Source organism: Gossypium hirsutum, chromosome A06, assembly GCF_007990345.1.
Source record: "Gossypium hirsutum isolate 1008001.06 chromosome A06, Gossypium_hirsutum_v2.1, whole genome shotgun sequence".
Lineage (NCBI taxonomy): Eukaryota > Viridiplantae > Streptophyta > Magnoliopsida > Malvales > Malvaceae > Gossypium > Gossypium hirsutum.
Genome location: NC_053429.1, coordinates 47,617,627 through 47,689,715, shown reverse-complemented (window position 1 = coordinate 47,689,715; position 72,089 = coordinate 47,617,627). Strand labels below are relative to the sequence as shown.

The 72,089-nt window shown below is 35.5% G+C and overlaps 1 protein-coding gene and 1 non-coding gene across 4 annotated transcripts; both read right to left on the bottom strand.

Moving 5' to 3' along the window:
* Nucleotides 1-19,248: 19,248 nt before the first annotated feature.
* LOC107961767 (NAC domain-containing protein 79) lies at nt 19,249-21,347 on the bottom strand. Of its 3 annotated transcripts, none has more exons than XM_041115586.1 (4): nt 21,275-21,347; nt 20,948-21,171; nt 20,141-20,421; nt 19,249-20,002 (listed from the first exon to the last, which is right to left on the bottom strand). In XM_041115586.1, the coding sequence occupies exons 2-4, from the start codon at nt 21,117-21,119 to the stop codon at nt 19,493-19,495; spliced, it is 963 nt and encodes a 320-aa protein (XP_040971520.1). In that variant the 5' UTR covers nt 21,120-21,171; nt 21,275-21,347; the 3' UTR covers nt 19,249-19,492. The 3 variants fall into 3 exon arrangements, with proteins under 3 accessions (XP_040971520.1, XP_016753379.1, XP_040971521.1); XM_016897890.2 differs by having other exon boundaries at nt 19,249-20,005; nt 21,275-21,345; XM_041115587.1 differs by lacking the exon at nt 21,275-21,347 and having other exon boundaries at nt 19,249-20,005; nt 20,948-21,263.
* Nucleotides 21,348-54,504: 33,157 nt separating this feature from the next.
* LOC121231089 (small nucleolar RNA R71) lies at nt 54,505-54,611 on the bottom strand. The gene has a single exon (XR_005929157.1). It is a non-coding gene; the product is annotated as a small nucleolar RNA R71 (small nucleolar RNA).
* Nucleotides 54,612-72,089: the final 17,478 nt, after the last annotated feature.

Below are 72,089 nucleotides of genomic sequence, written 5' to 3'. Positions count from 1 at the left end.
TATACTTTAAGTTGGACAAAAATAGACATGGTTAGGTAAAATTTCAAAGTTTGGCATTAAGGGCATTTTGGTCAGTTGGTTAATAAAGACAAATTAACTAATAAAAAGATGTCATCTTCTCCAATTTAGTCCCCCATAGCCGAATTCTCAAGCAACCATAGCTAGATTTTTTGGCCAAGCTTCCAAGCTCGATTGTAAGTCCGTTTTTGTCTCGTTTTTAATGATATTTATGTTTTTGTGAATGTTGTACTTGATTTAGCTATTCTAAAGACTAATTTGAAAGAAAATCAAAGTCTAAAATTTTACCCATGTTGAATATTTGTGTATTTTGATGTTTAATAGTAGAAAATGTATGTCTCATGTTAGATAAACAACATTTACCAAGTGATTTTTAATGAAAATGTCAAATAGAGACCTATTGTAAAAGTTGTAAAATGTGTGTAAAAATGTGAATAAATGAAAAATATGGGCTCTTATGAGCAACGAATAGGTTCGAATAGGCTTGGGTGTGATGAAATTGAATGAAAATCATTTTACGAGCCTAGGGACTAAAATGTAAAAAGTTGAAAAGTTAGGGGCAAAAATGTAATTTTTCCCATAAGGTGTTTTAGGATTAAATTGAATAATGTGATGAGATCAAGAAAGAAGAGGTTCTAACCTAGACCAAGGAAAGAACAAGGTTGTGGACTAAATCGAACTATTAGCCATTTTGTACCGAGGTAAATTCGTATGTTAAAAATAAGCTTTAGAATAATTGTACTTAAATGCTTTAATATTGCATGAATTGTATGTTTGATTATGTGAATGAGTATAATTCTGCGAACGAGTTCGACGACGATTCGGTAAGTGAGAAGTCCTGTTGAACCTTAGGAATAGATTAGGATACCAGTGACATGTCACTAGGGTCATTATGTGTTATGTGATTATGTGATCCGGGTGCTGGTCTTGTACGTCCTACCAGTGGCTGAGTATACCGGCATATGTTACGGATACTTGACAACTTGTGTGAGCAACACCGCGTAGCTATACCTTGACTGATAGCTTGTATGAGCAAGCCCATCGATAGCTCGAGAGCGAGCGATTATGTGATATGAGATTGAGGTAGCATTGGCTACGTATATGGCACCTAGTGTGTAAAGATCCCCGAGTATCCAACATTATTATTCCAAGTGGTTCACTGGTATGTCAAAAATGAGAATATGGGTAAATTCATTTCGAGATGATTCAGGTATGTACACAAAACTCATGTTTATTAAATGCTTGAAACGATGAATATGAGGTAAGTATGTGGTGGAATGAGTTATGATCATGAGACTATGGTAAATTTACATTTAAATATGTTATAATTGTAACGGGCCAAATCTGCCCGGGCCCAAACCAAAAAAACAAATACACAAACTAATAATTAAAGTTCAATATCCAAAAATACAAGCCCATAATACAAAAACCCTAAGACCCAAAATTACAAGACCCAAATGGCCCAAAACTTAAACATTCTCAACCAAACAAAAAAACCCTAGGGCTAGAGGTGCTGCCGTACGCCACCACCACCACACGCTACGTCAACCTCTGTACATCCATAGCTGGCCTCCGTACCTGCAAGGACAACAGAACAACAACAGCAAACGAAGGAAAAATGAAAAAACACTGTATTTTTCTTTCTTTCTTTCGACTATAAAAGCCAAAAACAATCACAATGTAAGTTTTTTTTTACAGAGAATCAAATACAAAAAACACGAAATCGAATACACACAACAGAGAATCAAAAGCAAAAAAAATTTGGAAAGGTCTCTTTCCTTTTATATTATGCATCCTTTTTATTATTTTGTGCGTTTTATTTTTTTATTTTAGTACAAAAGGAAAAAAAAGTAATAAAAAATGAGAAATCTTGCCTTTTTTGAGTTTGAGCCATCATGAGGGGAGTCGAGGCCGCCATCTCCACGGTGGTCCGGCGACAAGAGTTTGGCCGGATTCCGAAAAGGGGGAAAGAGTTTGGAGAGAGTTTTTGTTGTTTTTTTAGGAGGAAGGTTAAAATGAATTTTGAAGTAAAAAATTGATTTAAATAGTAGGTGTGAAACGGCACCGTTTCACTTAGGGTTTTTTAATGCCAAAACGACGTCGTTTTGGCTAAACAGATTCGAGCTTACCTGCTCCAAAAGGAGGATCCGCGCGTTTTTTAAAATTGGTCTTATTGCCAGTTTGGTCCTTCCGCCTTTTTATTCTTTTGCAATCAAGTTTCTTTAGTCTTTAATTTTGACCCTATAATTTATTTCGGCTTTCAACTAGATCCACCTTGAAGCTGCGCGTTTTGGAGGGGGGATTATTTCCCATTTTGGTCCCTTCTTGTTATTTGCGCATTCAATCTGGTCCTTTTCTTTTATTTTATTTCAAATTTGCCTAAATTTCTGTTTAAAAGTTTAATTTAATCCCTTCTTTTTGTTATTGTGCTATTCCATTATTAAATTAACTAATTTAATATTACTGTCATTATTTTCATGTTTACATTTTCTCGTCATTATTATCACATTATCAAATTGTTTAGTTTAGTTTTGCATTGTTATTATTATTATCATATTTCTTTTATATCTATTTACTTTTAAAAAGTTTTATACATACATTTATTTTATTTTACCATTTATTTTTTATATCCTTTTATATAATTTTAAAACCATAGTTTTTTATTTATTATATTATTATTATTAATATCATCATCATTATTATTATTAATATTAATATTATTATTTATATTATTATTTTGATTATTATTGTTACTTATATTATCATTTGCATCATTATTATTATTGTTTATGCTTGTTAACATTATGGTTCGCTAATATCAATGCTCTATATGTTATATTTTATTATGCATATTGTGTCATTGTTATTTCAAATGTATGTTGCACTATCATTATCCGTGTATGACCCTTTTTTACATTTTAAACGATTTCTTTTTAAACATAATCAAATAAACTACACATATATCATTTTAAATATTTCATTATTTTTTTACCTAAATTCATAAAAAGAAATTTTCAAAATAATAAGGCAATGTTTCGAATTTTAGGGACTCGAGAAAATCGTGTCCTAACTTACGGGGTTTTAATTTTCCTCTTTGAACCTAAATAGCCAAACATCCTTTCAAATTTCAAAATAGGTGAATGTTAAATAAAAATAAAGGCGATGTTCCACGTTTAGAAAATCGAGAAGGTCGTGCCCTAACTTACGGGGTTTCTATTTTTTCTCGTTGGATCTAAACTACCAAACATCCTTTTAAAAGTCAAAGTGCAAATTTTAAAATAAAACAGTTAAAAGCCAAGCTTATTTTCGAGGGTTCAAATGCCATGTCCTAACTTACAAGATGTGACATTTTGTTATCTCGAGACAAGAGGCACTTTAATACTCATTTCAATTTATTCAAGCAATTTTTAAATCAACATTAATAAAGAAAGGGATCGTATTTTGAATTCTTTTCGAGTTTTCAACTTTTGATGTTAATACATTAATTAATCAATTAGGTACCAATTTTGGTGTTACGAGGTTGCTGACCCTTCCTCATACGTAACCGACTCCCGAACCTATTTTCTCGAATTTCATAGACCAAAATTGTTGTTTTAGTAAATCAAAATGTTTTATTAAAATGATCAATCTCAAGGTGACTCGATCAAACCTCATAAAAAAGGATCGAAAGCGACTTCCATTTTCGGTTTCAAAAAATAAAGTCGACCCCTTTTTCAAAAACAATGGTTTGACAATAATATTTAAATGTTATATGCATGGTAAGGTTGCTTATTTCTTGCATACGAGCTTACTAAGCTATATAGCTTACTCCATTTATTTTCCATGTTTTATAGTGTCGCCAAGCTAACTTAGATCAGAGATCATCAGAGATTCGAATCACACTATCAAACTTTCATTTTGGGTATTGATGATCTTAATATTTTGAAAGTATGGCATGTATAGGGACTTGATCATTTTGTTATATGTGTCGTTATGATTTTAGCCAATGTATTGGCTTGTAATTTATCAAAGACTTGATTTGATATTTGGCCGTGTAAATTGGCCTATTTTGGCTAACATGGTTATAAGCCTAAGTATATTCATATATGTGCAAATTTCTTTGGAGATATGGTCATGGTATGCTTGGTGAATGATGGAATGTGATTCATAACATGAATGTGAAATATTTGGAAATGTGATATATTGATGAGATGATAAATTGTGCACAATTAGGTGTTTTGAAAGTAGTAAATTGAGGCTTAATGATTGTGAAATTTGCATGATTAATTTAGGGCATAATAAATGTTATGAGTGTGATAGATGTTGCTATTGTATTGGCATGTGTTGGTCATAATTGTGGGTGTTTTGGTTGCCTAAATATATTATGTTTTGTACCATTGAATTGGTGTATATGTATGTGTGAATAAGGGTGGCAAATGGATTGGTAAATAGCATTTATTTTGTCCACACAGGCGTATGTCTAGGCCGTGTGTGACACACGGTTTGCCCCATGGGCATGTGTTCTGGCTGTGTGTCCCCTGCACCTTAATTTTGAGAAACAAAATGCTCAGAATTGAGCACACGGGTAAAGACACAGGCGTGTGTCTCATCCCTGTGAGGGACACGGCCTCATGCACAGGCGTCTGTCCTGAGCGTGTGAAGTCTGCACCTATTTAATGAAAATTTAATTACCCATACAGCCTAGCACACGGGCGTGTGACTTGGCAGTGTGACATCAATTTATTCATGAGTTACAAGTCAGAGAGTTACACGGAGTCGGAACACGGGCGTGTCCCATATCTACACGGGCGTGTAACTCCCGATTTGTAGAAAAATTTTCTAAGTTTTGTTAAAATTTCTAAAGTTCTCAATTTAATCTTGGACCACTCCCAAAGCCTGTTTAGGGCATCGTAGGCTCGTATTAGGGACTTCATGATTAATTGCAAATGGTTTTAATTTGGACACAAATTTATGGCTCGGAATTATATGGTTGTTTGTGTGGTAAATCGAGTAATGCCTCAGACCCTGTTCTGGAGTTGAATACGGGAAGGGGTGTTACAAACTAGGACTCGATATCCATCAATTGATTATAGCATTGATACATATATATAATTTCGTTTATTTTAAATCAACATAATGAACATTCAATTTAACTAACATTAAAACGATCATAGTTCATACAAACTTACCTCGATAATTAGGGCGTAATAATATAGTCGAACTAATTCGAAACTTTAGCTTTTCCTCAATCTAAGTCCAAACGTGGTTTATCTAGTATTTAATTTAATCCATATTTCATATTTATACAAAATTACCAATATGCCCCTAAGATTTTAACTTTTCACAATTTAGTCCTTAAGCTCATAACTTAAAATCTAACCATTTTAATTTAAATCCAATCTAACCCATGTTGAAAAGGACCTTAAAGAAACTCATAATTATCAACAATTCATAACAAAACCCTAGGATTTATACCTTTGACAATTTAATCCCTATTTCTAAAATTCATTAAAAATCACTTAACAAAACTTGTTTATTTTTCAACAAGGATTCATAATCTATCAATTAACATCAAAACTCATTCAAAATCATTCATGGTAAGTCCCTCAACCTTAAATGTTTTTTAAAAATTAACCCCCAGCTAGCTAGATTAAGCTAAAACAGACTAAAAAAACATAAAAATCATTAAAAACAGGGCTTGAATTCACTTACATGCAAGCACCTATGCTAGCCAAACCTTCAAGCCTTAACAATGGCTATTTTCGTCTTCAAATTTGGTGGAGAGACTAAGTGAGAAAGATGATACAATTTTTTATTTTATTTAGTTTACGTTAATTTATCAATTTATTATTTTAACCTTGGTTAATAACTAAACAAAACATCAAATCCATGTCCATATTTTTCCACTAATTTATCAAATGGTATATTTACCATTCGAGTCCCTTATTTTAAGATTTCATATAGTTTAAGATTTCATAGTCATTAGAATCCTTTAACTAATAGAACTCAACTTTTACACTTTTTACGATTTAGTCCTTTTCACTTAATTAACCATTTAAACATCAAAAAGTTCCTAATGAAATTTTAATACGGCCTTAATATATTCTTGTAGACATTAAATAAATAATAAAACAATAATTTACTCATCAAAATTGTGGTCCCTAAACCACTATTTTTGACACTACTAAAAATGGGCTGTTACATGAAGATTCATTTGGAGCATTTTCAACTTGATGGTAACACCCCTTACCCATGTCCATCGCCGGAATAGGGTACGAGGCGTTAGCGGACTCAAACGTATGCATACAAACATTTTTAGGTCATAAAATTTCATTCAAATTTAAAACTTTTCAATTTCTATCTTAAAGTCCCTTATATGGGCCTACGAGGCCCAAAACTACATTGGAGGTGGATAGGGACAAAACCAAGAACTTTTGAAACTTTTGAGACACTAAGAAAATTTTCATATTTTGGAGAGTCACACAGGCAGGTTGTGTGGTCACACACGCTCGTGTGGCTCAGGACACGCCCGTGTCCTCCACCCGTGTAACTCTCTGTTTATGACGTCATCACTTATTTAGGGTCACACGGCCATGTCACACGCCCGTGTGCTAGGCCGTGTGGCCATCCGTGTGGATGATAGTTAGGCTATTTACCAAGCCTTTTTCCATCCAAAAACACTTGCACACCCATACTAATTTTATCACACACAACATGGCATTTTTAGGAATCCCAATAACCATACCATAGCATTCACACACTATTTATAAATCACATTCAACATGCACAACCACACACACAGTTAACTAATTATAACATGTAACTTACTCAACCATTCACATTTAGTATTTGCCACACATAATTATGACACATTCACTCATCCAACCCAAACAAGCATGCACATCCATGTAATGCTTCATCTCAGACTTATAACATAGTAAATATTGGCCACACTAAATGGCCTTATACAACAATGACCTTCAATTGGCATAGGCCAATATTCTAGGCCAACTCATAATATCGTGTACACAATAACCAAATCCCTATACATGCCCTGCACTTAAAATGCTAGAAAATCATTGATACGTATCAATAGCTTGTTAGTGTGATAGGATCTACGATGACCTTAAACTCTAGCTAGCATTTGTGACACTATAGGAAAAAGGAAAGGAAGAGAGAGTAAGCATATAGCTTAGTAAGTAGGTATGTAAATAATAAACAAGTTATTAACATGCTTTTAACAATCCTCATAATATGTCCTCAAGATACTGCAATTACAATTGCACAAAGTTCCACTATTCACTTATGTTCATATCAAGCTGTCTACGCGAGTTATATTCACTAAATTATTTATATCTTGAGCAACAGAACTCTAAATTAAGTTCTCCTTACCATAAAACTTCCATAACTTTTTGTTTAGCCAATAAGTACAGTTTATTCTTTAAATTCATCCCTATTCTACTGTTCGACAGTTTCGACCCTTCTTCACTAAAAATTAATTATCTCCTAGTACGGGACTCGGATGATGTTCTTGTTTCATTCTCTTGAAAATAAATTTAAAAAATATAAATTATAACATGTAATTATTTTATACTATTTTTAATGAATTTCCAAAGTCAGAATAGGGGATTCCAAATTCATCTGACCCTGTCCCACAAAAATTCAAACATCTCATAATATGAAATTATTTTGCTTACGCTATTTCTTCTATGTGAAACTAGACTCAATAAGATTTAATTTCATATCTTATTCAAACTCTAAGTCAATTTCCACAATTTTTTGGTGATTTTTAAAAGTTATACAATTGCTCTTGTCCAGAACTGTTTTACTGCTAACTTTACTCTTTCATGATTTCTTTATATTAACATCCATTTAATCATACATAACACCAAAACTTAACTAGCCATTCCAATAGTTAGTCAGTATCAAATATTTACATGCCATTCATTGGCCAATTTAACCTATACATCAACAAAAAAACTTAAACTTATCATGTCTCAATTTAATTTGGCCTAAAAGCCTCACACATGATCATCAATCAAATTTACCACCTATTTATACATCATAAGTATAGACTTATAATCACAAGGTCATCACAAGATCATTTTCATAGGTAGGACTTACTCATTTACATTCTCACTAAATGTCCCATAAACATCGAATTCATTACTCACGAATTTTGCGTACATACCTATACCCTTTCAACATGATCATACCTTGTCATTTCTTTGAAAAAATCTTTGGATTTACCCGTTGAACCTTTTGGGATACCAAGGGTACTCGGCAAAACTCGTACATGATGTATCTACCAATGCCATGTCTCAAACATAGTCTTACATGGAAATCTCATATCGATGCCAATAGCCCAGCTATGGTCTTACATGATGCCTCACGCTAATGCCATGTCCCAAACATGGTCTTACACTGGGTCATATAACAATGCCGATGCCATGTCCCAGACATGGTCTTACACTGGCTCACATAACAATGTCGATGCCAAGTCCCAGACATGGTCTTACACTGGCTCACATAACGATGCCGATTCCATGTCCCAAACATGGTCTTACACTGGCTCACATAACGATGCCGATGCCATGTCCCAGACATGGTCTTACACTGGCTCACATAACATACCGATGCCATGTCCCAAACATGGTCTTATACGGGATCACATGCCGATGCCATATCCCACATATGGTCTTACACGGTTACGCATATTGCCATGGTCCAACCATGGTCTTTACCGTTAATTCATAACATGTTGTAATTCGATCATGCTCAACCCTACATTTCTCTTAATTTGATCTTTCAATACGATCTTTTATTTTTATATTATTCATGATCTAATAATAACATATGGAATAATACATGATATTGATTAAGCATTTAAACATATCAAATTTAATGCTTATTGACATGCGAACTTGCTTCGGTATGAAACAACGAAATAAGTTAATTACTCGATTATCTTGCTTTTCCCCTGAACTAATTCCGAATTTCATCTTCCTTGATCTGTAACAACATATTTAATTTATTTATTCATCATGCTACTCAAATTAGCCCAATTTCAAATTTTTGGTAAAATTACATTTTTACCCCTATACTTTATCATATTTACACTTTTGCCCCTAGGCTCGTAAAATGAAATGTGTTCAATTTATTTACTACCCATGCATAGCCGAACCTTTTTCATGCTTAGGAAAACCCACATTTTTCATTATTTCACACATTTACCACTTATTTTACAACTTTTACAAAATGACCCATTTTATGTGTTTTCACGAAAATCATTTAACAAAAGTTGTTTATTTAACAACCAATATTCATTTTATTCCATAAAAATGCAGCAAAAAACATGAATATTCTCATATAAAAACCCTAGACTTTCAACCATTTTGCAAAATAGTCCACTCATTAGCTAGATTATGCTACAAGGGTTCCAAAAATACAAAAATCATCAAAAATAACCATCAAAATCACTTACTTTTGAGGGTTAGAAGTTACTGAAATTTTCAAGCTTCCATGTCCATTTCATTGGGTAAGAATCGGTGGAGAAGAAAGAGAAGCCAAAAGATGATAGCTTTTCTTTTTATTTTACTATTATTCTACTTATTAAGTCACCTAAAACCACCAACTTTGACCATTTTAATTTTTTTTGTCTCCATGTACATCCACCACTCATTATTAGTGGTCTATTTACTCAATAAGGACCTCCACATCTAATTTCTTTAGCTACATAACACTTTTCACTAGTAGAACATAATTTTCACTCTTTATGCGATTTCATCCCTTTTTCGAAATTAAACATGCAACTGCTAAAATTAATTCACAAAACCTTTCAAATAGCTATAAAATCATGCTATAAAACATAAAATAATATCAAAAATAATTTCTCCGACCTCAGATTTATGGTTCCGAAACCACTGTTCCGACTAGGCCCAAAATCAGGATGTGTCACATGATACTTATCAAAGGACGGAGTTGCAAAAAGTTTCTACAGTTGCCAAGTTGTGTCAAGTGCTAGCTAAGATCCGAGTTGTGTCAAGTGCTAGCTAAGATAAATAAGTCAAGTATTTATCCTCTTCTTGATAGAATTATTCATCTTGTGCTAACTCTTCCTGTGTCTACTACAACAACCGAATGAGCATTTTTAGCCATGAAAATCTTGAAGACAAAGCTTTGCAATAGAATGGAGAATGATTTTCTTTCAACTTACTTGATGGCATACATCGAAAAAGAGATAGCTTGAGAATTTTGAACAAATTCTATCATTGATGAATTAGATCTTATGAAAAAGCGGAAGGTGCAATTTAGGATGCCTAATATTGAGAAATAGGACTAAGGCCAAGTTTTTTAAATTTAATTTTTAGAATTATAATGATATTTATGAAATTTTTAGTATAGTATTAGTTACTATTCTTTTCATATTGGAAAGAAATATTTAATTATATATAGTGTGGTTTTTTCTTTTAATTTTTTATAGTTAAACCGTTCATGCTTTTAAAAAAAATAAATTGATTTGTTTGATTAGGAAAAAAAGTATCCAAGAAGAATTGTCACTTTTTTATGTTAAAAAATGTCATTCGGATTAGAAGTTTTGCCCCCTTGGAGTAAAATCCTTATCTGTCCTTGCCTACTAGTATATAAAATTATTTTCATATTTAGTATAAAAATTATAATAAATTAATAATATGCATATGTACAAAATTACAAATAAAATAATAAATTAAATTAAAATTAAGTTTTGATTTGAAAGGAATAATATAGATAATAAAATATGTAAAACTAAAGTTTTGTGGATAAAAAAATCAGTTCGCCTTTTTTACTTCAATAATACAAAAAATAATTAATAACTTAAATGGTATGCCCATGAGATTATTACCAAAATGATACATTTGCTACAGTGTTATGTTGGGATAATTCCCTCCAAAGCCTATCCTAGGAAAGTCAATTATGGGGTGATTTCGCTTTCTACGATCAAGGGTGGAAGTCAACGTGAAGGTTTCAATCAACGGCCGTTATGCAGTAATGGATCGGGGTATAACCAGGGAGCCAATTGACGGTTGTTACGCAGTCACGAGCTCAATTTTTTCGAATACTTGAAAATGATGCCCTATAACTACCATACAGAAGTTTGATGACATATTCATACGGGAAAACTCTAGGGCTTCCTGCTATAATCGGTGTAATTTTTTTTCCATTTCTAGGCAACCGATACCTTTAACCCTTCTTCTTATTTGAAGACCGACATCGTCATAGACGCAAGAGGCCTCTCAGGCGAGGAGTGACTATTGCGGTGCAGTAATGATAATGCTCATTTTAGGGTGACGACAGTTGTCATTATTTCACAACCCATTAATAACTACAACCGTTGCCGCGCCGACCCAAGTTTGACCTCTACTGTGCCGGAACATCCACTCTCCACCAAAGAGCCCTCTTATGTCCACCTTGGAGTCAATCTTGGGACAGGAATGAAAGGTTAAAAATATCAACTTCTTGGAAATATTGAAAAAAATTATGTTGATTATACCGAAAGTTCCCAGAGTTTTTCCGTATGATTATGGCATCAATCTTATGTATGATATATATATAGGGCATTATTTACGGGTATCCAAAAAGCTTGAACTCCTGACCGCGTAACAGTCGTCACCTAAGCCCCCAGTTATACTAAAACCCGTGACTGCATCACGACCGCCAATTAGGATCTCCACCTAGACTTCAACCCCTGATCATATCAAGCATTATTGCCCCGAAACTTGATTTTCGGATGATGGGTTTCTAAGGTGATGGTTCTATCTCACCATGACATATGAATGTATGCGTGCTAAAGTGTGTTATCACATCCCCGACCCCTCAAATCTACCTAAGAAATTTTACCGTCTTAGACAAAAACCCTAAACACTTTCAAAATACCCTAAACCCTAAAACCTAAAAAATTTTAAAAACCCTAACAGCTGGACGTGCTTTCACTTTCTCTCTCCTAAAATCAACCTATTTTTCTAATTAATTTTAAAACCAGCCTAAAGGCTAAATTAAAAAAAATGGTTTATCCTTCTAATTTAGCCCTCGTTTTGCATTTCAAATTAGGAAAATTAAGAATATATCTGCCTCTATCAGCTAAGCGTTGCATGTAGATGTAGATATAAGAAAATTCTGATCATGAATTCATGACAACAATGATGGAGTGATGCCCACGTTGGAATTAAAACGTATGATCATCCAAATGCAATACAATACAGGAGACATTAGACTCTACTCCACAAACTATCTATGGCTAATGCCTGTCACTGTTTCTGTATGATGCACAAGGGGTGAGTTTGGTTTTTTTTTTGGATTTTTTCGAATAGTTTATGATAATTTACTTAATTTTCGTTCTCGATTTTTTATATTAATTTTAAAGTTTTGAGAATTTAAATTTATTTTAATAAAAAATAAAATTTGTTAAAACAAATTTTCAAGTAAATAAAAAATAATTAATAACTCTTACATAATTTTTAAAAAAATAATTTTTATATAAACTTTAAAAAAATAATTAATAACTCTTACATAATTTTTTAAAAAAATAATTTTTATATAAACTTTAAATTATTTTTTCTATTTTAAATATATAATATTTATTTTAAATCCTAAAAATTACAATTAATTATAAATTAAATAAAAAATACAATTTTATTTTATTTTTAAATTTGTACTACTTAAACCATTCAAATACCTCAATTTGAATTGTCAAGTTTTCTTGCTTAGAATTACATTGCACAACCACAATTTACGCAAAAGTACCTCAGATTATATAGACTAGATCAAATTAGTTCCTCATAATTAAATGTATCAATTTAAATCCTTTGCCATTAAAAAGAATAAAATAATGCCAAATTATAACCGAGTTAATGTTTACCGTTAAAAAAATGACATGGAAATTATTTTTTCATTTACAGTATAACTCCAAATAAGAAGATTTCATTTGTAAAACTATAAAAAAATTTAAATTATCAACTTCATTACCATAAATGATATTTTAACTAGCAAATGTTACCTCTAATTGATTTTTTATTAGTAGAAGGACTAAATCAATTTCTTTAAGGCAGAATGACTTTATTGGCCTTTCAATTTTACAAAAATAGGTATTTTAGCTCTCTATTTAAAATTTTACTTTTTTTTGCCCTTAAACTTATATTATTTGTCAAATCATTTCAAAATAAATGAAAAAGTTAACGTCTACTAATTTTGATAATGTGACATACAAGTGGGTTGTCAAATTAATTTTTTAAATATAAATAATTCAAAAAAATTAAAAATTATTAAAATGTATAATAAATATAAAAAATATTTTTTAATTTAAAAAAATTAATTTCTAATGTAACTACACATGAACTTTCATGTGGATGACACGTCAACAAAATTAATTGTCATTAACTTTTTCACTTATATTGGAGTGATTTGTCAACGATATAAATTTAAGGGCAAAGGATAAAAAATTAAATTAAAAGTTAAAATGATTTTTTTTGTAAAGTTAATAAAGAGAATTATTTGATTTATGTTACTATAAAAGCGTTAGAGTCAGTCAAGTCAATCACTGAAATTGGGAGATGAAAGTTGGGCCAATCTGTACACATTTGCCGATAGTCCAATGTGATTGGGGCTAGATGTTATCCAAAACACACAAAATAGCCCAACCTAATCGTGGAGAGATGGACAATGCCAATTCAAATATATGATGTAGGTGAGTTTTAGCGGCTTCGTAATCGCTGGATGGCAGCCTCGAACTCAAAGTTCGTCATTTTCTCCCTCTACTTTTCACCAATATCAGAAATGATGTCTCAATGGAGCCACTGCTTGCTTCGGACGCCTCCATTTACACATCTCTCAACTTGGCGTTGGATCAACTCATGCCTAACATCCGTCTTCTTTGTTAGTCTTCCTTTTCCCCATTCTCTACTTCACTTCACTGCTTACTGTTATCATTCTTTCTATTTTTCTCTCACTTTAGGACTTCGTTTCCTTTTTATAGCAACTTGAAATACTTTCGCTCATCCACTTGTATTCAACATGTCATTTCATTCTAGTTTTATTAGTTATTAGAGTAGTTTAAGCTTCAATTTTCGTTTCTTTCTTAAATGTAGATTTATGTTCATCTTTTTTGACTAATTACAAATCTTGTTTTTTTTTTCCTTGTATACAAAATCAAATGTTGAAGAGACATCTCTAGAATTGAAAACCAAGGATGAAATGATATAGCGGGAAGACAGGATTATATTAGAAATCTGACAGCATTGCATCCTTGCACACTGAATTATCATCTCTTCATGTCTCTATTTTCCTCTTCCTTTTTTTGAAAAACGAATAAGAAGAAGAACGTACTTCAAAGACACATGGCTAACCCTTTATTCCACTGCTAAAGGCTATACTTTGTTGTTTCTAAGAAAAAGGGAACCTCATAAGCTGAGGAGCAACTGCAAAAGGCTCGTGCAGAGGCTCTTAAATTTCAGAAACAGGTGGCTGTTAATTAAGGGTCTTCCTAGTTTTACGGATTATGAAAGCTCATTTTTTATCATTTTAATGTGACTTCTGGTTGTCCAGCTAGAGATAGTAAGTTTCTTCTTCTATTTTAGTTTGCTGAAGTATGTGGAGTTGAAATTGTGTTGTCGCCATGCTCTGCCATCAATATATATACATAAATGCGGAATGCCTTTCTTATGGTTCACGTCCTATGTTGTAATCATGTCTACAGCATAAGAAAAATCAATAAGTAGCTGTTGAAGTTGGCATGCATGCAGCACATGAACAACTAAGGAGCAGACCATGCAGTCCAAGTTATGTGGATGAAGTATGAAGATCAAGATGCTGTAGTATTTCCGAGTGAAGTACATGCAGCTACTGAAGTTGATGCTATGGTTCAATTTCGGTTTCATTTTGTTACTTTAAGTAATATTTTGTAACTTAGTTTAATTAGAACTAAGTAGGCAATGTAATTAATGTAATTGGGTGCTGATAAGATTGATAGATCAGCTTACCTAATTGTGCAAGTTGTGATTTGTAAGTTGCAATGTGCAAATTGTGCAAGTTGTAATGAAGCCTAAAAATAGTAAGTGAAACCTGTTAAAGCTGACCAGCTTATGACTGGTATATATATTGGCATTATGTCATCTTTTTAATCAATGAATTTTAATAGAAATCATTCAAGAAAAATACATTCTCAATTTTTGCTTTCGTAGTTCAAGCCAGATTCTGTTCGTTTGCTCAAAAACCTCCAGACTTGAATATCAAAGTTTTTGTTATTCTATATCCAGATTTATTATGTTGTTGTTCAAGTTTCTCACTGAGCTTTATACTTCCTCCAAATAAATTGTTTCAAAATCCTAACAATTGGTATCTAGAGCTAAATTCTTAGTAGACTTGTCATATTTCAATCCTTAAAGCCATGTCTTCCTCAGGATTCTCACCACCGCCACCACTAGTCTTCAATGGAGAGGGCTACCACATTTGGGTAGTGAAAATGAAGACCTACCTGCAGGCATTCGATTTGTGGGAGGTTGTCAATTCAGATGTTGAACCAGCACCTTTTAGAGCCAATCTAACAGTGGCTCAAATCAAACAACATTCAGATGAAAGAACCAAAAGGCACAAAGCCACTTCTTGCATCCAAAACAATGTGTCTGATGTGATTTTCACAAGTATTATGGCTTGTGAGTCACCAAAGCAGGCCTGGGATAAACTGAAGGAGAAGTTCCAAGGGACTGAAAGAACAAGGCAGCAATAGCTATTGAACTTAAGAAGGGACTTTGAAAACTTAAAGATGAAAGAGGAAGAAACAGTGAAGTAATACTCAGACAGAATCATGGCTATAGTAAACAACATAAGGTTACTTGGAGAACAGTTTAGTAAAGCAAGAATTGTAGAGAATGTGATCTCAACCTTGCCTGAAAGGTATGAGGCAAAGATATCATCCCTTGAAGACTCAAGGGACCTGACTAGCATTTCATTGACAAAGCTGATAAATGCTCTTTATGCTCAAGAGCAAAGGAGAGCCAATAGACTGCAGAAGCATCAAGAAGGTGCCTTCCAAGCCAAAAACAGACCAGCCTCAAACTCCTCTACATACAAGGGGAAAAAAACCTGGTCAAACGAGCCTAAAGTAGATGGTGCAGGAAGATATCCATCTTGCCCACACTGCAGAAGGCTAAGTCATCCAGGTGAAGTATGTTGGTTCAGGCCTGATGTGCAGTGCAAATTCTGCAAAAATGTGGGTTATGTTGAGAAATTTTATAGAAACAAAGGCAAGCAGAGACAAAACCAACCTCAGCAGCCAAGAGCTGAAGCTCAAGTGGCAGAAGAAGAAAGTGATCAAGAAGAACGAGTCTTTGCTGTCTCTTGCTCATCTACTAAAAGAAAAGCCACAAAAGGATGGCTGATAGACAGTAGTTACACAAACCATATGCTCCAAATGTTGTTATCTTTAAGTCAATTGACAGAAGCTTCAAAACAAGGGTGAAGGTTGGAAATGGACACTTCATCAAAGGTAAAGGCAAAGGAGATGTGCTGATAGACACTCCTACAAGTACCAAACTTGTTACAAATGTCTTGTTTGTGCTTGATATTGATAGAAACTTGATTAGCATTGCTCAGCTACTTGAAAAAGGATATTCAGTAGTATTCAAAGGCAAAGAATGCTTGATCAGTGATTCAAATGGATCCAAACTCATGTCAGTAATCATGACTGACAGAAGCTTTGTTGTGGACATGCCACAAAGGCAATCTCCTCGAGGGACGCATCAGGTTAGGCCATCAAGTTCTGATTTAGACCCTTTGCATCACCGACCCATTACTGATCATAATAGTCCTAAGCTTGGAAATCGTCGTTCACCAAGAGGTGCTCCACAATCTGATCAATTGAACCAAAAGAAGCTTGGCACTCGTATTCCGAATTTAGAATATCAACTAGGGTAAGCACAAGAAGAGCTAAAGAATCTCAAAGACCAGTTGGCTTCAGTAGAAATTGCAAAGAAAGAAACGCAACAAGAGTTGGAAAATAAGACCAAAAAGCCTAAAGCTCGGGAAACTGTTGAAGTTAATGAGAAGGTTTCTCTAAAAAAACTCGAGATTCTAAGAAATCCGATTGTAGTATTAGAGATGAAGTTTCTGAAGATTTTGTCACAGATCAGACTGAAGCTGATCAAAATGGTCCTGAAATGGGCATTGATGATGAACAAGTCAGAGGCACAAGACCATTGGCTGAGATATATGAAAGAACTTAAGTGGCTGCAGTTGAACCAAGTTGCTTTGAAGAAGCTGAAGCACAAAAGGAATGGAAGCAGGCCATGCTCGATGAGATGAGCATGATCCACAAGAATCAGACTTGGGAACTAGTTCCAAGACCTGTCAACAGTAAGGTCATAGGAGTTAAATGGGTGTTTCGAGACAAGCATAATGCAACATGCAAGCCAAGGAGGAGTGTTGAAGTTGGCATGCATACAGCACATGAACAGCTAAAGAGCATACCATGCAGTCCAAGTTATGTGGATGAAGTATGAAGATCAAGATGCTATAGTATTTCCGGATGAAGTACATGCAGCTACTGAAGTTGATGCTACTGTTCAATTTTGGTTTCATTTTGTTACTTTAAGTATTTTGTAACTTAGTTTAATTAGAACTAAGTAGGTAATGTAATTAATGTAATTGGGTGCTGATAAGATTGATAGATCAGCTTACCTAATTGTGTAAGTTGTGATTTGCAAGTTGCAATGTACAAGTTGTGCAAGCTACAATGAAACCTAAAAATAGTAAGTGAGACCTGTTAAAGCTGACCAGCTTATGACTGGTATATGTATTAGCATTATGCCATCTTTTTAATCAATGAATTTCAATAGAAATCATTCAAGAAAAATACTCTCTCAATTTTTGCTTTCATAGTTCAAGCTAGATTCTGTTCCCAGACTTGAATATAAAAGTTATTGTTATTCTTTATCCGGATTTATTACGTTGTTGCTCAAGTTTCTCATTGAGCTTTATACTTCATTCGGATAAATTGTTTCATAAATTGTTTCAAAATCCCAACAGTAGTAGAAGAACGCCATAGCAAAAATGGATGTAGCTCTTAAATTTGTTGAGGTATAGGTTAAGGTTAACAAGGTGCAATATCATACTTGCACTAGATGATGGTCCTCAACCATATTTCTAACTATATTATTTTATTTCAATAGGAGGAATCGTTGAAGGCAAAGTTTGAGGTCTCTTTGAAAATGAATGAGTTGATGGAGGTACTAAGTTTGCTTGGCTCATTGTGCTATGCCCATGTGGCATTCTTTTGGAGTTTCTTATGACAAAATTTTCTAAGAGAACTTTGTAAATTGTAATCTGCTATTTGCCGGTTGTAGTAATTATTTCTTCAGCTGAAAGAACTCAAAAATGTTATGGGCCTTAGCTCTGAAAGTTTCATTAGACAGAGTTACTACTTTTAAGGGGAGACTTTGGTGCTGTTTGTCCCTACAACCTTTTAAGTAATTGTTTTCTTTATCTAGAATTTCTCTTTGTTGGAGTCATCTTCAATATCGGAACTGTGAATTGGAAATGTTAGTTGGTATTATGGTTTTATTTTTTGTCCAAATTATATGTATTAGCTTCAAAATAGTCTACAGCGACTGTTATTGATTATTAATAAGTGCTTGAGTGCAGATCCCCAAATTATATGTATTAGCTGTGTGTACAAGTTATTGATTATTGAGACCTGCATCGTCTATGTGTACCTTGAGCATTCGGGTTATACTGGTTCTATGGCTGTAAACATTTTTGTGCAGGCTGGTGCTGGTGCTAGTGCAGATGTTAAGTATGAAACTCCGGGCATCAGAACTTTTATTTTTCCCTCTTTTTGTTGGATGTAGAACCCCTCGAATCTTGAGATATCTCATGCTAGGGGTATAATTTTATTTATTTATACTTCTAGATTCACAATGGAAGTCATACTTTAAGCAGCAGAGCTCATGAGATGTATGGTAGTGTTAAAGGTTAATAATTATTAATGATTTCTTATTTTGATTTTACATGCATAATTATGCCATCGGCTTTGGCTTTGTTAGCTGTTTGTCATTTTGCATGTGCTTTCTTTTTTTCATTTTTGTTCAAAACGAGATCTTAAGGAGCGATGAGGCAACTGCGTTTAAAGATTAGGTTCATTATGTGAGCTTTCGTATTTAGGAAGAATGGTTTAAAATATATTATGGCGAAATTTCGTTGTGGCAAAGGATTATAAAAGAAAGTAGGTAACAGATGATGATATTCATTTTGTGAAATCATCCATAATTGAGAGAGTTGAGACATACAAAGACATAAAGAGGCCCAGTTTTAGGCTAGAGCATATAAATTCCTTATTATCTATTATGAGAAGATGACCCGTTAAATTCCCCAAACTGTTCCAATTTAAAACAAATACTACCAAACTTAACCACTGACTAATACTAAAAACAAAAAGCATGCTTGGGGACATTGGATTTTGCATTGTCCATTAGTACGTGGGCCAATAGTTATCCAAGTCCATGCAATGGTCCATGCTCAAGTATCTGTTGGTCGGCCCATTTGCATTCTGAGTGGTGATCTCTGCACCATAGCCACCCTCCGCGCCAAAAGTAGCGGTGTTCATCAAAGAGGGCGTAACGTCTTGGTGCTGCAGCATTGGTGGAGGTGGGGGAGGTTGCATTGGTCGCATCACAGGCTGCGTGGAGCCTCCTCCAAGATTTAAATTCAGTCCGGAAATAGTAAACCCTCCTGGAACTGGATAGTTGATTTGGGATGGAATAGGTAGATTGGCACTACAGCTAGGACCGCCCCTTAGAACCCTTGAGAGCTCCGCTCCCGTAGACAAGTGATAGTTCTCCGCCTGCATCATTGGTAACAGACTTCCTCCTCCTATATCTAAATTGTAGGGATTCACTGCAGCTCTGGATTGATTTGAGGCTGACGGATACTTCTTCAACCCCGCACTCTTCTGAAACACGCGGCAGACCACCCATTCCTCCTGCTGATGTTACAACAGGCATGGCATGGACTTTATCAATGTCAGATTAGGAATTGAACTGATATAATATTAGGTAATTAATGAATATATAGTAAAATCAAAAGTAGCAGATGGGCAGATGGTGAAGAGGGTCCGTACCTTGTTAGTTCTAAAAGATGATTTAGAGTGAATACGGTACTCATGCATGACCCAATTGGTTTTCTCCCCTCTAGGAGCTCTCCCTCGGTAAAACACTAAGGTCTTCTTCATCCCAACCAACTCTGATGTGACTCTACTGTTACTGTTGAAGATCTCCTTGTCCTTTCCCGTGGTCTTCCAGTAACCTGTGTTGGTTGCTCGGTTTGTTCTTACACCAGTTGGGTATTTTCGATCGCGAAGGCTGAAAAAGTACCACTCTTTTTCTCCCATTTTTGCCTTCCCTGTTGATCACTCCAGATTAGGGTTTGGTAAGATCCATCATATATACAATATCAGCAGTCAGCTCATCTCATACAATAATTATTATATATATGTATATGCAAAGATTATCTCTTTGTTTCTTAAAGAATATACATATATATACATACACGTAAGAATAATATGCTAGAAGAAATGATAATGCAATTTTATCCATTAATTCAAGCTTCTTAATTTGAAAAGCAGTAGGTAAACCAAAAAAAGCAATTTACACTGCAACTCTAATTTTGTCGTAAACTTCCTTTTTCTTTCGTAAAATATTTTTCCTGAGATTAAAGAAAGCAAGTTATGTATAGAACTTACCTATGTTGATAGCTGCAGCCTTTCTATATTGGAAGAAAGAACATAAATATAACTGAATTTGGCCTTTTCATAATTTGTTTCAGAAGACTAAACATGATTCAAAGATGCGAAACGTATGAAGGTATGGATCTATATATTTGTTTTATGGAGAAAGTAAACAAAGGAAATAAAGGTAGGTTAAAGTACCAGGAAGGTCCCAGGGCTCGCATTTGTTGAGATCAACGTCGGCAATTGCCCTTCCAGTAAAGTTAGCATCTGAAATCTTGTTTACAAGATAGAAAGTGATGAGCTCTTCATCAGTTGGATGAAACCGAAATCCTGGTGGCAACGTTTCTTCCTTTCCCTTATCTCCTTCCATTCTTATTTTTTTCCTTTCAATAATTTCTGCTTTTCTTCTATTTAATTTGCTCCTGTATAAAATATATAATATTGTAAAACAAATTGAAAAAGAAAAAAAAAACCAATAGGCAATAGACAAAGGAGGAAGCAAGCAAGGAGAAGTGAAAAGAGTACGGCGATTAATTTCCTTCCCAAATAACAGAAATGAAGCAAGCAACGTTGAAAACCTAAGTAGCTTACTTGCAAACAAGATAAAAACAAAAAGAAACAAGTATTGAATAACAAATTCTTCGATTAGGTTTTGCTGCTTATATATATATATATATCATAAACAAAAGTGTTTAAAAAAAAAAAAAAGAATAGCAGGCAGCTGGTTGGTTTTCTTACTTTGCTAGCAATAGCATGCACAAGAAAGAAAGAAAGAAAAGGAAGGATTTAAACCATATATCATGATTCTTGCAGGGTGTGTATCTATGAAGCTCTCACCTACTATGGGTCTTCACTTTGAAGCTACACTATATATTTTGTCCACGTCCTTTATATTTTATTTATTTATTTACTATATTCTTTTTATTTAATTCCAAAATAACAATATGCTCAGTCATATAAGAAAACCCTTTTCTTATATTTACGCCATTGCCCTCTTGTCCTGGAGCTTAGATCCAGTCAAATTAGCTTGTTTTTCTACTGCTCACAAGTAAATGAATATTTCTACCAAAACCAATTTTATATATTTGCTGGCTAGGGCAAACGAAGTTCAACAAGTCGTGTGTGTGTATATTTATCTTGGTTATGGGATGTAGCATCTCTATAATTAAGCAAGATAAATGATGGAACTTAGACAATGCACTCACTCACTCAGCAGCTGCTATTAATATAAACAGCATGATTGTTTATATTATAATTAATAATATGTGTAACAAAGGCACGTGATGATCCATCTCCTTTGAATTGTTTAGACTACGAGGCCAGGGGTGTTCCTGGGTCGACAACCGCTGCCATAGAAAAATGAAGGAATCAAGGAAATATCCAACATTTTATTAGACCACTCTCCTCGATTCCCTTCATTTCTCCCACTTCTGCTGCTCATGTTTCGCCTCCTTTGCTTCTTCTGTGCATACATATATTACGTTTATGGTTTTTGTTAAATTACTTGTTCAAATAGAATTTAACTCTTCATCTTCAATCATATTGTTATTCCTCAGTTATAAATTAAGATTTTGAGCTCATTTTATATTATTTTTATATATATGAAGCTTGCATTCATATATTCAACACGACTCTCCAATACGTGTTGGCATTCTCTAAAGTTGTTAAAAATAATTTCACGACGACTTTTGTTTTATTAAATCAACGTATGCATATATGGAGGGTAAAACTTTCGAGAAGAATGATTGAAGGATAATGATAAAAGTAAAAGGCAGTAGAGATAACAGGAGATTCATGGTTGGCAATGCCATGCTACTTGTCAAACACTTCAACATATTAATATTAATTAAGAGGCAAGCTCATTGTTACGTCTTTCCTGGTATGTACATATATACCCATATGCATTTGGACATGGATCGTAATTGATACAACAGAAAATCAACTCTGAATGAAATATATATTTATATCCATAAAGGGAGAAGAAGGAAGAAAGAAAGGATTATGTAGAGTGCTGCGATGATATTTGTTCCCAAAAAGGATGCAAGATATTCAAAGGAGTAGTTGCATGCCAGAAAAAGACAGTTGAAAATTACGGATGCACAATCAATCTAGCTCTAACCCATGTTTAGTTCTACACTAATTACAACTTCTTCAACCATCTAAAATCTTTTATTGGTTTCCTCTGCAAACAAACAAGAGGTCGGGGTTTCCTTGTCCAATTAGTTTCTTTCTTGTATTCCTTCTCCATAAACAATTTAGTTATAGTTAAAGCTATAAATGGTGGTGGGATATAATGGGCTACTATGTGTTAGGTTGGAACTTGGATATATACACACTATATATTACATATCGCCATGAGAAGAAGCTCGAAAGAAATTATGTGATATCCATTCATGCAAGTTAATTTGAGTGACTTTTGGGTTTAACAATGGTCTTTACTTTAAGTCAATGACTGTAGCTGAGATCTCGCTTGGCTGCTAAAAAGAGAGAGACCTGGATATCATTATTAAAATAGACTTGGCTCCTTTGATGCTTCAGGTGTGAATTCCATTCCTTTTCAGTCAGCTACTTTCGACTTATTGACAATACGTAGAACCCCGCAAATGATACCGGGGTCATCACCCATTGTTAATTAATTTGGATTTCCATATGTAAGCTTTGTTAATTCTGTCACTTGTAACTCAATTTATAAATGGATATATATTTGCAAGCTTTTAGTTATTTTTGTTTACCTTGTTTTTCTCTCAATCAAACAATAAAATTTTATTAAGAAATTATCAACATGACAAAACAAGGTTCTCACCAAATATCCTTTTTTTTTCTCTTGTCAAAGAGAATTTATTAATAAAAGATGATGAGCCAAAGTGCAATAAACAAAAACTTAGACAAAACAAAGAAAATGCTCGCACAGTGTAACGGCCCAAATTTCAGTGATATCGGAACAGTGATTTGAGATCACTAAATCCGACAAATATGTTTGAAAATTTAATAAATTAATAATTATGAGTCAAGTGTGAATTTAGAAGAATTTTGAATTAGTGAATTTTGTGTTAAAAAAAAGAGAGAGAAAAGAATTTAATAAGTAAATTGGGTCTAAAACGAGGTATCAAGACCTCGAATGTATAATTCGAGCCATAAATATTTTTAAAAATATTTATGGAGTGCAAATAAGTTAGTATTAAAGTTTCGTTAGAAAATTTTAACGTTTGGATAGTCAATTAATTAAAAATGACTAAATTGAAAAAGGTACAAAACTTGATAAAATGATTAAACAGCTCAAGTGTTAAATGAGGGAGGACTTAAAAGGAAAATTAGCCAAAAGGGAATGGATGAGGCGGCATAAGCAAGAAAAAAAATCTGGAATCAGGTGAGCTAAGGGTAAAATGGTAAATTTTACAAAATTAAACAAATAAATTGAAATTGAAAGAGATTTCTAGGCCATTCTTCTCATAATTTCGGCCAGACAGCCATGGGAGAGAGCTTTTAAGCTGGTTTTGCACAATTTCACTGCATGTGAGTCTATTTCTTGCCCTTTTCTTATATTTTTTGTATTTTTAAAACTTTTGCAATTAGGTCCAATCATCTAATTCATTAGTTTTTGATTTGGTGGGTGAAATTGGAAGTTACCCTAGCTGAGTATATATGATGAATTATTATGAAATTTAAGTTCTAATTTCATATTAAGGTTGTTTTATTAAGTCATTTTGATAGAAAATGGTATTTAGGACCTAATTGTGAAAAAGTTGTGAATTAGATGTTGGTGTTGAAATTCAGAATATCAAAGGTTGTGAATTAGTTTATAATGATAAAATAAAAGTGTTAATTGAGAAAAAAATTAGTTCAATTGATGGGTGAATTGAGCAGGGACTAAATTATAAAAACTGTAAATTTTGGGGTAAAAATGCAATTTTGAAAGTTGAATAGCATAAATTGTGAAGTGAAATAGAGATCAAATAAATGCTAATGAGTAGAAATAATTTATATTATAGATCAAGAGAAACGAGATTCAAGTCGTGATCGAGGGAAAAATAAAGTCTACGAGGAATAGGCTCGATTGCTAATATTTTATATCGAGGTAAGTTCATATGATTTTTAATAATGCAATGTGTAATTTAATGTTTTGAAATGAAAATTTCATGAATGATATAGTATATTATTGCATATAAAATGTCATTAAACTGTGATAATTGTAAAATGATATTTGAATAAAAGTACAAATTAAATGGAACAACGGACTTGAGTACTTTCATTCAGTGGCTAAGACGAATTGACGGAAAAGACCATGGTTGGATCATGGCAGCATGTGAAATGTGATTTCTGTATAAGACCATAGCTGGGCTATGGCTTCGGAGAAATGTGATATGTGCTTCCGTATAAGACCATATCCGGGATATGGCATCAGTGTGATATGTGCTACTGTATAAGACCATATCTGGGATATAGCATCAGTGTGATATGTGATCCGTGTAAGACCATGGCTGGGCTATGGCCTCGGTATGTGATATGTAACTATGTGCAAGACCATAGTTTTACTATGGCATTGTGATAATGAGGTACTCAATTCCGTAATCGCTCCCTAATTTGATTATGAACGAAAATGTAAAATGGCCCGAAAAGATTAAGAATTGGTGAATACTATGAAAATGACACGATTTGGAATAAGTTCTTGATACTTGATGACATTGAGATTATGGATCTATGCTTATGAAGCATAATTATGTGTTCTTACCATGATGGATGAAATGATATTATATGGATTTAGTGAATAATAGTGGAGAATGAATAAATATGGCCTTGGCAGTTTTGGGTTACTGCAGTAGTGTAACTTTTGAAATTTACCATAAATTGTGGAAATTGAGTTAAGGGCTGAATAAAGTATGAGATTAAATCCTGATGAGTCTAGTTTCATATAGAGGAAACGGTGCATGCAATTGGATTTTATGTTATAAGATATTTAAATTTGTTGTGAGACAGAGTTTGAATGACTTCGAGATCCCCTGTTCTGATTTTAGAAAATCATTAGAAATTGTACAAAAATAATTATGAGTTTTAATTTATATATGTAAAATCCTTATCGAGTCTATTTTCAATAGGGATAGACGGGAACATCATCCAAGTCCCAAATTATGAGATAAATAATTTTTAGTGAAGAGAGATCAGAACTGTTGGACAGCGAAACAGGGGAAACTTTAATGAATAAACTGTACTAAATGGCTAAACCAAAAATTCTGGAAATTTTATGGGAGAAAGGTATATGAATCTAGTTTCAATAAAAATTAACGAAACTTAATTTGGAGTTTCTTAGCTTTAGAAATAAATTATTTAGTAAATGTATCTCGATAAAACAGTTTAAGCTGAGTATGTATAATTGTACAATTGTGGTGTTTTATCTTAAAAGCATGTTGGTAATTGCTTATTAATTTCATATGGACTTACTAATCATTTATGCTTACTCCCTCCTTTTCATTCCTTGTAGTTTTGACAAGCCAGCTCAGAAATCGGGAACGGTCGGAGGCCCACTCACACTATCCGTATACCATCTTGGCATAATGGCTTGTATATTTTGAGTATGGCATGTATAGCATTATAATCATCTTGTATATATGGTCTTATGATATGGATATTGAGTGGTATGGAAATGCTTGGTAATGATTAGCCATTGGAATGGCTAATCATGATCATATTTGGTGTTATGTATGCTAAATTGCTAGCTAATCCATGGAAACCATGAATAGGCAAAAATTACCATAAAATAGATTCAGATAGCAGCAGTGACGTGAGTTTGAAAAATCATTAAAAATAGTAGAGATACAATTAGATGATGAATAAAATATGGAATTGAAGAATTATGAGTCTATTTTCATATGTATGGAACAAAACAGGTATATGAGTTATATTTTATGAGAAGTTTAAATTTTTGTGAAACAGGGCCAGAGCGATTTCTGGATCCCCTGTTCTGATTTTGGAAATTCACCATAAATTTTACAAAGATAATTAGAAGTCATGCTTTACATTTAAAGATTCCTTATTGAGTCTAGTTTTATTAGAAACAAACGGCATAGTCATTTAAACTCTTTACAGGGAGAAATCTGATTTGTAATATACAGAGGTCAGAGTAGTGGAACCCTAAAACAGGGGAGACTTTAACTAATAAACTGTACTAATTGGCCTGACCAAAAATTCTAGAAAAAAATTAGTAGATAGATATATGAGTCTAGTTTAAGGAAAAATTTATGGAATTTGATTTCGAGTTTCAGAACTCGAGATATGAATTTTTAAGCAACTATGATGTAGTTGGACAGCTTGTCTGAATTTGTTTAAGTGCTCAAATAAGTTTAGTAATGCCTCGTGCTCGACTCCGGCGACGGTCTCAGGTAAGGGGACGTTACACACAGAAACCACCAAAATGGCGCCCACGACACACATGATGTGATCAACATAAGCTGCAAGCAAAATAAAAAGCAATAAACACAGCATACAAAATTATACAACAATAGCTACTAAAGATACAAGAACTTATAAATTCCGATCACCAAGCTACAAACACAGATGACATGAGCTGCCAATGCCTCCCTTAGCCAATGAATCCGCCTTAAACAGAAAGAAGATGGCAATGTTGGCTTATGTTTCCTTTCTTCACTGTTCTGTTGTTGATATGAATGAGTTGACTACTCCAAGACATTTTAGAAAACCACAGCTTGAAATTTTCAAATCACAAGCAAAAAGCACCTATAATCAACAGAAAATCAAAACCACCAATTCTTTAGCAAAAAGGAAGAAACGACAAAACAAACAACTACCAAGCACAATCTCATCTTTAAGCATTTTTATTGCGAAGTGGCAACTCATGCGAGCTCATCAAATCGCCGAACCCTTTGAGTATGGCGAGCTATCCAAAATGAACACATACAAAGTTGGCGAACCTTCTAACATTGGCGAGCTACCTCAAAATGGCAAGCTTCTTACTTTGGTGAAGTAGGGGTCGCAAGATAGATGCGAACTGGGTTCGCAAGAAAAGATGCGAGCTGGGTTCGCAAGACGGAAGTATAGCTAGGGTTGTAATATAACATGCGAGCTACGAAGCAACTAGATTTTAAAGAGCTTACGTGCAAGTTTTGTTTACAGAATAGATTTTGTTTGTAGAATATTTAGTACTTATTAGCATAATATATTTTTCATTTATTAGCATAAAATATTTGTTATTTCTTTCCTTATTTAGCAGCTTTTCTTGTTATAAATACCCCAATTCCATTGTTCAAAACTAGTGCGTAATAGAGAGTGAAATAAATAAAAGTTTAGCAGATGAATTTGTTGCTAAATTTGTTACTTCTTCTTTTCAATTCCCTCTTCCTTAAGTTTTGAAAATCCAACAATTGGTATCATAACTATCTTATTATGGGTCATCGTTGTTCTTTCTGTGTTAAACATGGCTTCCCCAAGCTTTTCACCCCCTTCATTGTTTTCTTTCAATGGTGAGAACTCTCACGTAGGGATTGTCAAGATGGAGACCTACCTACAAGTTTATGACTTGTGGGAGATTATGAATACTGATGTCTAGCTTGCACCTTTGAGGGACAACGCTATAGTTGCTCAAATCAAACACCACAGTGACGAGTGAGGTAAAAGATACAAGTTAATGTCCTGTTTACAGAATGACGTCTCGAATGTCATATTCATACGTATTATGGCATGCGAAACCCCAAAATAAGCTTGGGATAAGCTAAAGGAGGAGTTTCAAGGTTTGGACAAGACCAGATAACAACTCATTAATCTCAGGAGAGATTTTGAGAATTTGAATATAACACAGGCTAAAATAATGAAGCAGTGTGCAGACAAGATTATGATAGTTGTTAATAACATCAGGTTACTTGGGGAAGAGTTCACAGATAGCGGGGTCGTTGAGAAGGTCATAACAACACTTCCTGAGAGGTATGAATCGAAGATTTCCTTACTTGAAAAATCAAAGGACCTCTCGATGATCTCTCTCAGAGTTAATAAATGCCCTGTATGCTCAAGAGCAAAGAAAAGCATCAAGACTAGAGGAGCACGCAGAAGATGCATTGTGAGCCTTCAGTATTCATGGTACGAACCCCTAAAAACATAAGGGAAAGAAAGGTTGGTCAGAGGGGAAGGAGAAGTCGATGCAAGATGGTGGAAAGAAGAAATATTCACCATGCTCGCATTGTAAGGAAAACACTCACCCAAAAAATTTTATTGGTTTAGATCAGATGTTAAGTGCAGATCATGCAAGCAGTTAGGCCACATGGAGAAGGTATGCAAGAACAAATTGCGAACCCCTCAATAGAATGTGCAGGCTCATACAACTAAGGGAGATCACATTCATAAGGAGCAGGTGTTCGCAACCACATGTTCTGTATAAAAAAAAGAGTCGCGAGAGGTAAGTTGATCAATAGTGGATGCACTAACCATATGACCTTAGATGAGAGCATCTTCAAGAAGATTAACGAAGTTGCGATCTTAAGGTAAGGATTAGTAACGATGAACTCTTAGAAGCTAAGGGGAGAGGCGAAGTGGTGATCAGTTCTCCATCAAGTAAAAAAATAATTTTTGATGTTCTCTTTGTACCTGTGATAAATCAGAATCTCCTTAACATTGGTCAACTACTTGAGAAAGATTATAAGGTAATTTTTAAGGATTATGGTTGCATCATATTTGATTCATTGGGACAAGAAATTGTAATAGTCTCGATGAAAATAGAAGTTCCATGTTGGACTAGAATTTGGCGACCTCAAGGGCCTTACCAGTTCTATTGATGATACGAACTTTTGGCACAAAAGAATTGGACATGCAAACTATAAGTCCATTAGTCAAATGTGCGAGGCAGGTTTAGTTCAAGAAACAATTAGTGTTGAGAAGTAAAATGGTATCTGCAAAGTCTGCCAACTTGAAAAGCAGGCGAGGTTATGATTTCCAGCAAACAAAGCTTGGTGAGCTTAAGAAAAGCTACAGTTTGTGCACTTTGACATGTGCGGACCCATGAAAACACCCTCATTAAATGGGTGTAGGTACTTTGTTTTGTTCATTGATGACTACAACAGGTATTGCTGAGTGTAGTTTTTGAAACAAAAAACTGATGTCACAGAATTTTTTTTGGAAATTTAAAGTAAAGGCTGAAAACCAGACTGATAGGAAGCTAAAGAAGATCAGTTCTGACAATGGAACCGAGTACACCTTAGAGAAATTCCAAAGCTACTGTGAAGAAGCTGGAATCCGTCATCAGCTCACCAATATCTACACTTAGCAGCAAAATGGAGTATGCAAGAGGAAGAACATGACAGTGATGGATATGGCGAGGTGCCTATTGTTTGAAAGTAAGTTGTCAAATGGGTTTTGGGCTGAGACAGTGAACACATCAATCTATTTACTGAATAGGCTACCATCCAAGGCAATAAAAGAGATGACTCCATTCGAACCATGGTTTGGAAACAAACCATCTGTTTCTCACTTATTTAGCTCTTCCAACACTTAACCTTATTCATAGCTTAACAAACCTATGTAAACGCCATATATAAATAAAAATAATTGTATCTTACATTTTTCATAGCTTGGTAGATGTGATGAGATGAGCTAAGGTCAATTTTTCGATCCAACATTTGCTATCTATCTTATACATACGAGTTAGAAAACAACACGTGAAGCTTGTGACATCTTAGTAAGTACCCATGATATCAATACCTATTCAATTCTTTAATTTCTAAATATTTCATTTAATAGTTTAATGTCTATGTTTCTCTAGTAATTCTTATTATATCACATTCACATCTGTCGTCTTTTACTTATTTCACAATCTAATCCTCACATTGTCAATTCAACCAATAAAACTTACTACTCTTTATAGGACATGTATCATATATCACCACTTAATATAAACTTTCATAATTTCATTACTAATATTTATCAGTTCTTACACAAATTGTTTCTACACATTTAGGTTACCAGCCCCTGTCTTCCTTATATTCCCTCAATTACATTCATTATTTCAATCATTAGTCAGAAATAAACTTTTAACTTGAAGATCGTATACCTTTTAACAGAGGCCCAATAGACTAAACAGAACACTTTGGATATATGAAATTGGTACAGGTGCACTAAAGTTCACTAATAGAATAGTAAGCACCGAAGTGCAAATCACTAAGTACCAAAGTGCAAAACAGTAGGTACCGAAGTGCAGAATGGTAAAGCAACGAAGTACAAAATAGTAAATGCAAAAGTGCAACATGGTAAGGATGCTAAATTTTCCTTATTGATATGCCACTGATATCCCAATAGTTCTTATCTCGTCCACTTGGGAAAATCGTATCATATACATATTACTTTTACGCTTTTTTACAATTTAGTCCTAGTAACGATAATTTACATAACTATATCTTTCACTTTCTTTAACACATGTGACTTACAACCACATTTAATAATCTTCCATGATTCACTCATACTTCTCATTATGCATTTCACATATCACTTTTATATACTTTGCAATTTAGTCCTCAACGTAACATTTCATATAACAATATCCTCCACTTTCAATAGCAAATATAACATATTTCAAAACTTATTAATATTCTTAAATTCTCCACAATATATTTTCACATCTCAAGTGTTATGCACTTCACTTTTTCTATTTCTGACATAAGTTTTCCCGAACTCACAATTTAACTCTTAATTTCCCCAACTTAGAAAATAATTGTAGTTTGGACTACTATATTCATACATTCTTGTTTTTTTCACTATATTCTTTATTTATCAATATTTTTTTGTAAATTTTTATGACTTTCCAATTTATCACTTTTTAACATAAAAGTTCTCTATTCACTATTAAACAAATTTTCTTTCTTATCTCACTTTATTCACATAATTAATCCCACTATCTTATTTTACGCAACAAATTTCTATGTATTTCACTTACATTATTTCCACCACATATATTTCTCAAGTATTTCAATTTAGTCCTTATTTCCATAAAATTCCATGTTTTTTCATAAGTTCACTTATTCAATACTTTGTGTATTTTTCACTATCACATAACACAACTATTATGCTTTACATACTAAATTATTTCAATCTATATTTTACTTAATTACCATATAGTTTACAAAGTTCATATTTTGATCCTTACATAACAAAGAAGTTCATGGGTACCTACCTCTTTTCTATCCAAAATCACTTGTTCTTCTCTTCTCATTATCACTTAATTCACTTTCTTCTTTCATCAACATGTCAAAAACATAATACTTTCCATAAGAAATCTAGACTTCAATATCATTTCTATATTTTTCTATTACTATTAAATTTAAAAACAATATAAAACCTTAACATCCATACATTATTCTCTTGAAACCAAACTTTAGCTTGACTTTCTCTCTCCTCCAGCTTCTATTCTCTTGAATCTAACTTGATATTCTAGCTCCCCAAGTTTACTTATCATTCTTATTTCTTGGCAACTATGGAAATTCTATAACACCCCTAACCTGTATCCGTTGCCAAAATAGGGTTACGGAGTATTACCGAAAACTTTTAACTTAAAACATTCTATTACAATTTATAAAACATATCATATTCCATTAAACACATGCATAACATCCCTTTTTTGAGCCCTCAAGGCCTTAGAAACAGTTTAGAAATGATTCGGGAATAAATCAAAAACATTTAGAACTTTATGGAAAAAGAAAAATTCATACTACAGGGGTCACACGGTCGTGTGGCCATTTGAAGTAGGGACACAACGTCGTGTCCCAGCCTGTGTTTTTGCCTATGTAACTCTCTAACTTGGTTCACACAGCCAAGTTAGATGCCCGTGTGCCAGGCTGTGTAACTCTCAAAATGCAACCTTTAAAAACCTACAGGGGACACACAATGGTGTCGCGTGACCATGTGTCACACACGGCTGAGACACACGCCTGTGTCTTGGGCCGTGTGGACAAGAAATAAGTCAATTTCAAGCCATTCCTTTCACCCAAAACATGGTCACATAAACAAGCCATTTGCAATTCCATTCAAGCATTCAAAATGTACCTAAAAAATGCATAATCATGCTAGATCATTATGGTATTTGTTCATACAACCAGTATGCCCAAAAGGCACCTCAATCACAACAACCAAACATGTTTCAACTTTTGCATAGTTTATCCATTAACCATCCATATTTTTCTAATATAATTTCCTTATCAAACTTACCACAATGATTATATACCAAAATTTACACTCAAATATACCAATTTGGCCATTCAAAACATATCATCACTAAACCATTCCAACATTAGCCAACAAGCACCAAAATGCCAAAATGTCATCAGCTATAAAAAAACCACATATATACATGCCAACATGACAATTAGGTCATCAACCAAAATACCATAATTACAAGCCAAACATAATGGTGATTTCATCAAATACCAAAACACCTATACATGTGCATATTTAACCAATTTTCAATTAACTTGTTTCCATATAAAAAAAATGTCAAAATGACTTTACCATTTTGACCACTTCTCACATGCATCAAAACCATTTAAATGTTACCAATCTAGCCATTTCCAAATGGTTCCAACAACTATACATACCAATTTAATGTCCAAATGGTCATTATTCAACCAAACATATTTAATTAAATTCTATATCAAAACATGCCATAAATGATCATTTTACAACCATGCCAACATTTACCACTTTGGGCACAAACCATATATCAATTAAATCTTATAAACACCAACCATTAAGCATCAAGTGCCAAAAGCACACCAACCATCAAGGCATCCAAAATAACATAAGTTTCACAAATTCAAAACAACATTTCATGCCACTATCATTAACTAAACATTAGACATAAGTCCACCTATACATGCCATTATAACCACAACCAAAGCATTAAAATCTACTGATAAAATCGATGGATAGTGTGATAGAGCTCTGACTAGCTTCCAACCTGATCGAGCTTCTGATAATCTGTAAAGTAAGAGAAAGATAATCACATAAGCAATGAATGCTTAGTAAGCTCATATAAATCATAAGCATAATATTACATTTTAATAATGAAATTTATAGGTTAAGTATAAACCTATACTAATGCCTCAAGATTTACCAAACCATAATTATCAACTCACAAATGAGTAAATTCATTAATGTCAAATATATTTATAATTCATAATATGAAAAGATTTTATGGGACGTAATGTATAACCATCAACCTTTCTATAAGATTATACACCTTTCAATTTACTTACTTTCCTTTCCGTTCCCAATGCTTATCATAAGCCTAAACAACATTATTAATTTTCAATTCAGTGTATTTATCAATGACATAGATATATTCATTCAAAGTATAAACAATTTACTCACATATGAATACATCATTTATCTCATTAAACCTTTTTATAACATCATATTACATCCCAATTACGTACTTACTGTATCATTCCCTTTTCTTACCCATTTCATATGCATAGTACAAGCATAACCGTAAATATCAATCATATCCACAAGCTTGGCATAAGCCTAAGCACATCAACAACACATGTTAGTTCATTTAAACATGATTCATATGAATTTATCATCCATTATACTTGAGCATGATTCAATTGAATTTATCATCCATCTCAACATAACATATTTTCCATGTAACTCACCATTTCAAAGTCTTTCAAACATACAAGTCTTGGTTCATATAGAACACTTACCATATCCTTGTAAATTCATGCTCGTTGAACCGAATAGAATACCTTTAGATACACGGGATAGCTCACACGAAGTGTGCTAAAAATATAATCATAGTCTGTCATTTCCTGTACATATATGCTCACACGAGCTATGAAATGAGTATGCTCACAAAAGTTGTGAAATGGGTCTGCTCACACAAGCTGTAGGTCGGAATGTAAGCTACACATGCGGCTTACACAAGCTGTGGAGTATTCGCAACACATGCCGAACCTCAGCCATCGGTAGGACATTCAAGACCAGCACCTGAAACATGTAAACCCTAATGGCATGTCATTTGTATCCTACAAATTCCTAAGGCTCAAATGGGGTTTGATAGTCGTCGTACATCATTGGATTTTCATCGTCTCATAACATGATAGATTTCATAATAACATGTATATATTGATTCATGTACATTAGAATAACATATCAAACATTCAGTTGAACCAACATTTAAGTAATTATAGTTCATACGAACTTACTGGGCTAAATTGCAGAAATGTCAAAGTACAGGGGCATTTTGGTAATTTTTATTTTCCTCGATTTTCCACCCAATCTTGATCTAAATTAATAATTTCATTCAATCTATTAATTTAGACAGTAAAAAAATTATTTTATACAATTTAGTCTTTTTACATTTTTACAAAATTGCCCCTAAAGTTTTACTTTTATTCAATTCAGTCCATGAGCCTAAAACAATCAAATTAATCATTTTACCCAAAATTGAGCCTAGCCGAATACTTACGGCATCCAATACAACCCATTATTGCAACAATTTTCACATCAAATCCTTGTAATTTTACTATTTTAACAATTTAGTCCCTAATTAGAAAATTCATCAAAAATGACTTAATAAAATACTTAATAACAACTAATATCTCAAATTCATCATTTAACATCTAAAATCACAAATTTCATTAATGGAAACATTCAAAATCTTTAATAGTTGCAAAATCAAATGTACGGCCTAGCTGGACCTAGTTGCAACGATTTCAAAAACATAAAAGTTATTAGAAACGGGGCTAAAATCACTTACCAAATTAACTTGTGAAGTTACCGAAACCTCAAGGTCTAAAAATGATGTTTTCCTCCTTACCTTTTGGTGAAGAAGACATGAAAATTATGCTAATAACTTTTGTTTTTATTTTATTTAATTTGTCAAATTACTATTTTAACCTTGGTTAATAAATAAATAAAATACCAATTTCATGCCCATAGTTGTCCACTAACTACTTGAATTTTCTAATTACTATTTAAATCCCTTTTCCTTTATTCAATTAATCATTTAATCACTCAAATCAAATAGTGATCAAATTTTACAATTAATCACTCAAATCAAATAGTGATCAAATTTTACATCTTTTACGATTTATTTCTTTTTAATTAATTAAATATCAAAATGTTAAAATTTTTCAACGAAAATTTAATATCACCTTAATGGCACTCTGTAAATACTTATAAAAATATTTACGACATGATTTATAGAAATGATGTCCCGATACCTCATTTTCTAAAACACTTACCCTTAGGGTCTTACCACTTGAACTTAATAAACCGCTTATATAACATAACTTATCAAATAAAAATCTTTTTAAAATCACATTTGACTTGTAAATAATATTACTCGTTGAATTTGGCGGCCCCGAAACCATTGTTTGCGACACAACTAAAAGACTAGCTATTACAAATTCTTTTTATTTCTAGGTGAAAATGGTGGACTTTTGGTGGAAGGACAAAAATGTAAATGAAACAAAGTTTCTCTCTTATTTCTTTCCCACCCACACTGGAAGCATGGAAGGATGAAAATTTCTCTTCATCTTTCCTTCCTTATATATTAACTAAAAATTAATAAAATATAAATAAATATCAAGTCAAAATATTAATAAGATAATATTTATCTATTTAATTAATCTAAAATATCACCATCACCATCATCATTATCATTATCATTATTCTTTAATATTATCTTTCTAGCTAAATGACCATGTTACCCCTTATGATTTTTCAAAATTCCTCATTGAATAGTCTACACCATAATCTTGTTTGTACCCCTTAGCCACTAACCGCGCTTTGTACTTGTCAACCTCTTTATTTTCCTTCAAATTCATCTTGTAGATCCACTTGACACTAATAGTGTTGTGTCCCTTAGGAAGATCAGTCATCTCCCAAGTATCATTCCTTTCAATGACTTAGATTTCAGCATCCATTGCCTCTTTCCATTTTGCCTCTTTAACAACACTTTCAAAACTTGTTGGGTTACAATCTGCAAATAAAGAAAAATGAGCAATTGCATCATCATTTTCTCTAATTTCAGTTACCTCATAATCTTGCATCCATGCGAGCTTTCTTCGAGCACAACGAAGTGCTTTAGTTGCTATACTAGTTTCTTCTCCATGTGTAGGCAATACTTCAGTGGCTAGTGGAAAAGTATTCTTGGGCATTTCTTCAACTTCATTATGAAAAAGGACTTGAATAGGTTGCACTTCATCCCAATCTCGAGTGTAACAATTTATTGAATTTTAGAACAATAATTTTATTGAATAGATAGTTAATGAAACACCCCAAAATAGGGCCTGGGAGTTTTAGGGATATTTTAGGAATTTTGGCCTATATGAACTCGAAATTTCATAAGTTTGGTAACTGATAATGTTTCCAACGATGGTTTTTATAAAATCAAGTCAACTTCTGAAAATGAGTTTTAAATAGCTTTAATTTTGAAAATAGGATTGGTTTGTAAAAGAGTCAAAATTAAGAGTTTTTATGAAGCAATTTGACCAAATTTCCAAAATCAACCTAAAAACCTCGTTTTCCAAATAGCTTTCACGTTAACTTCTCCTCCCCTATATTGGTGACTTCCCTTTGTTTTCCCTTTACTCTCCCAACCAATTTTTACTTCTAATTTCTAAACATCTTTGATTTCTATAACCTTTGAACCATAAACCTGTATAAAAACCAAGAAAATCACCCAAAAAAAAACTTCATCATCTTCTCCAAACTTGGATTTTTTCAAATTTGAATCAAAGTTCATTTTTCTTCCATCAAAGGTAACCATTCGACTTTCTATGAGTTTTAAATGATATCTAGACCCTTAAACTGAATTTGTAGCCATTGAAACACATGTTTTAAATAAAAGCCGAAAATCGAGGCTTTAATGGTGAATTTTAGAATTTTGCATAAAAATGTGGTTTTAAAGTGTTTTCTAACTTGTTTTAATATGATTAGAAGGTTTCTAAACTAAATTTGAAGTTTTGTAAAAGAATTATTGATTTTTAATGAATTTTCAGAAAATAGTCATAAAACATCTCGAAAAAGTCGATACTATGATTTAAGTATTTTATTGTATTTTAAAGGTTGGAAATTAGTCTTAGGTGAATTATAAGATGAACAGAATTCGTTTTAGGTGAAAACATGACCGAGATATTTGAGTTTTAAGTTGGCTATGTTAAAGGTTTCGGTTACATGATAACTTAGTTTAGGCTTATGTTTGGTATGCTTGCAATGGGTTATTGACTGATTTTTGGATGTATTTTTGTGTGAATTTGTTGTGTTGAAGTTTCAGATTCGATAGAACCTTCTTCGAGTAGAGATAAAGGCAAGGAAAAGCTAGTTTGAGCTTTCAGCTTTTCGGTGAAAGCGTAATTGGTGAGTGTTTGGAATAATTACTTGTGGATATGATACAATGCATTATTTTGGAATTTAGTAGTAGCCTAAACTCCTACTATATATTCCAAGTGTAAGCTTTCTCATACCTATGTTATCTTGTGAATAAAGTGCTTATGTGTTTGTGAATATGTGAATTGAGATGAGATGCTATAACACATGATATGTGGTTATGATAACTGTTGTGAAAGTGAAAATATGTACATGTTATATATATGTTAAATGTTAGTGACAGTGTTTTGCTAAAGATGCAAATTTGCAGTGACTTTGCAATAATAATCGATAAGTGATATGTGTTTGACTTCAGATATTTTGGCCTTGTGATCTTGAAACCATTGGATATAGTTGGCATGTCATAGGATTGTGAGTACTCACCTATATGTACAGTGATTTTGGGCGTTGAGGCCCTGGGACATGTTGGAGGGATAAAAGAATGTGAGCTAAACTCCATTCAACAGGACATGTGAGGGGAAATAAGGAGAGTGTTAGCTTTATGCTTCACTTTTGAGACATGTTTGACTCTATGAGTCTATGTTTAGTGTGTTGGAGATCTGCGTATCCAATGAGTGATGATAGAATGAACTTTAATGTTTCATAGCTCAAGTGCAAAATTATCTTAAAATGTATATATGTGTAAAGTGATATATGCCTAAATAAGTATGCGGTTGCTATCTAAAGTATCTTAAATTATGAATATATGCATTGTGATATGTGTTTATATGATGTGTGACAATTATGCAATTTATTTAGAAACCTATTTTTGAATATTGTGATATATGCTTGAATGTTAGGTAACTATATGTGAAATAGAACATATTGTGACAGCCCAAAATTGACCCTAGCCGGGAAGTGGTTTCGGGACCGCTAAACCGAGTCACCGAAAGGTTTGAATGTGATGTTTATTGTCTAGAATATGTAATCATGAATGTGTAAAAATTTCAAGCTTCGATTTAGTCGATTGCATGTGAATTTAGTCAATAGGACTTATATGAGAAAATTTTAAAATGTGATAGGTCAATGCATGAGGACCTATTAGTGCATGTGGAAGAAAAAGGGGACTTGCATGTCAAATTCCCCCTCCCTAATATGTAGTGGCCGGCCATGCTATAGGTGGAAACATGTCTCCAACATGTTATGCTAGTGATGCATGTTAAGAAAAATAAAATAATAAGCATGGTGATTAAAAAAATGAAAGGAAGGGTGATGGAAAAAAAAAGTACATGGTCTCACCCCCCCTTGTTGCCGTGAGTTGAGGAAAGAAAACAAAGAAAAATGTGTGTTCATTCTTGAACACCTTTGGCCGAATAGAGGAAAGAAAGGAAGGGGAAGAGCTTGAGAAAATCGGCTATGGTGGTTTGCTAGACTAAGGTATGTTTGATGTTGTTCTTGAGATGCATGCATGTTTTAGTAGTTGACTTGAGTTCTAAAAACCCATGGTTCAATTTTGTGGATTGATGATGATTTTGTGTTTTGCCATTGATGAGTGCTTGAGCTTTTTGATAGTTGTTGATGAAAAGTGAAAGATATGTTAGAGATTAATATGTTTTGTGTTGAAGTTTTTGGTGATTTTGAGTAGTTAGGGCTAAATTACAAAAACAAATTTTTGAAGGACTCAAAGGTGAAATAAATGAGATGTATGGACTTATATGGGCACTAGGAAGATTCGGCCCTTAAGGAGTGTGACCAAACTTTGTGTATTTTGTGTTTTGTGGAATAAAGACTAAATTGTAAAAGTGCGAAATATTAGGGGTAAAAATGTAATTTACCCATTTATGCGTTATTAGACCAAATTGAATGAAAATATGTTAAATTAAGGCTTGGCAAGCTAGCTATTAAGGTGCAATGCTAATGTTAGTATTTGATTCGGTAATAATCTGTTTGGGGACAGCAGCAGTAAGGTGATTTTGGAAAATCGCCATAATTTGTAGGAGTTGAATTAGAAGCTGAGTGAATTATGCCATTAAAGCTTGAAGAGTCTATTTTCTTACAAAAGAAATAATGAAAACAAAAGAGTTACCGATCTTGAGATATTTGAAGTATTGTGGGGCTGAGTCAAAATGACTACTAGATTCCCTGTTCTGTTTTTAGAAAATCATTATAAATTGTACAAAAATGATTATAAGATAAAATTTATATGCTTAGACTCCTTAATGAGTCTAGTTTCAAATGAGATCAAATACAACACATTTTGAATTCTGTAAAATGAGAAATTTGATTCGTAGTGAAGAGTGGTCAGAATAGTCAAACAGTGAAACAGGGGAAACTTTAAGAAAAATCTGGTATTGATTGGCCAAGCCAAAAATTCTGGAAATTTTATGGATGGAAGATATACGAGTCTATATTCAGGGAAAATTAACGGCTAGTGATTTGGAGTTTTGTAGCTCCAGTTATAAACAATTTAGCGACTACTGCTCAGGAAAACAGATCGTAGTGAATATGTGATTTTGTTGTAAACATTAATGAAAATTTGCCAATGAGTTATTTATTGACTATTATAAAGCTTACTATAAGCTATGTGTGTGAAAGTCAAATCAATATATATATTATTCTGAAAGTAATACTTGAATAGTCGATTAATGACTATTTTAAATTATTGATTTGGCTCAAGGAGTTAAAGGAGGTGAATCGAGCAAAGGCAAAGAAAAGGTTATCGAGTAGTCGAGTTGGAACCGTCTTACCCAACACGAGGTAAGTCATTAAGCATGTAGTTGGTATTATTTCAATGGTCATAATGTTTATGTATTGATGCTGAATGGAATGAATAAATATACATATATATATATGTGCATGTACGTATGTGATGATGAAATTGTTGAATGAAAGAAAAGAGGTAAGTTGTACTGAGTTGTTGATCTCGGCACTAAACGTGCGGGATAACCATTTATGACCATGAGATTGGCGCTAAGTGCGCGGGATTAAATTGTACAGCACTAAGTGTGCGATTTGACTATGTTGCACTAAGTGTGCGAAATGAATATGATGCACTAAGTGTGCGAATTGACCATGCGGCACTAAGTGTGCGAGTTTGACTATGTAGCACTAAGTGTGCGATTTGATTATGTAGCACTAAGTGTGCGAGTTGATTATATAGCACTGAGTGTGCAGACTCGATATACATTCGTGAATCATTATGGACACTATGTGTGCGACACTATTGAGTCGATCGCGGACAGCGGATCGGGTAAGTGTCTTGAGTACATGGCTAATAGGTGCTATGCTTATACTTGGTGTTGAGCTCGGTAAGTTTGAACCTATGTGACAAATATACTTGAAGTCACGTACATAAAATTTATCGTAGGATGGGTGAAAGGCCGTTTATTCGTTTGATTGTAACGAAAATAAATTGATTTATGAAAATGCTTCAATGTCCTATTGATGAGTATATGGAATGTGAATGCATGAACTGATATGAAATTGAATTGATAGGTTGGAGGAACTATGGTATGGTTCGGAATGGATGGAGTAATTAGCCTCGTTCCATTTTGTTTTCTCTTGTGATAATGTTATTGATGGATGGTAGTGCATAGCTTATGACTTACTGAGTTATAAACTCACTCGGTGTTTCCTTGTCACCCATTATAGGTTGCCTGGACTCATCTATTTTTGCGTGGTCGGGCCGTCATCGAAGTCATCACACCGGATAGCAAGTTTTGGTACTTTCTTCTTAGTTGGCTTAGAAGAACATTTTGGCATGTATAAGCTAGTACGTTGTGTTTGAATATTGGCATGTAAACTTTAAGCCATGCGAAAATGGCACGAATGTTCGATTGAGTTGGATCAAGGGTAGGCATGAAATGGACCTAGTTACTTTCGTAACAGATGCTGGCAGCAGCAGTGTCATGAGATTGAAAAATCACTAAAAATAGTAGGAGTGGAATTAATTGATGAATAAATTATGTAATCGAAGCTCGATGAGTCTGCTTTCATGAGGAAGTAACGAAAAGATCATATGGGCAGTATATTAAGAGATAATCAGATTTTTGTGGGACAGGGCCAGAACGGTTTCTGGATTCCCTGCTCCGACTTTGGAAATTCATAATAAATTAACCAGAGATAATTAGGGGTCGTACCATATATGTACAGATTCCTCTCTGAGTCTAGTTTTCATAGAAACAAACGGCATCAGTATTGAAGCCCCGTGCAGGGAGATATCCAATTCGTAATGGGAAAAGGTCAGTGTAGTCGACCCCTGCAACATGGGAGACTTCGACTAATAAACTGTACCAATTGGCCCGACCAAAAATTCTAGAAAAAAATACATAGATGGGCACATGAGTCTAGTTTCTGGGAAAAATCACGAAACTGATTTTCGAGTTACGAAACTCAAGATATGATTTTTTTAAAACGACTGGTACACAGATTGGGCTGTGTCTGGAAAATAAATTTTATAAGGGGTTAAAGCCAGTTAACACCTCGTGTTCGACTCCGGTGTCGGTTTCGGGTTCGGGGTGTTACATTTGATTGGTATCAGAGCTATGGTTTAGTCGGTTCTAGGACTACCATAGCACGTATGAGTCTAGCTATACATGCCGAATGTTAATGTTTAAATGTGTGATGACTTCCGACGGTTGAAATGTTTTTGTTTTGATTAGTAAATGGACCCCGGTGAAGAAAGAACCCTAGCGGATGACGTTGAGAGCGTAGCGGCTGCTCCTGCTCAAGGGACGCCGCCTGTTGAACCTCAGTCATCTGCGAATAATCAAGGTGAGGGGGCTAAACAAGCCTTCTTTACCATGATGAATGAGTGGGTCGCGCAATATGCCCGAGCCAACCCGGCTGTCCAACAATTCCCAAATTTGAATAATCCACCCCAAGAGCCTGTAAGGCCATCAGTCGCTGATCCTGTGAGGCTGAGTAAGCCACCTGTAGACTTGATTAAGAAGCGTGGGGCCGAGGAGTTCAAGGCCATAGTAACTGATGATGCCGAAAGGGCCGAGTTCTGGCTTGATAACACCATTCGGGTGTTCGATGAATTGTCATGCACACCCGATGAATGTCTAAAATGTGCTGTATCGTTGTTGCGAGACTCAGCCTACTATTGGTGGAGGACCTTGATTTCCATAGTCCCGAACGAGCGGGTAACTTGGGACTTCTTTCAAACGGAATTCCGGAAGAAATTTATTAGCCAACGGTTCATTGACCAGAAGCGTAAGGAGTTCTTGGAACTCAAGCAAGGCCGTACGACTGTATCTGAATACGAACATGAATTCGTAAGACTTAGTAGGTATGCCCGGGAGTGTGTAGCTGATGAGGTTGCTATGTGCAAAAGATTCGAGGAAGGATTGAATGAAGATTTAAAGCTACTAATGGGTATTTTGGAAATAAAGGAATTCGTAACACTAGTCGAACGAGCCTGCAAGGCGGAGGAACTTGGAAAGGAGAAGAGGAAGGCTGAATTTGAAGCTAGAGATTATCGTAAAAGATCGACGGGTAAAGCTCCGTTCTCAGCTGTGAAGAAGTTCAGGGAGGACATTAATAAGTCGAGGGCGACTGCGGGAATTTCCATCAGGGCAAGACCATCGATGGGCTCCCGAGCTACTTCGGTAGCTAGTGTGGGCAATAATCGTCACGAGAAACCTGAATGTCCCCAATGTGGAAGACGACACCTAGGTGAATGTTGGGGCAAGTCTACTAACAGGGCCTGTTACGGATGCGGTTCGAAGGACCACTTCATTAGAGATTGCACGGAGCTGGATGAGAAGAATAAGATTCAAGGTGCAAGACCTAGTGGAGTGACATCTAGAGGTAGACCACCGAGAATTTTAGGAGGCAGGGGTGGTAGTCAGAGGGGGGCCTCTGATACGGCCGATCGCGCCGAGAACCGTACTCCTGCTAGAGCATATGCCATTCGCGCACGAGAGGAGGCATCCTCCCCCGACGTCATCACTGGTACCTTCACTCTCTTTGATACTAATGTGATTGCATTGATTGACCCTGGTTCTACTCATTCATATGTATGCGAAACCTTAGCAACCAGTAAGACTCTACCTGTAGAGTCTACTGAGCTCGTAATTCGAGTATCAAACCCTTTGGGTCAATGCGTACTTGTTGATAAAGTGTGTAAGAGATGCCCTCTATTAATCCGAGGATCCTGTTTTCCGGCTGATTTGATGCTTTTGCCGTTCGACGAGTTTGATGTTATTCTTGGTTTGGATTGGTTAACCGCGCATGATGCGGTTGTGAATTGCAAAAGCAAGACTATCGATTTGAGGTGCGCAAATAACGAAATAATCCGAGTTGAGTCTGCGGACTTAAGGGGGTTGCCAACTGTAATATCAGCAATGTTGGCCCAGAAATATGTAAGGAAAGGGTGCGAAGCATACCTCGCGTATGTACTTGATGACAAGGAGTTAGAAAAGAAACCCGAATCGGTGCCGGTGGTCTGTGAATACCCGGATGTTTTTCCTGAAGAGTTACCGGGTTTGCCACCTGTTCGGGAGGTAGAGTTTGGTATTGAGCTTGTACCTGGAACTACGCCAATTTCGATCGCTCCGTATCGTATGGCACTAACCGAGTTAAAAGAGTTGAAAGCTCAGTTGCAAGAATTGACGGATAGAGGTTTCGCTCGACCGAGTTTCTCACCTTGGGGTGCACCAGTATTGTTCGTGAAAAAGAAGGACGGAACCATGAGGTTGTGCATTGACTATCGTCAACTGAATAAAGTGACGATAAAGAATAAGTATCCGTTACCGCGTATTGATGATTTGTTCGACCAACTGAAGGGAGCCTCAATGTTCTCAAAAATAGATCTGAGATCGGGCTATTATCAGTTGCGAATTCGAGAATCGGACATACCCAAAACTGCCTTCAGGACGAGATATGGTCACTACGAGTTCTTAGTGATGCCGTTTGGGCTCACTAATGCCCCTGCGGTGTTTATGGATTTGATGAATCGGATCTTCAGGCCGTATTTGGATCGGTTCGTAGTTGTGTTTATTGATGACATCTTGGTCTATTCAAGAGATGAGACCGAACATGCTGAGCATCTGAGGCAAGTGTTGCAAATTTTGCGGGATAAGCAGTTATATGCTAAGTTCAGTAAGTGTGAGTTCTGGTTAAGAGAGGTTAGCTTCTTGGGTCATGTGGTATCCGCATCGGGTATTCGAGTTGACCCGAGCAAAATTTCAGCCATACTTAACTGGAAGCCTCCAAGAAATGTTAACGAAGTCCGGAGCTTTCTAGGGCTCGCCGGTTATTACCGACGATTTGTCAAAGGTTTCTCGATGATAGCCACACCAATGACGAAGCTACTTCAAAAGGATGTTAAGTTCGAATGGACGGAGAAATGTCAGAAAAGCTTCGATCAACTGAAAACTCATTTGACTGAAGCTCCAATTTTGGTGCAACCCAAATCGGGTAAAGAGTTTGTCGTTTATAGTGACGCATCCCTACTTGGGTTGGGTTGCGTATTGATGCAAGAAGGTCGAGTTGTGGCCTATGCATCGAGACAATTGAAGCCACACGAGAGAAATTATCCGACCCATGATCTCTAACTAGCCGCCATTGTGTTTGCATTGAAAATATGGCGACATTATTTGTTTGGTGAGAAGTGCCATGTGTTTTCGGATCACAAAAGTCTCAAATATTTGATGACTCAACGAGACTTGAATCTGCGACGAAGACGTTGGCTTGAGTTGTTGAAAGATTACGAGCTTGTCATTGATTACCACCCGGGAAGGGCTAATGTGGTTGCGGACGCCTTAAACCGGAAATCACTGTTTGCTTTGCGAGCAATGAATGTACACTTGTTTGTTCTACCTGACAATGTGTTAGTAGCTGAATTAAAAGCCAAACCATTATTGACTCATCAAATTCGTGAAGCTCAGAAGGTCGATGATGAATTGGTTGCAAAACGAGCTGAGTGTGTTCCGAAAAAGGAATCGGAGTTTCAGATTGATGATGATGGTTGTTTGAGGTTTAGAAGTCGTTTGTGTGTTCCAAGGAATTCGGAACTCATTCCGATGATTCTGAACGAAGCCCATTGTAGCCGAATGTCAATTCACCCAGGGAGCACGAAAATGTGCAACGACTTGAAACGTCGGTTTTGGTGGCATGGTATGAAACAAGACATCTCCGACTTTGTTTCGAGATGTTTAATATGTCAACAAGTGAAAGCGGAACATTAAGTGCCTTCAGGGTTACTTTAGCCGATCATGATACCCGAGTGGAAATGGGACCGAGTCACAATGGACTTGTGTCCGGACTGCCATTGTCCGCAAGTTAGAAGGATGCGATTTGGGTTGTTGTTGATAGGCTGACTAAGTCGGCTCACTTTATCCCCGTGCGTACGGATTTTTCATTGGATAAACTAGCCGAATTGTATGTTTCACAGATTGTGAGATTACATGGAGTACCTATTTCTATCGTGTCGGATAGAGATCCGAGATTCACCTCGCGATTTTGGGAGAAATTGCAAGAAGCTTTGGGTACCAAGCTGCATTTTAGCACCGCTTTTCACCCCCAAACCGATGGTCAATCCGAGCGGATAATTCAGATGCTTGAGGATATGTTGAGATGTTGCATCCTCGAGTTTAGTAGTTCATGGGAACGGTATTTACCTTTGATTGAATTCGCTTACAATAATAGTTTTCAATCAAGTATTAAGATGGCACCTTACGAGGCTTTGTACGGGCGTAAATGCCGCACACCATTGTTTTGGACTGAGCTTGGTGAAAGTAAAATTTTCGGAGTTGATTTGATTAAAGATGCCGAACAGAAAGTAAAGGTGTTATGGCTCGAACACGGGATCGAGGAAGCTACTTGGGAAACCGAGAACTCGATGAAAGAACGATATCCAAACCTATTTACCGGTAAGATTTTCGGGGACGAAAATTTCTTAAGTGGGGGAGAGTTGTGACAGCCCAAAATTGACCCTAGCCGGGAAGTGGTTTCGGGACCGCTAAACCGAGTCACCGAAAGGTTTGAATGTGATGTTTATTGTCTAGAATATGTAATCATGAATGTGTAAAAATTTCAAGCTTCGATTTAGTCGATTGCATGTGAATTTAGTCAATAGGACTTATATGAGAAAATTTTAAAATGTGATAGGTCAATGCATGAGGACCTATTAGTGCATGTGGAAGAAAAAGGGGACTTGCATGTCAAATTCCCCCTCCCTAATATGTAGTGGCCGGCCATGCTATAGGTGGAAACATGTCTCCAACATGTTATGCTAGTGATGCATGTTAAGAAAAATAAAATAATAAGCATGGTGATTAAAAAAATGAAAGGAAGGGTGATGGAAAAAAAAAGTACATGGTCTCACCCCCCCTTGTTGCCGTGAGTTGAGGAAAGAAAACAAAGAAAAATGTGTGTTCATTCTTGAACACCTTTGGCCGAATAGAGGAAAGAAAGGAAGGGGAAGAGCTTGAGAAAATCGGCTATGGTGGTTTGCTAGACTAAGGTATGTTTGATGTTGTTCTTGAGATGCATGCATGTTTTAGTAGTTGACTTGAGTTCTAAAAACCCATGGTTCAATTTTGTGGATTGATGATGATTTTGTGTTTTGCCATTGATGAGTGCTTGAGCTTTTTGATAGTTGTTGATGAAAAGTGAAAGATATGTTAGAGATTAATATGTTTTGTGTTGAAGTTTTTGGTGATTTTGAGTAGTTAGGGCTAAATTACAAAAACAAATTTTTGAAGGACTCAAAGGTGAAATAAATGAGATGTATGGACTTATATGGGCACTAGGAAGATTCGGCCCTTAAGGAGTGTGACCAAACTTTGTGTATTTTGTGTTTTGTGGAATAAAGACTAAATTGTAAAAGTGCGAAATATTAGGGGTAAAAATGTAATTTACCCATTTATGCGTTATTAGACCAAATTGAATGAAAATATGTTAAATTAAGGCTTGGCAAGCTAGCTATTAAGGTGCAATGCTAATGTTAGTATTTGATTCGGTAATAATCTGTTTGGGGACAGCAGCAGTAAGGTGATTTTGGAAAATCGCCATAATTTGTAGGAGTTGAATTAGAAGCTGAGTGAATTATGCCATTAAAGCTTGAAGAGTCTATTTTCTTACAAAAGAAACTATGAAAACAAAAGAGTTACCGATCTTGAGATATTTGAAGTATTGTGGGGCTGAGTCAAAATGACTACTAGATTCCCTGTTCTGTTTTTAGAAAATCATTATAAATTGTACAAAAATGATTATAAGATAAAATTTATATGCTTAGACTCCTTAATGAGTCTAGTTTCAAATGAGATCAAATACAACACATTTTGAATTCTGTAAAATGAGAAATTTGATTCGTAGTGAAGAGTGGTCAGAATAGTCAAACAGTGAAACAGGGGAAACTTTAAGAAAAATCTGGTATTGATTGGCCAAGCCAAAAATTCTGGAAATTTTATGGATGGAAGATATACGAGTCTATATTCAGGGAAAATTAACGGCTAGTGATTTGGAGTTTTGTAGCTCCAGTTATAAACAATTTAGCGACTACTGCTCAGGAAAACAGATCGTAGTGAATATGTGATTTTGTTGTAAACATTAATGAAAATTTGCCAATGAGTTATTTATTGACTATTATAAAGCTTACTATAAGCTATGTGTGTGAAAGTCAAATCAATATATATATTATTCTGAAAGTAATACTTGAATAGTCGATTAATGACTATTTTAAATTATTGATTTGGCTCAAGGAGTTAAAGGAGGTGAATCGAGCAAAGGCAAAGAAAAGGTTATCGAGTAGTCGAGTTGGAACCGTCTTACCCAACACGAGGTAAGTCATTAAGCATGTAGTTGGTATTATTTCAATGGTCATAATGTTTATGTATTGATGCTGAATGGAATGAATAAATATACATATATATATATGTGCATGTACGTATGTGATGATGAAATTGTTGAATGAAAGAAAAGAGGTAAGTTGTACTGAGTTGTTGATCTCGGCACTAAACGTGCGGGATAACCATTTATGACCATGAGATTGGCGCTAAGTGCGCGGGATTAAATTGTACAGCACTAAGTGTGCGATTTGACTATGTTGCACTAAGTGTGCGAAATGAATATGATGCACTAAGTGTGCGAATTGACCATGCGGCACTAAGTGTGCGAGTTTGACTATGTAGCACTAAGTGTGCGATTTGATTATGTAGCACTAAGTGTGCGAGTTGATTATATAGCACTGAGTGTGCAGACTCGATATACATTCGTGAATCATTATGGACACTATGTGTGCGACACTATTGAGTCGATCGCGGACAGCGGATCGGGTAAGTGTCTTGAGTACATGGCTAATAGGTGCTATGCTTATACTTGGTGTTGAGCTCGGTAAGTTTGAACCTATGTGACAAATATACTTGAAGTCACGTACATAAAATTTATCGTAGGATGGGTGAAAGGCCGTTTATTCGTTTGATTGTAACGAAAATAAATTGATTTATGAAAATGCTTCAATGTCCTATTGATGAGTATATGGAATGTGAATGCATGAACTGATATGAAATTGAATTGATAGGTTGGAGGAACTATGGTATGGTTCGGAATGGATGGAGTAATTAGCCTCGTTCCATTTTGTTTTCTCTTGTGATAATGTTATTGATGGATGGTAGTGCATAGCTTATGACTTACTGAGTTATAAACTCACTCGGTGTTTCCTTGTCACCCATTATAGGTTGCCTGGACTCATCTATTTTTGCGTGGTCGGGCCGTCATCGAAGTCATCACACCGGATAGCAAGTTTTGGTACTTTCTTCTTAGTTGGCTTAGAAGAACATTTTGGCATGTATAAGCTAGTACGTTGTGTTTGAATATTGGCATGTAAACTTTAAGCCATGCGAAAATGGCACGAATGTTCGATTGAGTTGGATCAAGGGTAGGCATGAAATGGACCTAGTTACTTTCGTAACAGATGCTGGCAGCAGCAGTGTCATGAGATTGAAAAATCACTAAAAATAGTAGGAGTGGAATTAATTGATGAATAAATTATGTAATCGAAGCTCGATGAGTCTGCTTTCATGAGGAAGTAACGAAAAGATCATATGGGCAGTATATTAAGAGATAATCAGATTTTTGTGGGACAGGGCCAGAACGGTTTCTGGATTCCCTGCTCCGACTTTGGAAATTCATAATAAATTAACCAGAGATAATTAGGGGTCGTACCATATATGTACAGATTCCTCTCTGAGTCTAGTTTTCATAGAAACAAACGGCATCAGTATTGAAGCCCCGTGCAGGGAGATATCCAATTCGTAATGGGCAAAGGTCAGTGTAGTCGACCCCTGCAACATGGGAGACTTCGACTAATAAACTGTACCAATTGGCCCGACCAAAAATTCTAGAAAAAAATACATAGATGGGCACATGAGTCTAGTTTCTGGGAAAAATCACGAAACTGATTTTCGAGTTACGAAACTCAAGATATGATTTTTTTAAAACGACTGGTACACAGATTGGGCTGTGTCTGGAAAATAAATTTTATAAGGGGTTAAAGCCAGTTAACACCTCGTGTTCGACTCCGGTGTCGGTTTCGGGTTCGGGGTGTTACACATATGCTTAAAAGTGAATATGTTTACCATGACACTAAAGTTGGAACTTTAAGGTTATATGGTTTTTTCGTTAATACTTGATGAATCGATTGCATCATAGTTGTTCTAGGCATTTACTGAGCTTGTTAAGCTCACACACTCCTTTCTTTAACCATTGCAGAATAGTTGTGTGTCGGTATGAGCGATGTGGTTCCCAAAGGTGATCCAAGCAAGACTTTTGTATTATTTTGTAGGTGTTCTATATTTATTTACGTTTTGGGAAAAAAGACAATGTGGTAGACTTTTTTATAGCCAATTTAACTTCTAGACATTTTGTTGGTTTTTGGTTCTGTTTATCAGGATTACATGTTATTATTATGCTTGGGTTTATGAACATGAGAATGGATTTACGTTACTTGCTCGAACACAGTTTTGTGATATTGAACTGTTAATTAGGTCATTGAATGATTATTTGTCAAATTAATTGATGTAAGATGTTTAGGAACTAAATTGGAATGGATTAATAGCTCATATATGTTGCATTTTTTAGGTCTGGGGCAAAGGTATCGATAAAAGGGTTTTAAAATTGATACTTCTGTGTTTTGAAATGTGCAAGAAGTCAGAATAGAGATTTGGTACCGATACCTTTGCTCGAGTATCGATACTCGGGGTAAATTTATCGATACTTCATGATAGGTACAGATAATTTCTGATACCTTGATTTTTAATCAAGAAACAGAATGCAAGTTAGGTATCGTTATTTCAAGTGGTATCGGTATCACTTAAAGAAGATATCGATGCTTTAGTGTCTGTATTGATACCTACGGACCTAGTTTGAGAATTTTGCTAAGTGGACCTTATGCATGTTTTAATATGTTTATAAAGACTATTTAATATAAGTTTAGCACGTGACAATGATAACTAGCTAGTATGATTGAATTAAGATCGATACGAATAGCAAACTGATGGATATTTTGTTGTAATGAGCTTTTACTTGTTGGTTATGACATTAGACGGTGGTGTGGCATCCTAATATTTGGGCTTGACGACTAAGCCAAGTATAGGGTGTTACATTTGGTGGTATTAGAGCTCTAAGTTCAAGAACTCTCGGACCTAGGTGATTATTATGTGTTTGGAGTTTCGAAACTTATGAATCTAAATTTCCCTATATTCTTGGAATTGTTGATATAACTCTGTTTGTACTACATTTGATTGTTTGAAATGTTCTCGTTGAATTGCATGTGGGGTAAGAACGGGAACACATTGCCTTTAATCCTAAAGTTTTCTTGCATGAACGAGACTTGGATCATCTCCTTGCCACTTACATCGTTTATTTATTTGTTTGTTTGTGTGTATGTTAGATTATTAGATATGTCTCCTAAACGTGTTAATGTCAGAGCTAGTGCTCAAGAAGATGGTACATCTTCCACACCTCCTGTACCGCCACCTATAGTAAATATAACTGATAGGAGTATTTCAATGGATTGCTGGTGCTAATTGTGCTTCTGCACCTACCAATCCTACACCTATTAGCCGTGGGTTACCGCTTGAACATCTTCTGGCTTTGGGTGGTAAAGAGTTTTCTATAATAAAAGGTACTGATCTGATCAGGGCTGAGTATTGGTTGGAAGGAGTTGGAAAGATCCTTGAACAAATGTCTTGTTCTGACAAGGAAAAGTTGGGTTGTGTTGTGTCCTTACTTGATGATAAGGCTCATCGTTGGTGGAATATGGTTAAGATAGGTACTTTTTTCTAATAGATTGATGATAAACGCCAAATTATACATAGTTTTACCCTAAATACTTAGCATATTTATGGATGTTTACTACTAGATTTGTGATTTTGGTACTCTTAATCTGGTTATTTCATGTTTTGTACTCAGGAGAGCACCAAGAGTCAAAAGGAGCCAAAAACGAGCTAAAAAGGGACAAAACAGACCAAATCGAGAAGTTCACACGGCCTAAGCCTTGCCACATGGGCTGCTCACATGCCCGTATCCTTCAAGGGTGTCGACCAAGGCTCTCACGATTCACACGGCCTGGCCATTGACCCACACAGCCGTGTGCAATTTAACGGATCGAACACGACTTGGCAAACACATCACACGACCGTGGCACATGGGCGTGTCCTTTTTTCAAAGAATTGTATTTTACACAGAAAAGGGTACTTAGGGAGGAAGAAAGCTAATCCAAAGCCTATATAAACACCCTAAGTGTGACCTAATAAAGGGGGCTCTTCCAGAACTTTTCTAGAGTATAGAACCACACGCCAGGAATTACTTGAAGTAAGCCAGATGATCCATCCCAAAAGCCGGAGCTACTCCAAGACTGAAGATCTCTCTCAAAATTCCTTCAGGGGTTTTAGAGTTTTCTTCATGTTTTGTTATTTTTATACTTTTGAGATGTACTATTATTTTATTATGAACTAAACCCCTTAGATACCTAAGGGGGATAAAACCTATGATGGATCTTGTTATTATTATCTGAACTGTATGATAAATACTTGATTTGTTCTTAATTATGTGTTCTTAATGCTTGAGTTAATATTCCGGGTATTAATTCATGATTTTATGTGCTTATGCAGAGGAGGAATAGACCCTTCCTAAGAGTAGATTTGGCATAATTAAGCGGAGTTGATCGAATGCCTAGAAATAGGGTTATGAGATTTTGTCGGATTAGGGTGAAACCTAATATGGGAGTCCATAGAGTGATTTACTGCTTCCCTAGGGGTTTTAATTAAGAAAGAAATTTCGATTAATTCAACTGAGGGTTAGACGTTATTAGTCTCGAAAGGGATAATAACATAGGTTAGGGAATCTCACGGATCAAGTCAAGTGAATAAATCGTCTGGTTTAGAGTCAGATAACAAGTGAAATCTAGGTGGATTCCTCCTTGGGTGTCGTCTTTATCAATTGCTTTTCTTTAAGTCTTTTTTCAAATTTTCTCTTTGCTTTAATTAAATTAGTTAATTAGTTTAGATAATTAGTTTAATAAACAAACCCTTTTATTCGTAGGCTAGATAATAAAAAGATAGTTATTACTAGTACTTTTGGTTCCCTTGGGTACGATATCCCGGTCTTGCCATTACTATACTATTGTTCGATAGGTGCGCTTGCCTTTTCGTAGTGATAATAGTTAGTCTAGGTTTTATCTTCATTATAGATATTTATTACTTGTTACGAATCACGTGATCAAGTTTTTGACGCCGTTGCCGGGGATTCAAAATATTAGGAACGCTAAATTTTTATTACTTTAGCCATTTATTTTTTCTTGCAATTTAATTTTAGTTTATTATTATTATTTATTAATTTACTTATTTTTTCTCTTGGCAGGTTTTTATAGTTTATGACTAGAAGAAACCTGTCAGGACCATTACTTTTTAACGAAGAAATCGATCGTACAGTTCGTAGAAATCAAAGAGAAATAAGGCGCAGCTTACGATACATGGAGAACGAGCGAGAAGACGATACTCGACCCCAAACTGACAAGATGGCTGAAAACCAAGGCAATTAGCTACCTCCCGCAATTGCAGCTAATCAAAATCCTGCTCCATGAACTATGTATGATTATGCTAAACCTTCTTTAATAGGAACTGAATCTAGCATAGTTAGACCTACTGTAGCTGCAAATACTTTTGAATAAAACCTAACACTATTCAGATGATACAACAGTTTGTTCAGTTTGATGGTTTGCAGGATGAAGATCCCAACACTCACTTAGCAAACTTTCTGGAATTTTGCAATACATTTAAAATCAATGGCATTTCTGATGATGCCATACGTCTTCGGTTGTTTCCCTTTTCACTGAAAACAAAGCTAAACAGTGGTTGAACTCGTTACCATGAGGGTCTATCACTACTTGGGAACAAATGACCGAGAAATTTTTACTAAAATATTTTCCGCCTGCTAAAACGGCTAAATTATGTAATGATATCTCTTCTTTTGTGCAAATGGATTTAGAAACACTTTACGATGCATGGGACAGATACAAGGACTTACTGAGAAGGTGCCCTCACCATGGGTTACCGCTTTGGCTTCAAGTACAAACATTCCACAATGGCCTGAATCCCTCGACTCGGCAAATGGTTGATGCAGCTGCTAGCGGAACCATCAACAATAAAACACCGGAAGATGCCTATGAATTTATAGAGGAGATGTCACTGAATAACTATCAGTGGAAAGTTATGAGGACAAAGCCAACGAAAACAACCAGTGTTTATGACATCGATTTAGTCACCATGCTCTCTAATCAGGTAGAACTTCTCAATAAAAAGATTGACGGTTTACTTGGTTCTGCGCAGGTACATCCAGTAATGAGGTGTGACTCAAGTGGCAGAGGTGTGCATACAGAATACCAATCCTTCAATCCTACAACTGCAGAAGAATAAGTCAACTATATGGGTAACAATAACTTCCAATCTCAAAATAACCCATACAGTAATACTTATAATGCAGGTTGGAGGAACCACCCAAATTTCTCCTGGGGTGGTCAAGGGAATCAAAAGCCACAAAATCCTCAAGGTTTTCAACAGCCACATTATCAACAAGAGAAGAAACCAAACCTTGAAGAGATGCTTTCTAAATTCATCTCGGTGTCAGAAACCCGTTTCCAAAATACCGAGACTGCACTTAAGAATCAACAAGCATCGATCCAAGGAATCGAAACTCAAATAGGCCAGCTATCCAAACTAATCTTCGAACGACCACAAGGTAGCTTACCAAGTAATACTGAACCTAATCCGAGGGAACACCTCAATGTAATTAATACTCAAAATAAGGAAGGATTCATTGCACCGGAGCCAGAATTAGAGCAAGACAACGGAATGAAAAAAGGTCGAGAAGAGGTAAACGACGATGATCCTAAATAGGTAAGTACGAATCATGAACCTCGTGTGCCATATCCTAAAGCGATGACGAAAGACAGAACAGAAGAACAATTCGGTAAGTTTGTCAAACTCTTAAAAAAATTACATATTAACTTACCCTTTATTGAAATTCTGTCGCAGATGCCCAACTCAGAAAAATTTTTAAAGGAACTTCTGAGCAATAAAAGAAAATTAGACGCTACATTGCATGTGGAACTCAATACAGTCTGCTCAGCTATTCTAAAGAATAAGCTACCTAACAAATTGAAAGATCCAGGGAGTTTTACAATTTCTTGCTTAATTGGTAGTTTATCTGTGAATAATGCTTTAGTTGATCTAGGGGCAAGTATAAATGTTATGCCGTATAAAATGTTTAAACGACTAGGTCTCAGTAAACCCAAACAGACTAGGATGAGCATACAATTGGCTGAGAAAATAGTTCGATTTCCTAAAGGTATTATTAAAGATGTTTAGATTTCCTAAAGGTATTATTAAAGATGTTCTCGTTAAAATTGATATATTTATTTACCCAGTAGACTTTGTCGTCTTAGGTATGGATGAGGATAACGAGGTACCTTTAATTTTAGAACGACCCTTTTTAGCAACTGCCAGAACCATTATTAATGTAGGCACAGGAGAGCTAACACTTCGTGCAGGAGACGACGCAGTAACACTCCAAGCACACAACTCAGTCAAAACCTCTAAGACTCAAGATAATGCTATGAAACTTGTCGATGACAAAACTAATATTCAATCGTTCTTGCAGGAACCTCCTCGAACCAAGACAACGGAGACAGTGCACTATTATCAAGTAGCAAACAAAGACACCCATGAGGAACGAAGGCTTCAAATAGAGGAGCTAGATGAATGGCGAGCACACAAACCGAGAACACATGATAAACTGAAACTACGCCAAAACAAGCCCGATATCTCTCCTAGTCAACTTAAGTTTGGCGATAAAGTCTTACTAGATGCTGCAGATCCCCACATTTTAACTACCACATCAAATGAGGAAATCCCTCTTACGATACTCAGTATTTTCCCATTTGGTACGGTTGAGGTAAGTCACCCCAAGTTCGGCACTTTTAAGGTAAACAATACTCGTCTCAAACCTTATTTTGTCAAGGCTAATAGCAGGAATGAGGAGTATGAACTCCTCAAACCACCATGATCATTCAATAGAGAGGTAAGTCAAGCTTAGACTATAAATAAGCGCTTCTCGGGAGGCAACCCGAGCACTAACATATTTTGATTTCTTTATTTTTAATTTCTAACACTTTGAATCATTAACTTAATCTTTGAATTGCAAAGTTTTTCAGCATACACGGCCAGGCACACGGGCGTGCCTAAAGTCGTGGCCAAACAGGGGAAGAGACACGGCCGTGCGATACGGTCGTATGGAAGCATGACATAATTTCCCCAAAACTCGGGGTGCGATAAATCCCCACGGTGGTGCGACATGGCCGTGGGTGAGCTTGATAGGAGACCACGAGCGTGGGGATGGAAAACCAGGGCATGCCAGGGACAAGGCTCGATTCTGTTTCTTCGACACGGGTGAGAGACACATCCGTGCCGTTCAGCTGTGTACAATAATACACGGGCGTGCTACCATAACACGGGCGTGGGAGAAGCGAACAAAGCTAGGCATGGCCGTGCGACATGGCCGTGTTCACCACACGCCTAAGACACACGGGCGTGGGATAGTAGCCGGGCACGACCTAACTTGCAAAATTTGAAAAACATGGGCTCACCCTCAAAGTACACAGGCGTGGCCCTAGGCCGTGTGAACCTCCCCTATATAAGCAAACCACAGTTCATCTTCTTCCCCTTTTCAAAACCCTAGCCGAAATCTACCCGTCCCCATTCCCTAATCCCTATTCTAGCCACCATTCCTTAGATTCTCACTTCCCCAACCCCCAAAACACCCTCAAATCCACTCCCCTTCCATTAATCCCCACTTTCCCTCTCTATTCCCTCAATTTTTCCTCCACATGGCTATATCCCCGCGTCACATGCCCGTGCTCGCCACCAACATGCCCGTGCACCGCCCTACAGTAGCCTTTGGTTCACTTTCTCAACCTTATTTTTCCAATTTGTGTTGCTACATTAGTATTCTACATGCTTTACATAGATATTGTTACTATTACAAATATGTTTTAGACAAGTTAGGAATTTGCTTTAGAATTTTCTATATTTGAATTGTTTAAGCTACTAAATAGCATATACTAGTTTTAAGCCTCTTGCTTAACTACTAATGTATCTTGGATTCTATCAATGAATTTTCAAGAACATTATGTCGTCATCGAAAGGCAAGAAGGCTGTAGTCCCATCCTCAAAGAGACGTAGGGGATCCGGTTCTTCCTCGGTACATGCTATAGCTAAAGTTTAGCACCCGTTCCTTGAATTTTCGAAAGCTTCGCAGGAGGAACTATTTCAGATACTATGCACACGACCCCTTACTATAGGTCGCTGCATTGACTGGGCTACCGTCGAGCAAGTTCAGCTAGCTGATGCCATCCGTACCCTCCTGTCCACAGACCCATGGGAGCGGTTCTTCGTTATTACCGAGCCCACTTATTTAGAGCTAACCTTAGAATTATGCTCTAGTTTTCATTTACAGGTGGTGATGACGAACAATGACGACCCAAGCACCATTCACTTCCGATTAGGCGGTCTAGTCCGCGTGATGAGTGTCCCAGAGTTTGGAGTCGCTCTGGGACTTTACACCGATGAGTTTATGGAGGAGAAAGACATGAATGCACTACCATGAAATATCCACATTTCTCCCTCCTTATGCTGGAAAGCTTTGGCACCACTCTCTTCCACCTACGACCCCAGCCGCTCGAAAGCCTCAGCTATCGCTCCTTCCTTACGCTATCTCTATGCCATATTGGCACACACATTGACTGGGAGAAGAGAGAGCACCGGCGTCGTCAACACCCACGACGCCTACTATTTATGGTGCATGGCGAATGCACACGTGACTGACTTGGCATACTTCATTGCTTTCACCATTCGCCATCAGACCGAGTGGCATAGGAAGGGAGTGATCTCCATCGGCCCCTACGTGACGCGCCTTGCCAAACACTTCAGTCTCCTCAACACCGTGGCCCAGTCATCAGCGCTTACACTGATAGGTCAGATGTCCCCATAGGGCATCACGACTATGTTACACATGAGGATGATCGAGCGCCGACGTGGGACTGATCCTCTTCAGTACCGTCTCTCTCATGCCATTGACAAGGAGGATCTTGAGGACATTCCTGATGATGTTCCCCCACAGCATGAGGAGCCTTCCACCGTGCCACCTAGGGAATGACCAGTTCATGCGGCTGCTTCATTGGCACACCTTTCCGACCGACTCGCCCACTTCGAGCAGTATTGCACTACACAGTTCGTGATGATTCACGAGCGAGATCGGCGAAGGGACCGACAGATGGACGATATGCAGGCCATGATGCAGCAGTTGTGCCAGTACTTTCACATTGCCACCCCAGCGCCACCACCTGAGGGCCCTACTGACGAGGATCGTTGAATCCTCCTATCTTTTTATTCTTATTTTATTTTATTTTATTTATTTTTATTTTTCTTCTTTTTTATTTTTATTTTCATTTCAATTTTATTATTTTAATTTGAAATACATATCTATATTAGTAATTTTTTTTTCATTTTCTGGTATTTCTAACAAGTAATCCTACTACGCTCTCTTCCACACCAACTCTTAATAAGCTCTTCATGATTCTACAGACCTCCAAGCAAAGCTGCTAGGAATATTTTACGGAATGAGGAAACAAATGGGAAATAATACCTCACGAGTGCTATGTTCAACGACACAATTTCTTCATCTAGCCAAGAACAATGGCAGCTACTACTTTCCCCAAACACTCCAGCCTCAGAATCAAGCTCCGCATCCATATAACAGGGAGTTTCACCTCCTTTCCTCTTATGATTTTCTTTATTTTGAATAATCTATCTTTGTACATTTAGGGAAATGTACATCTTAAGTGTGGGGGGTGAACATGAAACCTAACTTTTTGCATTATTCTCAAATCCCTAAATTTGGTCTTGTGCTTAAGTGATTTTCTCATAATATTGATAGAATGAATTCTGATTGATCTATAATTATTGTTGATATGTCGTGAATTAGACCAAGGGAATTATGCATGATTATTTGATTATAGGACCTTAAAGAATCGGGCATGATAAGTTGATATTTTGAGAAATAAAATTTTTTAGACTATTTTTCCTAAATTAAGGTATTATCTTGAAATCTTAAGTATACAGGAATGACATCAAAAACCCAAATTTTTGGTGAGATTTTTGAGCCTTTTGAGCATATAGCTTTCTTTCTTGCTTACTTCTTTTGTGGTTTGAGTGTGTCAACATTGAGCTGTTATTCTAGAACTTGCTTCGATTATACATGTCGAGATCACACGTACGATTTGATACACTGAGATGATAAAGGCACTTAGGATTAAACCCATTTACTCCATAAAAAGCCTTCCCACATAATTAAACCCTTAGTGAACCCCCTTTGAGCCTACTAACCTTTTTTATTGATTAACCTTCGTCATTAACCCATTAACCTATTATTGTTGAAATCCTCTTACTTAATTTACTTTTTTTTATCGAGATTAAATTTAATACTGTTACCTCACTATGTTCACCATTTTTTGTTACTGAATCATGAAGTATGATTTCTATATTGTATTGACTTGATTTGTTCTTAAAAAAAACTCAGTATTATTATTGTAATTCTCAGCAAGCTAAAGTTGTCAAGAACTCATGTAAAATAGTTCTAGATATTTGTTTGTGGTTCAGTAATTAAGTTTTTGATAGTGGGGTAATATATTGAAATTATCTCGATTCTAACCTTTGTCTCTTCAGCTTGTATCCTTACCTGTAACCTAAACCCCGTTACAACCATGTAAAGACCTTTTGATTAATGTATCATATCATTTACACGTGGTGGAAATTTGATTTTCATTCAAGCCTATGGTAATAACTTTTCATGTTAGACAATCGAGTGCTTAATCTTGAACCTTAAACACTTTAAGTGATTTGAGTGAATCTTTAGTGAGGATGTCATCTCCTGTATATTTAGGACTAAAGTTAATTATTTAGAGGAAGGAGACTACCTATGATTTTATTATCAAAATATTCGATTTAGATTGTTTGAGGCTTTTAATGCCCCTATAGTTTAATTCTCACTATATGATTTTCTGTGGAATAACTTGTAACATTATCAGTAATGATTATGTGATTAAGAGGAATGAACTCTAGTAGTAAATGAGAGTTTTGCTTGAGGACAAGCAAATGCTTAAGTGTGGGGGTATTTGATAAACGCCAAATTATACATAGTTTTACTCCAAATACTTAGCATATTTATAGATGTTTACTACTAGATTTGTGGATTTTGGTGCTCTTAATCCGGTTATTTCATGTTTTGTACTCAGGAGAGCACCAAGAGTCAAAAGGAGCCAAAAATGAGCTAAAAAGAGACAAAACGGACCAAATCAAGAAGTTCACCCGGCCTAAGCCTTGCCACACGGGCTGCTCACACGCCCGCGTCTTTCGAGGGTGTCAACCAAGGCTCTCACGATTCACACGGCCTGGCCATTGACCTACATGGCTGTGTGTAATTTAACTAATCAAACACGGCCTGGAAAACATGTCACACGACCGTGGCACATGGGCGTGTTCCTTTTTCAAAGAGTTGTATTTTACACGGAAAAGGGTACTTAGGGAGGAAGAAAGCTAATCTAAAGCCTACATAAACATCCTAAGTGTGACCTAATAAAGGGGGCTCTTTTAGAACTTTTCTGGAGTACAGAACCACACGCCAGGAATTACTTGAAGGAAGCCAGACGATTCATCCCAAAAGCTAGAGCTACTCCAAGACTGAAGATCTCTCTCAGAATTCCTTCAGGGGTTTTAGAGTTTTCTTCATGTTTTGTTATTTTTATACTTTTGAGATGTACTATTATTTTATTATGAACTAAACCCCTTAGATACCTAAGGGGGATAAAACCTATGATGGATCTTGTTATTATTATCTGAACTGTATGATAAATACTTTATTTGTTCTTAATTGTGTGTTCTTAATGCTTGAGTTAATATTCCGGGTATTAATTCATGATTTTATGTGCTTATGCAGAGGAGGAATAGACCCTACCTAAGAGTAGATTTGGCATAATTAAGCGGAGTTGATCGAACACCTAGAAATAGGGTTATGAGATTTTTCCAGATTAGGGTGAAACCTAATTGGGAGTCCATGAGTGATTTACTGCTTCCCTAGGGGTTTTAATTAAGAAAGAAATTTCGATTAATTCAACTGAGGGTTAGACATTATTAGTCTCGAAAGGGATAATAACATAGGTTAGGGAATCTCACGGATCAAGTCAAGTGAATAAATCGTCTAGTTCAGAGTCAGATAACAAGTGAAATCTAGGTGGATTCCTCCTTGGGTGTCGTCTTTATCAATTGCTTTTCTTCAAGTCTTTTTCCAAATTTTCTCTTTGTTTTAATTAAATTAGTTAATTAGTTTAGATAATTAGTTTAATAAACAAACCCTTTTATTCATAGGCTAGATAATAAAAAGATAGTTATTACTAGTACTTTTGGTTCCCTTGGGTACGATATCCCGGTCTTGCCATTACTATACTATTGTTCGATAGGTGCGCTTACCTTTTCGTCATGATAATAGTTAGTCTAGGTTTGATCTTCATTATAAATATTTATTACTTGTTACGAATCACGCGATCAATTGACTTGGAATTACTTTCTTGAGGTTTTTAAGAGGTAGCTTTTAGGTGAGCAATATATGGAGGCTCGTAATTTGGTCAGGGAGATTTGTCAATGCCTAATTATAAGGCTGAGTTCGTACAACTTAATCAGTACACTACTGAGATGGTTCCTTATGAGAGGGATCATTGTAAGAGGTTTCGTTTTGGGCTTAATCGTGAGATTCAGGTTTATTTAGTAGCACAAAATGTAGAGATGTTTGATGAGTTAGTTGAGAAATCCAAAGTAGTTGAGGAGACTTTGGCTAAAGTTCCACGTTCTGTGGTAACCGAATTGGGCAAGAGGACTTCCGATGGTGTATTTGATCGACCGCATAAGAAAATGTGTTATACTCAAAGTTCTAATAGGAGTGCATGATACGAGTTTCGACCAAGTGAGTCTAAGTAGCAAAGTAATGTAGTGGTTAGTGACAGTGGTTCGACGAGTGGTTCTAAATAGTCGTTTTGTATGCATAGTGAGTGTAGGATTTCTGGTGAGTGTCGTAAGTTGGTAGATGGTTGTTTTAAATGTGGTTCGAAGAAACATTTTCTAAGGGATTGCTCAAATAGAGCAGAGGTTTCACAGACTTAGAGTTTGACACTTGTTTCTACGCCTACTAGAAGCTGTGGTCATGGTGGAAGTAATGGGAGTCTGGTTGGGCAGCGAATTGTTGCTCATACTATTGCTACACTGGTTTAGTCTAGAGGTTCAGCTTAAGTTTATGCTATTACAGAACCACGGTATCAAGATTCAAACGTTGACATTAAGGGTATTCTTTCCTTGTAATCATTTCTTTTATCCCCATTGATAGATTTAGGTTCTATGCCTTCGTAAATTTTAAGTGAATTAGCTAATAAGTGAAGAATCCCGATAAAGACTAGAGAATTAGGAAAATTGGTTATGAGTTCTTTAGACAATAGTGTCATAGTGAATAGAGGAAACTGTTAGCAAAGTTGTTGTAGAATAAGTTCACGGTAGTGAATAGAATCACTAAGAAAAGTAGTAGAAAGTTAGCGAGAATAAGAATTAGAGTGCACAGCAAAAGTGTGATGGTTAGTTTAAAGTTAGAAATAGCATATTTTGTGAATACGCAAGTGGCGTGTTAATAGGAAATTTTAAGGACGAAATTCTTTGTAACACCCCTTACTCGTATTCAACGCCAGAATAGGGTACGAGGCATTGCCGGACTTAAACACAAGCAAACATACATTTTCGAGCCATAATTTTTTGTCCAAATTAAAAATTTTTGAATTTCATCATAAAGTCCCTAATACGAGCCTACGAGGCACAAAACATGCTTTGGAAATGGTTCCGGACTAAACTGAGAACTTTAAAAAATTTTACAACACTTAAAAAATTTTTATTAAACAGGGGTCAGACGCCCGTGTGGGTAGGCCATTTGGTCACACACGTTTGTATCCCTAACCAGTGTAACTCTCTGATTGTCACCCAAGAACAAATTGAAATCACACGGCGAAGGCACATACCTGTGTGCTAGCCCATGTGGAAAATTAAATTTTTACAAAATAAGTGCAGACTTCACACGGCCAGGGCACACGTCCGTGTTCGAGGCCGTGTCATCCACACGGCTAAGACACACGCCTGTGTGCTTAATTCTGAGCATTCTGTTTCTCAAATTTAAGGTGTAGGGGACACACGGCTTAAACACATGCTCGCAGGGCAAGCTGTGTGTCACACACGGCCTAGACACACTCTCGTGTGCCTACCCGTGTGGACAAAAATAAGGCTATTTACCAAGCCATTTTGCCACCCTTTATGACACACACCTACACAACACAACATAGCACCAATCCAAACATTTACATACAACCAAATCAGCCACAACCAAGACATCAGCACATTATTCACATGCTACCATGTATCATGCACATACATCAAATACTTATCAACTCAATCAAGTAAACTCCCACATCTACGAAAAACATCATCATATAAATTGATTATACCAATAGTAACCAATTTCAAATGGCCTTATACAAAATGAGCTTTTAACCAATATAAGCCAACACATTTGGCCAAATCAATTATGACACATAACAAAATGACCAAGTCCCTTATACATGTCATAACTCAAAATATTGAAATCATTGGTACCAAAATAATTGTTGATAGTGTGAGTGGATCTACGAGGATCTCCGATCCTCGAGCTAGCTTGGTGACACTACAAGACAATGGAAAGGAAGGGGAGTAAGCTATATAGCTTAGTAAGTTCCTATGCAAATAATAAGCATCATAACCACACATTTAACATACAATTAACATAATGAAAATTGACATGAATATTATTAAGATCTTATAATCATAGCTTACCCAATCACAACCTTACCAAGGGTTCAACACATATCGAGCTCATTACGTTTGAGTTTTACTTACATATCTGTAACAACTCGCAACATAACCATAGTCTTTCAAAACTTTGACATTCCCATTGAACACTCGAAATATTAACGGATACTCAGAAATCTTGCACATAAGTGCCATATATGTAGCTAAAGCTACCTCATATCTAATAAAACATATAGGTTCATTTTTTAGCTACACAGTGCTGCTCACACAAGCTGTCAGGTATCTTCAACATATGCCGACATACCCAACCACTGGTAGGACGTACAAGACCAGCACCCGGATCACATAAACATATAGGTTCCTAGTGACATGTCACTCATATCCTATTCTATTCCTAAGGCTCAGCCGAGAATTCTCGCTTGTCGAAACTTTGTCGAATACATCCAAAGAGTAAATCACAATTCATATAATATTAAAACATTTAAAACATAAATATAACAATGCATTATTTACATACGAACTTACCTCGGTACAAAAATAGTAGGAATGAGACCTATTCGTCAAACACCTTGTTTTTCCCCCGATCTAGGTCCGAACCTCATTTTTCTTGATCTATAATAATAAATTTAGCTTATTTAATACTCACATTATTCAATTCAGTCCAAAAAAATCATATTATGGAAAAATTATATTTTTCCCTTAATGTTTCACATTTTTACAATTTAGTCCCTAGACTCGTAAAATGAAATGTATTCAATTTCTTCAAAACCCAAGCCTAGCCAAACCATTTTCACACTCATACCAGCCCACATTATTCATTGAATCACACTTTTACTACTCATTTTTGTAACCTTTACAAATAAGTCCTTTTTAAGATTTTCATCAAAAAATCACCTAGTAAAACTTGTCTATCTAACACCAAACATGCATTTTCTACTATTAGACATCAAAATACACAAATATCTAACATGGGAAAAAATTTAAACTTCATCTTTCTTTCAAATTAGTCCTTGAATAAGCTAGATTAGGTTGCAAGGATCTCAAAAACATGAAAATCATTAAAAACGGGGTTAGAAAGGACTTACAATCGAGCTTTGAAGATGAACAAACCCTAGCTATGTCCACTCTTGAGAATTTCGGCCATCGGGTAGAATTTGAGCAAAAATTGGCTTTTATTTTGCTTATTTATTCATTTAATTACCAAATGACCAAAATGCCCTTTTCTTAAAACACTAAAATTTCTCTTACTCCATGTCCATTTTTGTCCACCAACTTAAGTAATGGTCTAATTACCATCTAAGGACCTCTAATTTAAAATTTCATAGCAATTAGACATCTCTACTTTATAGAACTCAAGTTTCCCATTTTTTGCAATTTAGTCGTTTTTGCTAAATTAAGTGCTCAAATGTCAAAATTTTCGAATGAAATTTTCACAGAATCATTCCATAAAACTTAGACCATAAAAATATAAGAAAAATAAATTTCTCTACGTCGAATTTGTGGTCCCAAAACTATTGTTCCGACTAGACCCAAAATCGGGCTGTTACATTCTTTTTAAAGGCGGATATTTGTAACACTCCAAAATAGATTAATTTATAAACATGACTAACCATGTGTTCAATATAACCATGTGATCAACTAACATATATGCATATTTGCACCAAAACTTTCCATGTAGATTAATTATCAAAACAGGCCATTTGATACCAATTATACCACTTAATCACTAGCATCAAATGGTCATATAATTCACTTATTACTTGTACACTAAAAACACCAAATAATCCATTCAAACAAGCACCAATTCACAAAAATTCTATCAAGCTTCAAATCTTATACAAAATGCATATTCAAACCACCATTTTACCTTTCATCATTTTATCATATCAAGCCATACATCAACGTGATAAAGCTACCTATATACATACCAAAATATACCAAGGCACAAACCAAATCATGTGGCGACAATCACAATAACACATATAGGACAATATTAGTAAAAATAACCTATACATGCAATTATAACCAAATTAAACAACTGAAAGTACTGAAAGAGTAGATGGATAATGTGATATAGCTTCGACAAGCTGCTAACCTGAACGAGCTCCCAGTTCACTATCAAACACAAAAAATACATAAAGCAAGAATTTAAGCTTAGTAAGTTTGTATAACATTGAATTTAACTTACCATTTAGTCACAATTTAGGTAAGTAAACATAGCATATTCCCAATTTGGCCAAATGCCTAAGCACATATTCACCAACATGTTAGCCATGTAAAACACATATAATAGCCAACAAACATGGATGAACATAATAATTAAGCAAGTTTCATATTCATGTATCATTCATTTCATGTTTCAATATATCATATAATATCATTTCCATATGTTTCATCTACATACCTGTAATAGTTCGTATCGAACTAATATCATCTCGTCACAGAACATTACCCGTTGAACCATTTAGAATATCGTTGATACTCGGATATCTCACACATAATGTGCTAAATTGTAATCCGTCCATTCCTGTACATGTATGCTCATACGAGCTATGAATCGGTATGCTCTCACAAGCTATAAATTGGTAAGCTCATAGAGCTGAGAATCGGTAAGCTCTCAATAGCTACAAATTGATAAGCTCATACGAGTTGAGAATCGGTAACCTTAATGACACGTCATTGTATCCTACGAATTCCTAAGGTTCAAACGGGGTTCAGCTATCGCCGTACGTCGTCGGAGATGCACTTGTATTTATACATGTCAATTATACAAATCACATACATATAATTCAATTAAAACATATAAATACTCAATTTAATTACACGAACTTACCTCAACGAGTATACGTAGATACGGAGGCAATTAATCTGAGATTTTCTCTTTGCCTCGATCTAACTCTGTACAAGGTCTGACTAGATCTATACGAGTAAATTTAACCCAATTCAATATATTTCATATTCAATTTAGTCCAGCACATTTTTTGGTAAAATTATCATTTTACCCCTATAATTTTTATTTCTTTGCAATTTAGTCCCTAGGCTCGAAAAATGAAATTCATGCAATTTTTCCCCTACCCAAGCCTAGCCAATTTCTATACATGATTATAGCAGTCTATATATTTCACAAATTCATAAATTTTACCATGAATTTATCACATTTTTCAATTTAGCCCCTAATTGATAATTTCATCAAAAATTCATTTACAAAAGTTGTTTATCTAACAACAACAATTCATTTTCTAACATCAAACTTCAAAACTCAAGCATGTTCATCAGTGGTAAAACCCTAACAGTTTAATAGTTTCAAGAATTAGTCCCCGGGCTAGCTAGATTAAGCTACAACGATCCCGAAAACATAGAAATCATTAAAAACGAATTAAAAATACATACCTAATTGAAGGAATTAGGGTTTCCGAATGTTAAACACCAAAAATGGCTTCCTTTTGAGTTAAGTTTCGGTTGTGAAATGATAATGGAAGATGATGATAATTTGGTTTTATTTTAATTAACCTTTTATTTACAAATTTCCAAAATTAACCTTAAAAATGCTCATCCACTATCATGATTAATAGGCTAATTACCATATAAGGACCTTCACTTGAAATTCCTATAGCTATTTAATACCATTAGCTATTACAACTCAACTTTTGTACTTTACGAGAATTAGTCTTTTTTTATCAAATTAAGCATGTAAACGGTAAAATTTCTTAAGCAAATTTTTATACAGTAATACTATCATTATGTAGACCATAAAATAATAATAAAATTCATTTTCCAACTTTGGATTTGTGGTTTCAAAACCACTATTTTGATTTCATTAAAAGCAGGCTATTACAAATCTCCCTCTAAAGGGATTTTCGTCCCCAAAAATCTTACCAGAAAAGAGGTTCAGATATTGTTTTCTCATAGCTTCCAAGGGTTCTCAAGTGGCTTCTTTTATTCCGTGTCACTGCCAAAGAACTTTTAATAAAGCTATGTTCTTATATCTCAATTCTTTTATCTCTCGTGCCAGAATTCTGATCTGTTCTTCACTGTACGACATATCAAGCAGAATCTCGACATCCGTCGAGGAAATAATATGTGAAGGATCAAATCGATACCGTCATAACATAGACAAATAATATGTTAAGGATCAAATCGATACCGTCGTAACATAGACATGTGAAAAAAATTATGAAACTTTTCTAGTTCTGACGGTAAAACTAATCGGTATGCGACAGGTCCGATTCTTTCAGTAATCTCGTACGGCCTGATAAATCGAGGACTCAGCTTTCCTTTGTGACCAAACTGAAGAAATTTCTTCCAGGGCAAAAATTTCAAGAATATCTATCGCCAACTTGGAACTCTATGTCTTTACATTTAAGATCCGTATATGATTTCTGAAGATCTGAAGCTACTTTCAAATTATCTCAGACCACTTTTACTTTTTCTTCAGTCTCACAAATCAAATCAACTCCGTGTATCTTTTTCTCACTGAGCTCAGTCCAATATAATGGAGTTCGACATCTACAACCATATAGAGCCTCATACGGTGCCATCTTTATGCTTCATTGAAAATTTTTGTTATACGTGAATTCAACCAACGGTAAATATTTTTCCCAGTTGCCTTCAAACTCTAATACACAACAATGAAGCATATCCTCAAGAATCTGAATCACATGTTCAGATTGACCATTAGTCTAAGGGTGAAACTATAACACCCCTCACCCGTATTCGATGCTAGGATAGGATTCGCGGTGCTACCTGCCTTAAACTCAACGAATTGAATAAAATTGGACCGTGAAATCTCAAACAATTTAAAAACTTCTCTTTTCACAATCAATCTATCTCGTATACAGGCTTATGAGGCCCAAAACATAGATCCGGGGTGATTCAGAACCCAACCGGGACCTTATGAAAAACTTAAAAAATTTCATGCATCAAGGCTCCACACGCCCGTGTGGGTATAGAACACACGACCGCGTGCTAGGGACACGCCCATGTCCTAAACTCGTGTCTAAAAACCTGGGCATTCTGCCAAATATACACGGCCCAAGCACACACCCGTGCCCTATAAGCATGTCCTTCATACGGCCAAGACACACGGCCGTGTCTCTTGCCCGTGTACCACTAGCATGCACACTGACTTTATGACACGGCATGGGCACACACCCGTGTGGCCTGCCCGTGTACTAAAATGTCTTTAAAATTTTAAGTGTAGGGGACACACGGCCATGACACACACCCATGGGTGTGAGCCGTGTGTCACACATGGCCTAGACACACGCCCGTGTGTCTTACCCGTGTGGACAAACTAGGCTATTTCCCAAGCCATTTTGTCACCGATCTTGCACAACCTACACAAGATCATGTCAATATACAAATTTCATCACAATGGACACCAAATTATCCATAGAAAGAACGTTATATGCATTTATCAAAATGAATAATAGCCATTATTCTAGACTTAATACAAAACGAAGGGCTTTTGACTTGAGCCAAAATACATGAATGATTCTCTTAATACAACATCCTAGTTTAGCCCTATACATGCCACCTTCAAAAATATAAATCAAACTATACCAAGCTGCGGCTAATAGTGTGATCGATATCTCTGACTTTATGGGATCCTTAGGCTAGCCTGGCTGTACTAAAATAAGAGGGAAAAGAAAGGGGGTAAGCATAAAGCTTAGTAAGTTGCATATAAATAAATATACAACAACAATCTCACCATTTACCATCATGCTTATAGCTCCAAGGTAACCATAACTTAACTTACTCATTATCATCTACTCGAGACTCATTTTCTAAATTAAGTTCGTTACTCACGCTTATCATATAGGTACCTGTAACACTCATAACATGATCATCCTTTCTTTATCAAATTGAACTATAACTTTCACCACTGAACCGTTTGGAATACTACTAGATATTCTATGAACCTTCAACATGGGAAATATTGCCGATGCCATGTCCCAGACATGGTCTTACACTGGCTCTCATATATGCGTGCCGATGCATGTCCCAGACATGTCTTACACTAGCACAACTCTTAGCCGATGTGTGTCCCAGACAGGTCATACACTGGCTATCTCTGTTGAGGTCGATGCATGTCCCAAACATGTCTTACTCTGGCACTCATCTCTGTGCCGATGCCATGTCCCAGACATGGTCTTACACTGGCTCTCATTTATGCATGCTGATGCATGTCCCAGACATGTCTTACACTAGTACAAATCTTAGCTGATCCGTGTCCCAGACAAGTCTTACACTGGCACACAAATCACCCAATGTCTTGGCACGAATATCCAATTCATATCCTAAGGTTTCAACGGGGTATTTCTACTATCTCAAATCTTACAAGGCATTCTCAATTTATAACTTAACAACTCATACAATATCAATTTAATGACAATATGAATACAAGTATTAACAGTGTAGTTTTATTATTTACATACAACTTACCTCGGATTGCAAAAGGTGCTTAACTAGACGGCTTAATCGGATTGCTTGGCTTTGCCTCGATCTAGGCTTGGTCTTGGAAAATCTTGATCTATATTAACAATATACATCCTTTTAGTCACTAAACACAATTAAGCATTCATAAATTCACAACTTTGGTAAAACGACCATTTTGCCCCTAGGCCTTGGCAAAATGACCATTTTACCCCTATGCCCGAAAATCAATTTTTATTAAATTTCTTCGTATTTCAAGCCTAGCTAAACTCTTTTTACTACTAGAGAAATCCCAAATTCTCACTATTTCACACACTAACCACCTATTTTGCAACCTATGCAAAATAGTCCTTTTAAGTGTTTTCATGCTAACACCTTTCACAAAAGTTGTTTATAACACAACTAGGACTCATATTCTTCCATAAAAACTCAGAAAGCATCACAGATCCTTTCATGGAAACTTCCTAAACTTTCAATCATTATGCAAAATAGACCCTTCATTTGAAAGCCCATGAAACAAGCATACTAAAAATGTAAAAATCATCAAGAAAATCATCAAGATCACATATATTATGAGAGGAATAAGTTGCTGTAAGTTTTCAGCTTTCAAAACTCCATTTTTGCTGATATTTTCTGTGGAGAAAGAATATGAAGAAGAAGGAAATGATAGCTAGGTTTTTCAGCATTATTTTATCACCAAATCATGACATCATCCACCTAATACTTTGACTATTTGTTTAAAATCTATCACATGGCCGGCCAACACTATTAAAAGGGTGTAATTGCCCTTTAAAAGCCCTCAATTTTGATTCTCTAGCTATTTAACATATTTAGGTACTAAAATGTAACTTTTTCCTTTTATGCAATTTAGTCTTTTTTCGCAATCAGGCTTGAAAACATTAAAATTAACTCACCAAAATTTTCATGCACTAATAATATCGTACTATAACCTCATAGATAAATAAATAATAAAAATAAAAAAAATAATTTTTTTATTTTCGGATCAGTGGTCCCGAGACTACTGTTCCGACTAGGCCCTAAATCGGGTTATAACAGAAACACAGTGCTAAAATAAAACAGCATACCAAGAGCTTTTTGTAACTTTCTCCAAA

Excerpts from the sequence above, each read along its gene's own strand:
- LOC107961767 (XM_016897890.2), bottom strand. The coding sequence starts at position 21,119 with ATGGAAGGAGATAAGGGAAAGGAAGAAACGTTGCCACCAGGATTTCGG. Across the intron at positions 20,422-20,947 it reads CGAGCCCTGGGACCTTCCTG|GGAAGGCAAAAATGGGAGAA; the intron begins GTACTTTAACCT and ends AGTGATCAACAG. Across the intron at positions 20,006-20,140 it reads CATCTTTTAGAACTAACAAG|CAGGAGGAATGGGTGGTCTG; the intron begins GTACGGACCCTC and ends TTGTAACATCAG.